The sequence below is a fragment of the Brassica napus genome, chromosome C3, assembly GCF_020379485.1.
Source record: "Brassica napus cultivar Da-Ae chromosome C3, Da-Ae, whole genome shotgun sequence".
In the NCBI taxonomy this organism is placed as follows: Eukaryota; Viridiplantae; Streptophyta; class Magnoliopsida; order Brassicales; family Brassicaceae; genus Brassica; species Brassica napus.
Genome location: NC_063446.1, coordinates 66,058,927 through 66,131,015, shown reverse-complemented (window position 1 = coordinate 66,131,015; position 72,089 = coordinate 66,058,927). Strand labels below are relative to the sequence as shown.

Sequence of the window (72,089 nt, the reverse complement as noted above, 5' to 3'; positions counted from 1 at the left end):
TTGCTGACATTTATAGCATAAGGTGAGTTAGTTTTTCGTCACTTTTAACTCATTTTTTCAGGTATGAAGAACAAAAAAACAAATTCAGAAAGATCAAAGTTTAACTTTTTCATATGAACAAGATAATAACACTATCATACAAATTCTAACTAATCCCTTTGCTAAGCCCGACAAAACATCAAGAAAATACAAACTATTAAGACCTAAATCATAAACATGATCGAAAGTTCCATATTCTTATTTAGATTCACGCTCTCGAATTAAATTCAAAATTTTTAAGGCTCCTAATATTATTATTTGAACCAAATTAAAAACCAAAACAACTAAACATAAATCAAACCTAATTTCATAAATAACCAAGTGGTTTCTATTTTTTTTTTGAACCAAAAACTAAAAACTACAATCGAATCGAAACCAAACTGAAAACTATAATACAATCTGTGGAAGCGAACCGAAAGAGACGCTCATGTGAACAACCATATATCTTACTAAAGTTATCAACAAAAAATAATTCTGCGCTTTTACGCGCGGGTTCTATCCTAGTTGTAATTTGTAACTAAGAAATTTGACGTGATCTGTGGTGTGATTTTGATATCTTTCTAACCTAACGTGTTGTGGACCCGTCATAATCGAATATACATTATTGATCCCAAATTCCCAATAAGCCTTTTATTCACCAACGATAAGGGAACAATGATCTTGGAATATAACCAAATAATCCAGGAGAAATATCTAGATAACCTGTTCGAAAAAGCTTCACATGATAATATGATATATCACTACAAGAAAACACCGGTATTCTGACGACGAATATCGTCGGTATGTCCTCGGAATAACGGTATTCCGAGGACATACCGACGAGAATGGTCGTCGGAAATTTCTCGTCAGAAAGCAAAGTTTCCTCGGAATTTTCTCGGAAAATTCCGAGGGAATACCGAGAATTAAAGATTAAGAGGACATTCTGAAGAACCATTTCCTAGGACTGGTCGTCGGTATCTCCTAGGATATTTCCGATGGAACCGTCCTCGGAAACATTCCGAGAGAAAAGAGGTATCGGAATATTCCGACGAACCTTGGCCGTCGGAATATTCCGAGAAACCTTTGCCGTCGGAATATTCCGAGGAAGTGTATCCGTCGGGATATTCCGAGGAGATATGCCCGCGGAATATTCCGAGGAACTTGTCGTCGGAATATCCCGAGGGATACACTTCCTCGGAATATTCCCAAAAATAATTTTTTTTTTTAAATTAAAAATTTATTTATTTTAATTGAAATTCGAAAATATAAAATTAAAATTGAAATAGAAAACATATTTGATAATATTCAAAGTTGTACATACCAAAATAAAACATTCAGAGTTTTTGAAAAAAAAAAGAAAAAAACTACGGGAAGTGCTCGTTCGGGACATCCTCTTCATCATCTCCATCATTTGCTCGTTCTGCTTCCTCGTTGCCTCCCATCCCGCCTCTTGATCCGCCATCTTTTTCTCCAACACAGCTATGCGGTCATCTTTGTCCTTCAACTGGTCCATAAGCACTTCTGGATCAACATAGGGATGTGGTGCAGAAGGAGGAACCGACCGGGCTCGACGACCCAAACCGACCAAACGGCCCTTCTTCTTTGAAACTGACTGAAATAGAAAATGAACAAATTTAAATAATAGAAAAATGATAAAATGAAAATAAAGAAATAAATGAATTGAACTTTTTTATAAAGAACATATCGATTCAAATATTTCGTTGATTCGAATCCGGGACAAGTTGGTCGAAGCCATCGAAGTGGCATCCAGGTCGGTTTGAAGCTGAGATAGACGGGTCTCTTCATCTTCCTTCTGAGTTTCGATCAGGCTGAGCACATCCCTCACAACACCATCATCAATCTCCCCGGTGAGCTTGTTGGTATGCGCCTTCCTCATTAAAACGAAATCATCAACCGGCTCGCCATCATTTTCATCCGCCTTGAAAAAAACAAAAGTTAAACAAACATTAGAAATTAGAAGAAATGCATAAAAATTAAAATAAAAATACTTAAATAATTAAAAAAAAAGATTGAACTTACCAAGTGATCCCCAGGGTATCAATAGTCTGGGCACCCAAAATGTGCTTGTACATGCCCTTCCCGCCACGATCGCTCTTGCGGTTTGCGGAGTTGGTCACGGAGGTAGCTTTCGTCTCGTCCTTATCCCAATGCACACACAACTCCTCCCAGACCATGCTGTTGATCGACTTCGGGACCTTTTAATAAAAAAAATATAAAATAGTTTAATAAATCCAAAAATAGTTTAATAAATTCAAAAAATTGTTTAATAAATTAAAAAAAACCTGATTGATGAGCCACTTCTGCTTCCACTTGTAGATCTGCTTCCCATAGTTGTACATAACTTTATGGACGAAGGCGTCACAGATAAAGTTCGTGTGATCGGGATTCCAAGTGAACTCTTGCTGGAAAAAAAAACACAATTTTTAGAAATTTTATATTAAAGATTAAAAATATAAGTTAAAAAATTAGAATACTTACCGCAAACTGACGAAACCACATCTCCTGGTCCTCGGCAGGGAAGTGAGTGAAAGTCGGATATCCCTTGCTGAGGTTCGAGTACATCATGTTGTTGATCCATGCGCTGATCCCGTTCTCTGATCGGTTGAACCTAATATAAGAAACAAATTATTAATAATGAATCAAATTTTAATGAAAGAAAAAAAAAGACTTTTAATTACCATGTTTGACGTCGTCCCTTTGGACACGGAGTGAGATAGGGAAGATGCTCACGACCGGGCTGTTGAACCAAGTGGGCAACAGTCATCACTCCCGGAACGACTGGAGGAGCGGGAGGGGGTGCAGCAACGAGAGGGGGTGCAGCAGCGGGAGCAAAAACCGGAGCGGGAAATGAAGAATCCCGACAGTGGCTGCTCGACCCCCGAGAGTGGCTGGATGAACTCTGAGAGTGGCTCCCCGTACCACTACGACCTCGTGGTGAGGCACGACAAGATCGAGACCGGGTCTGATCACCAGTAGACATGTAAATTTAAAAAAACATATTTACGTACCACTACGACCTCGTGGTGAGGCACGACGAGATCGAGACCGGGTCTGATCACCAGTAGACCTGTAAATTTAAAAAAACATATTTAAAAATAGTTTTAATAAATATTAATTGAAAAAATATTTAAAATTAGTTATAATAAATATATTAATTAAAAACATATTTAAAAATAGTTTTAATAAATGTTAATTGAAAAATAGTTTTTACAAATACAAAAAATAATAAAATAGTGTTTATAAATCAAAAAATGTTCTATAAATGTAAAATTAGTTTTAATAAATATAAATATTTTTATAAATATGCAATCATCTTTTATAAATCCAAAAATCGAATTTATATACAAAAAAACGTTTTGTAAAATGCAAAAAAATCGAATTTATATACAAAAACGTTTTGTAAAATACAAAAATCGAATTTATATACAAAAATCGATTTTATAAATACAAAAATAATAAAAAATTTATAAAAAAATCTAAATCAATTCAACACATCAAATTATCTAACCAAATCACAATTCTAAACCTATTACACAACCAAATCACAATCCTAACCAATCACCCTAACAAAAATCTATAAAAAAACTTCTAAAATCATCAAATCTACACAAAAACCTAACAAATAAAACCTAAGAGAGTGGGATAGAATCCTTATATGATTTGTGTAGATGTAGAGAGGATTCGCCGGAGAGATCGTCGCGAGAGAAGGGGGAGATCGCCGGAGAGGAGGGAGAGGAGCCGGAGAGGAAGAAGAGAGAAATGGGGAAGACGAAGTGTTTCGTCTTTGTAAAACATAGGGTCCGACGGAAACTATCCGTCGAAATTTCTTCGGAATTTTCAATTTTAATTTTTGCGAAATATTTGGCGGCTGGTTTGTCCGGTTAAATGAAAATATTCCGAGGAAATTCCGACGGACACTTAAATATCCGTCGGAATTTCCTCGGATATTTCATTAATTCGAGGAAAAAGAATATCCTATGCATGTATTTCTATTGGTTTATATTGTTCCTCGGAATATCATCGGAATATTCCGAGGAACACATGTTTGGGGTTTCAAAACATCAAATTGTTTTGCCCTATATCATTTCTTATACAAATGCAATGCATACCTTTGAGGAATCTTTGTATAGATGATCATTAACTATGAAATAACAAAAATTCAAAACGAAGTGTAAGTATTCCCTTTATCGTTCATTAAAGTGTATAAGTGTTTCTCTTATGTTGTGGGGATTTCGTTCATACAATCGGAAAAGTGTTTATTATAGGGTAAGGAACAAATTTTTGACTTCATAATCAGTCTAAGACACTTAATAAGGGTTATATAAGTGTTATTCAAACCGCAAAACGTTGTTTTCGATTTTAAAACACTATTTCCTCGGAATTTCCTCGGAATATTCCGAGGAAATTCCGAGGAACACTTGTATTTTCTCGGAATTTCCTCAGAATATTTCGAGGAAATAGAAACCCTAAAAGAAAAGCCTTAAATCGTCGGAAAAGTCTCAGACTATTCCGAGGAAATTCCGAGGAAATTCCTAAATCCTATTATCCCTCAGAATTTCCTCGGTATTCTTATATTAAAAAAAAGAAAAAAAAGGCGATGCTACTCTGTTTCCGAGTCATCATCACCAGATGAATCTGAATCTGGATCTTGGTGAAACTCTCCAATCTCTTGTTCATCCTCTACGTGAACGACGGCTTCCTCTCCAAAGTCGGTTAAATCGACTACAAGGCCAACTGCAGTTAAATCTTCTACTGCACTTAAGTTACCGGATGTGCTTGGTTGTAGTGGGTCTTCCAGCTCAGAACTTCCCTGAACTCGGCCTCTCGGGTTGAGTGATGTAACAGTGACCCATGGATCATCTCTGTTCCTAACCAGGGGGTACTTGATATAACAAACCTGTAACATTTAAAAAAATTATTTAATTTGTAAATAAGTGTTATTAATACACATGATGATGAATCATTATGAATAATTGATATATGTATATTTAATTACCTGATCGGCCTGAGAAGCAAGAATGAAAGGATCATAATATTGCGACTTTCGCCTCCAATGTACTGATGTACCACCAAATGCATCTGTTCTCACACCTCGATCTGGAGTGTTGTCGTACCAATCACAATAGAAAACAATACAGCGCAATCCAACCATGCCCGGATACTTGATTTCCATAATCTCCCGTATGTTTCCATAGTATACATCATCTCCAGATGCAGAACAAACGCCAGCATCATAAGTCGTACTCGAACGTCTCCTCTTTTGAGTTGTGAATGTATATCCTCGAGTACAAAATCTCGGATATGACTTCACAACATACTCTGCTCCACGCACCATATCACGTATCCAATCGTCAAATGTTTCACCTATGGTCATACCAGCAGACATCTATTAATAGCACATATATATGTTATATCAATATATGTGAATTAGTATAAATATGTGATAAATAATATTTTAATTTGTTTAAAGCACTCACATAAGTAAGCATCCATCCAGAAAATTCTCTCTGCTTCAGTTCTTCAAGTTCCTCATCTGTGGCGTATCTATATTCGAACCGCTTTTCTACCATGAAAATCCCGTACATATGTTGACAATAATATAATTAATTAAGATTTAAATTTCAACTTGTTAAAATAAAAGTTTGTAAGCTAATTTATTTACCTCTCATATTGAAGAACATCTTCGCAGTTGGTGAGCAAATATGTTTACAAATGAATGCGCTCATGCTCAGTAAGTCGACAGTCCTTTGGTTTTCCGCTAAGTCGTCCAACATCTGTGAAGATGTCTGGAACCGTAACATGATATGTTGCCCGTTCGCCTCTATCATCATGCCGAGCAGGTCTTCTGTTTTTGGTCTGCACTTCTGCTGGAAAGTAGAACTCGGCAAAGTTTGAAGTTTCTGAATTTATCATCTGTGCGATTATAGAACCTTCCACCCTACTATAATTTTTCACCATCTTCTTCAAATGGTACATATACCGCTCATACAAATACATCCATCTATACTGCACAGGACCACCAAGTTCCAATTCTCTTGTCAGGTGAATAACAAGATGCTCCATAACATCAAAAAATGATGGAGGAAATATCTTCTCAAGGTTGCACTGAATTACGACAATGTTAGTCTTCAAATTTTCAAAACCTTCAAGAGTCACTGATCTCGTGCATAAATCGCGGAAGAAAGCACTAATCCCTGCAATTGCTTCATGAGCATTCCGTGGTAATAGTTCTTTGAAGGCAAACAGAAGGAGGCGCTGCATCATTACATGGCAATCGTGACTTTTCAAGCCTATAAACTTTCCTTCCTTTCTGTCGACACAGTTACGCAAATTAGATGCGTAACCGTCTGGAAATTCTACATCGTTTGAAATCCAATCAAAGAACGCATCTTTTCCCTCTGCATCAAGTCGGTATATGGGAAAAGGAGCCCTACCATTCTCATCAACATGAAGTTCTGAACGAGCACATATATCGACTAAATCCAGTCTTGACTTCAAATTATCCTTTGTTTTACCTTGAACGTTAAGGATCGTGTTCATGAGATTGTCAAAAAAGTTCTTCTCAATATGCATGACATCTAAATTATGCCTCAGCAGATGATCCTTCCAGTATGGCAGATCCCAGAATATACTCTTTTTGTGCCAGTTATGTAGCTCTCCAACCGCACTGGCTCGAATGTTTTCATGTCCACCTATATCTGGCGTCCTTTCTGCATCAAAATACCTAAACTGCTTCAACAAATCTTTCCCACTAACTTCCTCAGGTGGACCATCAAACACCTGCTTGTTCTTCGTAAACGAAGTCTTACTCCTGCGGTATGGATGATCAGGTGGTAGAAATTGTCTGTGATAGTCAAACAAACACGCTTTCCTTCCGTTCTTTAGTTGGAAAGCATCTGTGTCATCTTGACAATATGGACATGATAGCCTTCCATGCGTTGTCCATCCAGATAACATACCATATGCTGGAAAATCACTTATTGTCCACATAAGTACTGCCCGCATTTGAAAGTTTTCTTTACATGAAACATCGTATGTTTCAGCACCTTGAGCTCATAGTTGTTGCAACTCATATATTAGTGGCTGAAGAAACACATCAAGTGATCTCTTAGGATGCTCTGGTCCGGGAACGAGAATGGAGAGAAACAAAAACTCTCGTCGCAAGCACAAGTTTGGCGGTAACTTGTATGGTGTAAGAATGACTGGCCATAGAGACTGTCTTCCACTCTTGCCAAACGGACTGAAACCATCAGTACATAATCCAAGGTAGACATTTCTTTTCTCATACGCAGAGTCGGGATATTTTGATTGGAAATGCTTCCACGCTTTTGCATCCGAAGGATGTCTATTCTCACCATTTGTTGAATGCTCCGCATGCCATCTCATTGGTTGCGCTGTGCGTTCAGACTGATACAACCTTTCCGTCAAAGGCAAATACTACATCCTTTTAAATGGCACTGGAACTCTTCCACTCGTATATTTATAACGAGCCTTTCCAAAAAATTTGCATGTAACCCGCTCTTCATCCGCCCTCTAATAAATCATGCAGTTATCGCTACATACATCTATTACCTGATACGATAAACCAAGACCATCTACCAGTTTTTGTACCTCGTAGTATGAACCAGGGGCTACATTATCCTCAGGTAGAATACCTTTTACAAAATCAGCAATCGCATCCACACAGTCTTCAGCCAAATTATAATCTGTTTTAATGCCCATCAGTCTTGTTGCAGATGACAAAGCTGAATGACCATCTCTGCAACCTTCGTACAAGGGTTTCTTTCCAGCATCCAACATATCATAAAATCTCATAGCTTCTGCATTGGGTAAATCTTCCCCTCTAAAATGATCATTTACCATCTTTTCAGTACCTACACCATAATCTAAATCCATTCTAATTGGTTCTTCTAACCTAACCGCAGGCTGAGGTTCGCTAGTACTACCATATTCATAATCAGTTTCTCCATGATGATACCAAATTTTGTAACTTCGTGTAAACCCATTCAAATATAGATGAGTTCAAACATCTCACTCTTTAATAATCTTTCTATTTTTACAATTAGAGCAAGGACATCTTAACATACCCGTTTCTGTTTCCGGTTGTCGTTGAACTAACCTCATGAATTCGGTTATACCTCGTTGGTATTCTTCCGTAAGCAATCTCGCGTTCGGATCCAAATGAGGTCGATCGATCAAGGGATGGCAATTGGTACTTTAGCCCGCGGGCCTAACCCGTAAAGTCCCACTGCGGGGCGGGCTTGGGCTTACATATCTTAGGCCCGAGATATTGCGGGTCTTGCGGGTTGGTTAATTTTGGGTATGGGCCAATGTGGGGCGGGTCGACGCGGGTTTGCGGGGCATTTGGGACCCGCATGTCTTCTTCACCAGAGACGTTTGGCATTCTGCTCACCGACGAAAAAGGTGAGAAATCGCAACTGTGGAGGAAATTCTGGACCTTCTCTTCCACCCGTTGATTAAGGTCACCACCGGGCCTTATCTTCTTCATCGGTACCTTCTCTTCATCTTTGGTCTACAACCGTACTTCTTTTCGTAGAGAGCACCACCAGATCTTCTCTTCTTCCTCGATCTACTACCATAGCTTCTCTTCTTCCTCGTTCTTCTTACTCCATCTACCACTGTAGCTTCACCTCTTCCTCGATCAATCACCATCTACCATCTACACAGGTATATGATTTCTTCCTCTAGGTAGACACGAGTTAAAGTTAAATCTTTGCATGTTATTTATATCACTCGCCATTCTATACTGTAATTAGATTAAAAATTTACAATCTTCTACTAAGTTACATACTTACAGTATTGAGTTCAAGAGTTCGTTTGCTTTGTTTTACTTGACTAGTTGACTTGAAACATGATGGTTGTAGACTTTAGTGACAAGAAGTTATCAGTTTTTTTTTTTTAATGTATGAGCTATTTTGTTTGAAACTTTGATTGTTTTAAAGTTTTACTATTAATTGTCACTGGTATCAGACAGATTCAATATTACAATTTCATTCTTTAGTAGAGAAACCAAAGAAACCGTGTAGGCTAATATCATGTCTCATCTATCTTGTTTATCATCAACAGTGTCTTCTTCATTGTCAGTGATCTTCCTCGGACTGCCTTGATTCTCTTCCCAATCGAAAGGAATCAAAGAACGTTCGGAGAAGTTTCTTTTTGCCTCCTCCTCGTACTCTCTGTACCACTCTGTGATTCTTTGTGGGCTTGTTGGTGCGCTTAAGAAGCAGCCAGTGAATTTTCTTTGCGAAGATGGAGCAGTTAAGCTCATCACTTCCATTCTTTTTTTTCTATCTTTCTGAGAACTGTTTGATATGCGATGAGTTTTGAGATGTCTCAAGGTCAATGAGAAGAAGAGAACTAATGAGGACTGCATTTTCACTATCCGCGGGCCGGACAACAAAGTCCTATGTAGCAAGCGGGGCGGGTTTGGGTAGAGGTTTAGGAACCGCAGGTTACGGCGGGCTGACCCGCAAAGATCCGCCAGAGATAGAGACCGCAGCGGGGCGGGTCGTCCCAATTGCCATTCCTAGATCGATCCAAGAACGATAATAATTTGAAGAAGACATGCTTTTTTCAATCAAATTCGTGTGTATTTATAGATGAAATGCTGCCGACAGTACCGAAGAAATTCCGACGGCAACGGCTCTTTCCTCGGAATTTCTTCGGAATTTTTAAAATCCCCAACGGCTCTCTAACGACTATAATATATCCTCGGATATTCGTCGGTGTTTTCCGAGGAATATGCCTTCCTCGGTATTTCATCGGTATATTCCGAGGAAATTCCGAAGAAACCCAAATTTTGTTTTTCTCGGAATTTCTTCGGAAATTCGTCGGAATATTCCGAGGATCTCATTTTCCGTCAGAATGTATGTAATAATTAATTTGGTGTCTTCAAAAACTTAAGATGCATGTTTGATGACAATTTCGAATCTGTTAGTACATAAATACTCTAGAGCCGACCTAGTAAGATGAAAATAACATGGCAATCGACACTGTAACTATTGAGCAATTGCCTCCAGACAAAAAGACGAACAGAGAACTAGTAAGACGGCAAGTAAAACGTCAGATATGTTCGGGGACAAAAGACAATATGATTAACTGATAATAAAAAGTTTATATACGAATTTTAAAGCTGTTAACTTGTTGTTAATCCACCAATCACGGATCTTAATGTTTTGCTGCTAGATCTATTATCAGGCATGTTCCTTATCCTTTGACATGTTTTTCTAAGCTATCCTTTGACATGTTCTGACTTGAATTATATAATCACTAGAATCCAACACCAAACTAGTTATATTTATTGCAGAATGTATATATAGAAAGGTAATATTAGTCAATAGTATTGCTCTGTAATACTTAGATCACGTCGTATATATATTGTAACTTCTGCACTCAATAATATCAAGAAAGCTTTCTATTCTATATGGTATCAGAGCCTCCGGTTCTAAGAACCTAATCAATCTCAGCCTCTTTTCTCTTCTTCTCTTCTTCTCTCCTCCCTCTTCGATTTTTCTATCTCTCCAATGGCACCTCCGGCTAATCACGACACTGTGATCACCATTGACAATGTCAATCTTCTTAACGTCAACATGTCTAACGTTACGAAACTCACGGCATCCAACTTTCTCATGTGGAGCCGTCAAATCCAAGCCTTGCTCAATGGCTATGGACTCGCGGGATATATCACCGGCGCAACTGTCATCCCACCTGCGACGATCACCACTGCAGAAAATATCACCGTTAACCCAGCCTACACGGCTCATCAACGACAGGATCAACTCATCTACAGCGCCTTACTGGGTGCTATCTCCGCTACTATCCAACCCATCCTCGCTACCACTTCAACGTCTGCAGAGATCTGGGAGAAGCTCTCGGTCACCTATGCGAAACCAACTCGCGGCCATATTCAACAGCTCCGACAGCAGGTCAAGCAATGGAAGAAAGGAACAAAGTCCATTGACGAGTACCTGCAAGGATTCATAACCAGATTCGATCAGCTTGCCCTCCTTGGGAAACCGCTGGACTTGGAGGATCAGCTTGAGTTCATCGTGGAAGGTCTTCCTGACGAGTAAAAAAAGTCGTCGATCAGATACAGGGTCGTGATGTCCCGCCGTCGATCACTGAGGTCCATGAGAAGCTGTTGAATCAAGAAGTCAGACTGCAGGATATCACACCTAACTCTGTCCTACCGATCTCGGCTAATGTAGCTCAATCTCGCCCTCCTAGCAACAACAACAGGAACAATAACTCCGGCAACTATTGTGGTCGCTACAACAACAGAAACAATAACGATGCTTATCAAGCACAGCAGCAGTATGCACCACGATAAGACCAAAGTTCCCATGGCTACCAAGGGAAGTGTCAAATATGCAGCGTCTACGGTCACAGTGCAAGGCGATGCCCTCAACTTCAGCAGTCAGGCGAGTACAGTCACACAGCACCACATCAGCACTCGCCCTCACCAGTTCCATGGCACCCTCGCGCAAACATGGCAGCCGCAGCGTACAATCCAAACAACTAGATTCTTGACTCTGGCGCTACCCATCATCTCACCACGGACTTGAACAACCTGGCGCTTCATCAGCCCTACAATGGTGGAGAAGAAGTCATCATTGCAGACTGCTCAGGCCTACCGATTTCGCACACTGGTTCCTCGATTCTCCCTACCCCTTCTCGCTCTTTAACCTTAAACAATATTTTATATGTTCCTAACCTTCATAAAAACCTTATCTCTGTTTACCGCCTGTGTAATTCTAATAAGGTGTCTGTTGAATTCTTTCATGCCCACTTTCAGGTGAAGGATCTCAGCACGGGGGCCCTGTTACTCTAAGGCAGAACTAAAGATGAGCTATACGAGTGGCCAGTGACATCATCCAAGCCCATCTCACTCCTTGTTTCACCCACGTCTAAAACCTCTCTCAACTCTTGGCATATGCGACTTGGACACCCAGCTTTACCTACTTTAAACACTCTTGTTTCTCAATTTTCATTGCCTATTTATTTGTCTTCTCAAAAAAAAACCCCTTGTTCCCATTGCTTAATCAATAAAAGCCATAAATTGCCTTTCTTTTCAAATACAATTGCCTCAACCAAACCTCTTGAATATGTTTATACCGATGTCTGGATGTCCCTAATAACCTCAGTAGACAATTTCAAGTACTATGTCATCTTTTTGGATCACTATACTCGGTTCACCTGGCTATTCCCTCTTAAGCTCAAGTCGCAGGTTCATGCTGTCTTTATCGCCTTAAAATCACTTGTGGAGAATCGATTCAGTGAGAAGATCAAAACGCTATACTCTGATAACGGCGGCGAGTTCATTGCCTTGCGTCAATATCTTCAAACTCATGGCATCTCACACCTGACATTACCACCTCACACTCCCGAACACAATGGGATTGCCGAAAGAAAACATCGCCATATTGTGGAGACTGGGCTCACTCTTCTCAGTCAGGCGTCCATGCCTCCTTCATACTGGTCATATGCATTCTCAGCTGCGGTTTACCTTATAAATCGCATGCCCACCCCTATTCTCAACCACATTTCGCCTTACGTCAAGCTCTTCCAGGAAACACCAAATTACCACAAGCTTCAAGTTTTTGGATGTGCTTGCTATCCATGGCTTCGTCTGTATGCAAACAACAAACTCGAGATGTGATCAACTGAGTGCACGTTTCTTGGTTACTCTCTCACACAGAGTGCATATCTATGCCTTGATCGCAGCACTGGCAGAATATACACATCTCGCCATGTTTAGTTCGGTGAAGAAAAGTTTCCATTCTCAGCAGCCCCATCCGCTCGCGTTCAACCAGAAACACCACCATCTTCATCCTCTCCATCTTTTATCCCTATCAACCTGATGGCTCACTCAGTTCCACTCGTACCAGCTTCATCGGTGCCTCCCCCGGGCAGAGATTCTCACCGCCGGCTAACACCCGACGTCCCATCCTCTTCGTCTTCACCGACGAATGATACTGTGATATCTAACGATAACATACAAGTGGAACCCGGTATTGAATCAACAACACCTCATTACAACGCTCAGGTATCTCCTCAACTCTCTTCTCAAACAGGTCAACCTGATCCCACTCCCACACAGCCTACCTCAACCGTAAACACTGACCCAACGCCTACCACAAACACACAACCACAACAACCAACCGATCCCTCACCAGCAAATATTCATCCCATGCGAACCCGTGGTAAGAACCAGATCAGAAAACCAAACCTTAAACACTCCTTTCTCACCATAAAAACTCAAAAAGTCTCACCAATACCAACTACCATAACCCAAGCCATGCGAGATGAAAATTGGCGAAATGCCATGGGAGAGGAGATCGATGCCCAGATTCGAAATCGCACTTATGAGTTGGTGCCACCGCGACCTTACCAAAATATTATCTCTACTAAATGGGTTTACTCTTATAAATATTTTCCAGATGGCACTCTGTGAAGACATAAGGCTCGTTGGGTCGCGCGAGGATGCAAGCAACAGCAAGGTCTCGATTACTCTGAAACATTCAGTCCGGTGGTTAAGTCCCTGACCATCCGCCTTGTTCTCCAGCTAGCTGTCTCACGAGCGTGGCAAATCAAACAGTTCGATGTTAATAATGCCTTTCTTCAAGGCACTCTCTCAGACGAGGTCTATGTTAGCCAACCTCCTGGATTCGTCGATAAAGATCGTCCTCATCATGTCTGCCGACTACGCAAAGCCCTCTATGGCTTGAAACAGGCGCCCCGAGAATGGTATCAAGAACTGAAAACATTTCTCTGCTCCCTCGGGTTTCGTAACTCTCTCACCGATACATCGGTGTTTGTGTACAACAATGCCGGTCGAGTTGTGTACTGCCTGGTTTATGTTGATGATATAATTGTTACTGGGAGTAGCGATGCTCTTGTTGCAGACTTCATAGCTGCCTTGACCCATCGATTCTCTCTCAAGGAGCCCACCGATTTGGAGTACTTTCTCGGAATTGAAGTGACAAGAACCCCACATGGCATGCATCTTATGCAGCGAAAATACATCACAGATCTTCTTACTCGAGTAAACATGGCTGATGCTAAGCCGGTCACATTGCCAATGGCCACTACTCCAAAGTTGTCTTTACAATCTGGTACACTGGTGACGAACCCGACCGAGTACAGAACAGTGATTGGTAGCCTCCAATATCTAGCCTTTACCAGACCCGATATTGCATACGCGGTGAACAGATTGTCACAATTCATGCATCGCCCGACTGATCTGCACTGGCAAGCTGCCAAACGCGTCCTTCGATATCTCGCCGGAACAGTTTCACATGGCATTTACATTCGTAAGGACTCACCTCTCTCACTTCATGCATTCTCTGATGCAGATTGGACAGGAGACGTTGATGATTTTGTATCTACTAATGCCTATATTCTTTACCTCGGCACAACTCCGATTGCTTGGTCGTCAAAGAAGCAACAAGGAGTCACACGGTCATCTACGGAAGCGGAATATCGAGCTGTTGCTAACACAGCCTCGGAGATTCGCTGGGTATGCTCTCTCCTAACTGAGCTTGGCGTCACACTACCACACACACCAGTGGTCTATTGTGACAATGTTGGAGCCACATACCTATGTGCAAACCCGGTCTTCCACTCTCGTATGAAACATCTTGCTTTGGATTATCATTTCATCCGCGACAATGTGAGTTCTGGTGCTTTGCGGGTCTCACATGTATCTACATGATCAGCTAGCTGACGCTTTGACAAAACCATTGCCTCGCACAAGGTTCCTGGAGCTCTCTAACAAGATTGGAGTTCGTGAATTCCCTCTATCTTGAGGGGGTGTGTAGAATGTATATATAGAAAGGTTATATTAGTCAATAGTAATGCTCTGTAATACCTAAATCACGTCGTATATATATTGTAACCTCTGCACTCAATAATATCAAGCAAGCTTTCTATTCTATATTTATACATCATTCTTCAATTAATATTGGTATATGATCAGATTCCTAATAATAATATGGTATCATCGAACTATCAATTAACTTGATTTCAGGAATGAATAAATTATCATATTTCTTAACCAATCAAACGACAATGAGAAGTTAAAAATGTCACTGGGGAGAAGACTTTGCATTAATATTTATTATATAGTATTTTGTAACTTGATTTTGAAATCTTACTGTTGTGTTTTTGGTTAGTAGTATATGGTTGTTATAAGTTTATGTAATGAATGATTAAAATTAGGAGATTTTACCCCCTTTTATCATATGATTGTGATAACTGTGATTCTGGTAATGATTTGATTATTAGGAGGATCCTTCACTACTCAATGCCAAAGCACTTCATAAACTTGCTCAGATAAGTAGGATCCTTCACTACTAAATGTAAAAGTACTTCATTAAACTGGAAACGAAAAACGAATAATTGTTATAAATCATGGAGTGGATTGTTATTAATCAGGCCCGGACCGAGACCGGCTCAATACCTAGAAGATGGAGAAATGGCCGGAGCCTAGAGAGAGGAGAGAGAGAGCCGACTTCAGGAGAGAGAAAGACGGCCACAAAGCTTGGAGAAAAGGAAACCATTTTCTTTTCCTAGTAGATGTAATCTTTCCATTATTATGTATTAGTAGTTTTCCTAATCCTAGTTTGTTTAGGTTTTGGATACTTTTCATTTACCTTCTTCTTGTAATCTTTATATAAAAAACTCCCTTGATCATTAATAAGAACACAAAAATATTCAGTCTCTAAACTCTCTAATTACAACACGTTATCAGCACGATAGACTCCAAAACCCTGAGACAAAACCTAACCTAAAATCCGTCACACATAAACCCTAAATCAGGTGCAACTTAAAATCGATCTATCTTTCAAACCCTGAGGAACCAGACGACGAGCTGCATATCAAATTGAAGCTCTTTACGAGACGAATCTATGAGCGGAAACTGTTTGTCGATCCGATCTCAGACGCGTCTACACTCGCAGAAGCAATACGCGGCGCCGTCTTGATCTTTTGGAATCCTAATCCCAAAGAACCCTAAATTGTTCTTGCTTGTGTTTCGGCTTGCAAACTCCGATCAAGCTCAAATCCGATCAAGCTCAGCTTCAGACATTCCCTGTCCGTGATCAACGTCCTCAGCCTCAGCCCAGCTTGCGTCCAGCTCAGGCCAAATCCCCGACCAGACGCAACCGTCCGCGAGAAGAAACAAGCTCGCGATAGCTCTCGGCAACGCCACCAGATAGGAACCGTCCCACATCCGTTCGTCTCAGCTCGTCTCTGATCTTTGGTGGTCCGGTTCAGACCTGCAAAACAAAGGTAATCCTAATTCTGAGAACATGAATCGAACCTGGTTGTTTTGTAAAGATTGAAACCCTAAAAGATAATCTCTAAAAACTAAAAGCCATAGGTTAAATAGATCAATCCCCTATGAGTAAATCGAAGCTCTATAAGTTCGATCTAAACCTAAAAACGAGATTGATCCATTGATCAATTAAAATCAGAACCTTAAAGGTTTTTGAATCTCAAATCAAATCCCCTTGATCAAAGATCAAAGTTTTCGAAATCCCCTAAAACCCTAATTTTGGAAAATCGGTTTTTAATTTTGATTTGAAACTTGAGTATTTGATTGATCGCCTAGAGCTATGATTATGATTGTTTTAAAACTTGAATCTGAATCTTGTTTAAACTAAAATGCTAATCTCGAATTTTAAAATTCTTAATGGCCTTGAAACCCTTAATCTTGATTGATATTTCTAAAGGCCTTGAAACCTTAAATCTCTCATTACTTAAAGCTTGAAAGATTGATTTAAAGAATCTACATATTGAATGAGAGTTAGGTTGCTAGATTATTTAATTCTAAAACCTAATAGATATGCAACTAAGAAATAGGATTGAATGCATCTAGATCCCTTTTTTGTATATGGCCGTATGGCCTAATACATTGTTCATACTTGCGGCCTTGTGCCCTTGATTGATTGAAAGCCGTGTGGCTTAGTGCATATCAAAGTGACCGTGTGGCCTTGTATCCGGATAGGTTATATAAACCGGATTGCATCATGATCTGATCCTTAAGATCATTGTATCTTATAATGGCCGTGAGGTATAAGAATCACAATGAAAAGCCGTATAGCCTAAGCATCATAGACAGACTTATGAAATCATGTGCACTGATTATTTAAATTGATTGCAAGAATTCTAACTCATGAATTGATAATATGATTTCAGATGCCGAGATTTGAATCCATGGATTATGTCATTCTAAATCTCTCTAGAGATAATTATCTAGAATGGGAAATGAACACTTCAATTGCCCTGAAGTCTAAAGGACTCGGGAAATGTATCATTGAAAGAAATGATGAAATTGAAAGTGAAAAGTTAAGAGCCATTACAATAATGTGCCATCATCTCACTGAGGAACTGAGAAATCAGTATCCACAAATTGAGAATCCTCGTGACCTTTGGACAGAATTAAAGTCCAGATACACTATGGTATTATTACCAAAGGTCAAACATGAATGGATGAGTCTCAGATTCCAAGACTTTGAGACAGTGGCCGAGTTTCACTTTGCCTTGTCCAGGGTCGTGTACCAACTGAGATTATGTGGAGAAGAGGTAACAGATAATGATTGTCTATTCAAGACATACTCCGTATTCCATCCAGAAGATTTGTTGTCAAAACATATCTACATAGAAAGAGGTTCTACCACTTACAATGACCTGATCTCTTGCCTAACGATGATTGAGAATGACAAGGTACTAAAGAAAAGCAGTGAGATGAAATATCCTGAGGAAATGGATCAAGATGAATCCAAGGCATTCGTGTCCAATGCAATAGATGGACAGGCCGGCTTATCTATTTAACTAAGAGGGATCTCGACATTTTATTTTAAGTCCTTGTTTTGTGATTTGCTTTTAACCTACTTGATGGTTCACGATTTTATATATACAATGGAATTGGTTTTGAATTCATTGTCTTGCCTGATCTTACTTGAACATATAAATGATTTTAAAGAGTTGCCTAAAGGGCAAAAAACCAAGTAAGAAATCATGAATGTGTATAGTAAGCATAGTAAAGAAACTATGGCTAAGGTATTTCCTATAAGGCATTATACACACCCAAAAGAACATATGACCCATAGAAGTTATAATGAATGGTTTCCAAGTAGAAACAATGGGTAAGGAAGGAAGCAAGTTCCTTTAGATTTTAAGAAGAAAAACGCCTAAGACCTTGAAAGAAAGTGGTCGAGACTATACCTATGATCCCTACTGATCAAAACTATGCTACAGATCAGTATGATAAAGAGGCAAGAGATGTGGTAACTATATTGAGATAACACCACGAAATTTTACACTATATGGCATGATAGGATTAGCCATCCTAAAGTCTAAACTTGATGCAAAGATTGAAAAAGCACAGAGTTATCCCGTAAAAGATCTCACGTTGTGAAATATGTACACAAAGGGAAACTCATTAGGCTTAATTATCCCAAGCACCACGACCTTATAGTATGGTCATGAGGGGGAGAGAGGATAAACCCATGATCAATACTACAAGTTCGTGTACCACTGTGGTCTAAGACCATGTTATATGGCTCGGTCATTACTCGGCCATAAAGGACCATTCCTCGGCCATAGAGGCCATGATACAAACGGCCAAACCGAAGAGGCCATTACTCGGCCGAAGAGACCATGTTATGGTCGGTTGCAAAGACCATCACCTATAAACGGCTTAGCCACGACTTGGCCATGACTTGGCTGTATAGTGCAGGCTTGGCCGCATACAAGCCATTACCTATAAAAGGTTCGACCATGTAAGCCATTATCTATAAGACTAAGATTTTAAAGTCTATAAGCTTGGAGACATTACGAATTGACATGTATAAGAATGATAATATGCATCAGGCCATATAAGTAAGCATATATATTCCCATCTCAGATTGAATACGGGTCATAAAACCAGACATACACCATCTTAAGAGATTTTGAATAAACCACCACATACATACATGTGCCGTCTAAGATGGAACCTCATAAGAGGATTGGGAATATATAAGAATAAGATCTTCTCCACGAAATAAAAAGGACCGAGAGCCAAAACATGAGTGATCAAATAGTGGCCAGGTACGGATTGCATGAAACAAATGAATCCGAATATTAAAGGAGAAAGATTATAAGCTGGATAAAGAATGTTAAAAGTACGAATGGTTTTAACCATCATTGTCTTGGCAAAGATCCTCGGACTAGAGATTATAATTGAAGACGTCCAAAGAAAGATTATATAAAGCTAGCTAATTGAGAAGCTAATCGAAATGCCAGACACTGACCCGAGAAGTGACTAACCAGCTTAGCACCAAATGAATGTCCTAGAAGAGACATAATCAAGTTGCTATAGAGTCTATATAAGATAGACCAAGTGTTCCATAAGATAAAGGAATATCGGATAGAAAAGAATGGTGCATAGAATACAGATCCGAGATTATAAGAGAAACCATACCAGACATTGAGAAAAGACTGCGCAGCTACACATCTAGGGTACCAAACCATGTAGTCTTGGGACGCTAAGCTACTAGGTAATAAAGGTCCTGGATAATAAGATCTCAAATCTATAGATCATGTCTTGAACATAGTGGAACCACATGAAAGTGTCGACACACACACACACATTTGTATAAAGATACATAAGAGAATAGCACTTGAACACAAAGAGATAAGCGAGGATCATGAACCCACAAATGAGTACTCATACAATCATAAAAGATCATAGAGATTAGAAAAGATAAAACGTGGAGGTTCAAAGTATCTAAAGGAGAGATGGGTGTATTGGCCATATATATATACAGAAACGCCATCTGATAAAACCAGTGAAATAGATGGATCTTGTGAGATAAAGAAACCGTGAGAAAAAGGCACATGATCACGAAGTCTAGAGTGTTCATGTTTTCCTACTAACAGCATTCGATTATAGCTTGTTACAAAAGGTACTCACAAAGATCAAAGGAACATATTATAAGGAGATGAACTCCTATGTGGTGGTTGCTGCTGCAAATTTTCGAAATTGAAAATGGACTGGTCATAAGAATGAAATTAGATACAAATGATGTAGTAAGCAGCATATGGATCACTGGATAAGATAAAAGAACAGATTCGTTCCTAAGCTGATTCATGGACTGAAACATAAAGCATCTGCATATAGTATGTAAAAGAAATTGATCACGCATGATCATTGATCTTGGAGTTGTATAAAAGACAATCCAATACAGTCCATATATTTCAAATTCCTTATGATTATACTAAACCTAAAAGAGGTTAGTAGGCATAAAATAAATCTATGTGGGTGTCCGACCAAAAGCGTCCGGCCCCGGTCCTTCAAACTAAAGATGTCCGACTCTGTCCGTCTAAGGGCGTCCGTCTCTTCAGCAAAGAACGTCTAGCCCTTCTACTAGACGCGTCCGGCTTTTAAGCCTAAAAGGCGTCTAGCCCTTCTTCTTGATCACGGGCTAGTAGAGACAAAAGATCAACCGGATACAAATGTATTGTAGTCCATAAGCTTGTGAGAGCCGAGATCTATGACCTAATAATATATATTTCAGTGTGTGATATAATCCACAGCAACAGAGGTCATGAGACACCATCAAGAGATGGATAAAGGACTACAATGTCCGAGATAGATATGGTACTGCCTAAGGCAAATAAATCAATGTCCACATCCATGAGAGTGTTCGGCCGCAGAGCCATACTAAGAGATTATAAAACTCACAGCAATGATCATTGATCTTGAACACTCATGAGACAAGTAGTGGACACGTATGGACGAGGTCTATGACCCAAACATAGATCGACCAGATTGATACATGGTCGATGGTAATTATAATGGCCACAGTAAAGAGCAGTTGATAGTAGACAATCACGCCTAGACTATGGACACATGCAAACACGATTTGCAAAGACCCAATAGTGATCCCCGAGAACAATATGGTTCACATTGTTTAGCACACATGCTTTACCGGGACACTCAATGTCAAGAGACATGAGAAACTACCTAAGAGGTCAAAGTGGTCTAGATACGGCTTAGTAATGAACTTGGCCGATTACTCCCTTCCTACATATACTGGAAAGATCACGCATCAGATGCGTAGAATGTAGAACCTACAGTGAGGTTCACATCAGGGGGAGTAGTGTGTGTTGTACTTTTTTTCCTTCATCATGGTTTTGTCCCACTGGGTTTTCTTGATAAGGTTTTAATGAGGCAACATGAAGTGTACTACAAATCTTGTATGGTTATGGCATCCAAGGGGGAGTGTTATAAATCATGGAGTGGATTGCCATTAACCAGACCCGGACCGAGACCGGCCCAATACCTAGAAGATGGAGAAATGGCCGAAGCCTAGAGAGAGGAGAGAGAGAGCCGACTTCAGGAGAGAGAAAGGCGGTCACAAAGCTTGGAGAAAAGGAAACCCTTTCTTTTTCCTAGTAGATGTAATCTTTCCATTATTATGTATTAGTAGTTTTCCTAATCCTAGTATGTTTAGGTTTTGGATACTTTCAATTTATCTTCTTCTTGTAATCTTTATATAAAAGAACTCCCTTGATCATTAATAAGAACACAGAAATATTCAGTCTCTAAACTCTCTAATTACAACAATGATATATTTATACAAACTAACAGCAGAAAATGGAACGCAACTTGATTATTCACTTTTTGTTTGCCTGAGCTTAGAATTAAAGAACAAAAAACTGTTGAAGATACTTCAGACTGTAAATTCATGAGAAGAAAAGAAAAACGCAAGAAACATAGATACACATGCAGAAAGAATGCACGGCCCATATCTTCATTATATACTTGCAATTTTGTTTTTCTTATCTTTACCAATCTTATAATCTTGTTGATCATATGTATACCTATTTACCCAAGTTGCTTTGGTTAGTGGTATAGGAGCTCCGGTTGAAGTGTCCGCCTCTGGGTTCGAGCCTTGGCCATTTCGGAAATATACATGTGGGCTACAGCATCCGAGACCGAAGACCGTTACACGGTGAGCCACATGGTGATGTCCTGGCAGCGTCCATACTCACTTCGGTTTCTAGTCTGGACCACTTCGGTGGGGCCAGAATACTCGGTTAGCAAAAATAAAAATAGCAAAAAAAAATATGTATACCTATTTGGGCCCTATGTTTGAAAAATGCCAATAAGAGAAACTTTCTACAATTATGTGGAAGAATTTGTAGTGTCGTTTTAAACTTTCTACATTTTAAAATTACATTACGTAACTAGAATGAAAAAAAAAATTCGTTTGTTCATAAAGTATTTACTAAAATTCAGTTTATTAACACGTTTAACAACAGCCCCATTATAGATCTGGACAATACTAATTACTTACAAGTTGTCGGAAAAAACAAGTTAGAAAATCGGAAGAAAACAAAAGACTTAAGGTTTTTTTTTTCTTTTAAAAAAAAGACTAAAGGTGTGAAAAGGAGAGAAAATAAAATTAGTGAGTGGGAAGACTAATGGGTAATGGCGCACAAACAACACTCAACCACAAAAAATTATGAGATTTCCAATTGATTCGACCGAGTAATATAGTACACTACACATTCTATTACTATCAACTTACCACTTTCTTTTGGCCCGTTTCAATCACCCATTCCTTGGTCCTTAGTTGTCTTCAACGTAATTACCAAAATTTATTGTAAAATGTAATCTAACATTTTTCAAAAAAAAATACTACTTTTTTGAAAAAAAAAAATACTACATATTCACATGCTAAGTTTTGCATATTAATATATTAACGTCCATAAATACAAACTAAAACTTTCAAACAATATAAAACATATATATCCGATTCAAAACCCAGAATGTTACTGGCAAAAAAATACTTAAGAAAATGCTATTTCTAGCAACAAAAAAAAGAACTTAAGAATATGCTATTTCTGTTGAAAAAAAAAGAAAAGAAAAGAATATGCTATTTCTAACAACAAAAGAAGAACTTAAGAATTTGTCCCAAAAAAAAAACAACAAAAGAAGAACTTAAGAAAATGTTATTTCTATTTTCTAGCAACAAAAAAAATGCTATTTCTAGCAACAAAAGAATAACTTGTATACAGGGCCGGCTCAAAACTTTTACGGGCCCTGGGGCAAAAAAAAAAAAAAGTGACCCTTAACCGATGAAATTGAAATTTTGATATTGTAGCTACAAGGTAAATAAAATCGTTTTCGTTTGAAAAGGTAAGCACAACCATAAAAATAAAATAGTCTTGGTCTTTTTATAGCTTTTTTTTTGAATGAAATCATTTGCATCTACAAAAACCTTCAAATATAACATCTTTAGTCGGTTATACTTCAAAGTCAAGTTAATTTCTAAAAGTTAAGTAAAAAGAAAAGTACGTCTGGATTTAAGAATCATAAAAATGAATTGATGAAGATGAAAGTGAAATGGATACGTGAAACAAGAAAACAAAAAAAAATCCTTAGACGTTTTAGAAACGAAAAAAATATTTTGCTCTACCAAAAAAATCAGTGATCTCTAAACAAAAAACAAGATACTAAAAAATATATTAAAGATCACTTACATAATCTAATCAAAAATGCAAGAATCCTCAGAAGAATCAACGATTTTGAGATTTTTAAAAGACTTATTCTTGGGTTCACCCTCTAGGGTGAACCTCTAGGTTCACCAACCAATAGGATTGTGTCATTTCATATTCGGTATCTTTTAAAAAAGGGAACAAAATATTGTCAAATTATATTATCTTTTAAAAATTAAAAGGTAAAAAGAAATAAATAAAAATAGTAGTAATTACAAAAAAAAAATTTAACGTCATCAGCAAAACATTAAATCCTAAATCCTAATCCCTAAACCTTAAATCCTAAACCCTAAACCCTTGGGTAAACCATAAACCCTAGGATAAATCTTAAACTCTAAATCAAAATCACTAAACACTAAAACACTCAAGGGTTTAGGGTTTAGGATTTAGGTTTTAGAGTTTAGGGTTTAGTGTTTTTATTTAGAGTTTAGGATTTATCCAAGGGTTTAGGGTTTACCCAACGGTTTAGAGTTTACCCAAGGGTTTAGGGTTTACCCAAGGGTTTAGGTTTACCCATGGGTTTAGGGTTTACGATTTAGGGTTTAGGGATTAGGATTTAGGGTTTAGTGTTTTGCTGACGACGTTAAAAAAAAAATTTAATTCTTTTTTCTGTAACTGCTATTTTTTTTTAATTTTTTATTTTAAAAACATAATATAACTTGATAATATTTTGTTTCCTTTTTTAAAAGATATCGAATTTGAAATAAAGAAATCCTATTGGAAAGTTCACCCTAGGGGGTAAACCCAAGAATAACTCTTTTTAAAATAGTATTGTCACTGAAGACTTCTTGATGAAATATATTCATGCTTAAATACCTCACATTAGGTAACTATTTTTAATGTTGATTATAATATTTTAATATTAATTATAATTTTGTAAAAATTAAAAAAAAAACTAAAATAAATAAGATCTTGTTTCCATAAAGTTATATTTATAAATTTTTTATTTATTAATTTTGTTTTTCTGAAAAAATATATGTATAGTTTACAAAAAATAGAGTTGCACTACTACATAAAAAAAATTTTTAGACACCTTCCAACAATGGACCCTGGACGGGTGCACTGCTGGCCCCTGGTCATCAGCCGGCCCTGCTTGTATAGTTTCGTCGAACTGAAACTAAAGCAAGCAAATTACATTTGTTAAAAATCTTTGTCAAAAACTGAATTTAGAATCTGATATATCTTCATTATATGTGTTTATATATCTTAAAATAGAATAATAATATTAATATAAAAATATACAATTTTCATAAAAAAGTGCAAGTGGTGTCGTAATTGCTTACCAAAAGTGGTCATATGAAATCTAGACATCAACCAGAACATGGAATAAAAAAGATTCGCCTACTTTTGCAGCTGCAACATTGTTGATGCTGATGATGAAAGAATATGGACTTTTTTCATCGAACTGTTGATAATACTGACGTTATCTAAAATATTGTGCTAGAGCATCTAAAAAAAAAATTTTCTATTATAGAGTTTTGCAAAATCTATATTTGAAGTTTTAAAGTGTTTTTTTTTAAAACAAAACTTCAAATTTAAGTTCAAAATTATTTGTAATTTACACTATGCTCCTTATATTTATCATAACTAATATAAATCCATAAAACTTTTGTGGATAACTAGCACATATATAAAATACTATAGTAATATTAATTAATAAAATCTTACACTAAAATATAAAATTATAAATAGAAATATATAATTAAATATTAAACTAAAAGAAAAATACCACATTATTACATAAGATTATTTTATTAATGCTCTATTTTCGGTTATACAAAATTTGTTTGAACAATATTTTAAAAGTTCCAGAGAAACTTTACTAGACTATTAGTGTTGATGTAATATTTAAATTTATGTAATAATTATGTCTTCGTGTATATATTTTATTAAACAAAATTTATTAAATTTCTTTTGTAATATTCTTGTTGTCTAATTCTACTTTTAAAATATTATAAATCTTATTTTGATTTAAAAAAAACTTTAATGTGTAAAATTTAAATTTATAAAATAAATTTGAAATATTTAAAATATACAAAAGTTTTGAAGATTAAAACTATGAATGAGAAAATACTTATGAATCATAAATGTGATGTATAATTAATTATAAGGACCAAGATGTAAATAAAAAGATGAAACTTCAAATTTAAAGTTTTGAGTAGTGAAACTTCAAATACGACGTTTCAGAGCGTTAGTGTAATAATTGCCAAATCTGCGGACGTAAACGACGAAAAGACTGGTGGAGGACTAAATTGGTAAGAGGGACGATCGAATTGAAGGAGTGGCCTATCAAAATTCAAAAGGTGGTGACCTATTTTTTATCTTATTCTAGAACATGACATTGGCCAGAGCTACGCCTGGGAATATGAGTTTTTACCCGCGGGACCCGGCCTGTTTGACCCGCCGCGGGGCGGGTGCGGGTCGAACAATTTAGAAAAATCGATTCGCGGGTGCGGGTGCGGGTTATGAGCATTTTATGCGGGGCGGGTGCGGGTTGGTAGATTTTGAAACGCGGGTACCCGCCAACCCGCAATTTTTTTTTTTACACTTAAAAAAAAAAAAATATTTTTTTTTGTAAAAATGTATATTTTGTAAAGAAAATATGAGAATTTTAAAAAATAATAATCAAAATATTTTAAAATATTTAAAATTTTAATTATAAATATATTATTTATATTATATTTTACAAAAATTAAATTAAATAAATATTTTTTAAAATAAAAATATAACCCGCGGGTCCCGCGGGTTATCCGCAAAATTAAGCGGGGCGGGTGCGGGTACAAATTTTTTTGTTTGCGGGTTGTGCGGGTCGAATTTTTTGACAAAAAAAACTTTGTAACCCGCGGGTTGGCGGGTCAGCGGGGCGGGTTTGACCCGCAACCCAGCCCTAGCCAGAGCTAATTAAAAGCTCCAAACAAATATTAAAATAGACAAAATATAATCTGAAATGGAAAAAAAGAAAGAAACATCGCTTTCATTATTATTAGTTTTGTTATATACTCTCTCCGTTTCAAAATAAATGATGTTTTATGGAGTTTTTAATGTTTCAAAATTGATGATGTTTTTATATTTCAATGTACTTTTAAAATTATCAAAAACTGTGTAACCAATCATATTTTGTAGTCAGTTTTGTGATTGGTTGAATAATTTTAAATTTATATCGTAATGATATTTTTTAGATAAAAAATAAATTTCTTAATAGCTATGTCTTTTCCTAAAATTTTATTTATTTTGAAACAGAAGGAGGAGTATTATATCGTTGCAGAATATATTAATATGTCGAGAAAAAATGTCCCCAAAACAAAATCTGTAACTATGGATCTGCCAGTCTAAAGTCCACTTGGAGTGTGTGCAGTAAAGTGTGTTTAGATACGAGAGTTGGGCAAAATCTGAAAGTTCTTGCTCGAACTAGTTCATGATATTAGTTTAGATTTTCTTTTTGAGTATATATATTTGTATATTAAAACATAAATCACAACCTTGATTCATGTGTGATTCTTTGTAAAAACGGACCTAATGAACTTATTCTTAGAAAATCATGTTACATTTAATCTCTAATATTATCATTCAAATTTTGGGCCTACCATAAATTTTTATTGGGGTATAAATAATTGGATTTAAACAATAGATGATTCATTAGATTTATAAATAGTATAAATTAAATAGATATAATTTAATATTGTAATACTATACTTCCATAGTCGTTTGAAGAAAAAAAATATTATACTTCTATATGTTAATTATTTAAATATTTGTCGATGTTAACTTTTAAAATTATAAATATTTTTTTAAAATAACAAAAATCTTATTATCTAACAATGATTAATCTTTACTATCTTAAACCAATGAAAACAAATTAACTATATCGTTTATTTTAAAAATTAAACAAAAACTAAATGTTTAATTAGTTACTCGATAATATAAATCTATGAAGCGAAAAGTTTAATTTTTTTAAAAAATTATAAATTTGTGAAATGTTACAATATTTTTGAATATGACAATAAAACGATATTTTACTAGTCTATATATATATATATATATATATATATATTGTTACGATTTTAATAATGAAATAATAATCCAAAAATATATATATAGAAAAAGATATAAATACATGTGAAAGTTTGAAATAATCTATTCAATGAAAAAATATACCGTATACTTATTATGTTTTAAAAATTGATAGACACATATATATTATAATATATACCAATTTAGAATTGAAAACAAAATGTTTACATAAAAATAAAGTAAAACAAAAACCCGCGCGGATGCGCGGATTGAGATCTAGTGATTATTTAAAACATGTGCATTCCAATATTGTAGAACTTTTCTTAGCTGAAATAGTTTTTACCTATCAGGTTTTATGATAAGTATGTGAATATTTATCATTATGAAGGTAATGGCACAAAAAAAATACATTTAGTTTTTGCACAAACAAATTCTAAAGACCATCTTCAACGGTTGCTTTCATTTTTCATTCTAAATATAGTACTCTAAAAATAGACGAGGGTTTTGCTCCATGGTCACCTCTTTTTTTTTTAATTTAAACTTTATTCAACCCGAAACACAGGAATTCAGATCCAGTTACAAGCATGATTTGAACAAAATTTCTCAAATCAGTATATTACATTTCTAGCTTCGCCCACCCACTAAACCCGGCACGTTCTGCTAGCTATTAATATCCTTGGGAATCAGTTGCCGTTCTTACCATCGACGATGGCCTCAGGAAAGTGAGGTTCTCCTTGTTTCCTCAGATGCTGGGATTTTGTAACTAGCTTCCGATGAACTCCTTGAATATTATACCCATCACTGTCGTTGAAGCGCTTGACGGAAATAGAAGGGAAGGTTTCAAGTTACTCTTACCGAGAAGAGCTTCGAGGAACCGAGCTGTACACACCTGTATTTCGCCACAGACCATGCAAAAAGAAAATTGATTTCACCATCACCACCATACCAGGTTGCCTCTAATCATCTGCAAAGTAAGTCATAGCACACTACCGTAAAGGTTCAAGCGAACTCTACGGCACCAGAAAGTGAACATGGCCAAATTTTTGACACGTAGATGATCAATGACCCCCGAGAATCGCCTCCACATTTGTGACCACCGAGAACCGGAAGTCGATGACTACGTCGTAAGATCCCAGACCTTTGTCAAGAGGATCTACGTTAACCAAGTATGAACCGAGACTCAAATCCGAAAAGAAAGCCGCCGCCTTAACCATTCGGATGAACTGATAGGCAGCCATGTTGAAAGGGACCGAGGTAAGACAGCGTGGAAAGATGTCTTTGACAACCATAGACGACCATCGAAATTCACCGGAACAAGTGAATACAACAGCTAGCCATAACAAATACGAATCTGAACAGAGCCAAGTGTCATCTCCTCCTGCACATTGAAACTCACGACTCGCCTCTGTTGGCCAAGGAGACCAGCAGAGCTCACCTAACCACCGGAAAGAAGGCCTGGACCGCTGCGACACCGAAGGAGCCCGAAGAACCTTAACCATGTAGAAGATTGATCATGAAGAGTACCGGTAGAGACCACCACCCAATCGGAATCAAACTGAACCTCCCCAACCACGACATAGAATAAAACGGAGAAAATCTGGAGAAAATCTGGAGAAAAGATCCTCTCCCAACTCAAAAAGCCGACTACTCCGCTAATCAACACTTCGACAACCTCACCGTGGAACCAGTAGCAGCATGAACATCACCGGGAAGAAGCTCTTGCACAGGGAGCACCACTGGTTAGAAACCCTACACCAGGACCTGCGATATGTTGGAAACGAAACCCAATATCGAAAAAAACAGACGGCCCACCAAGCTACTATGCTAAACAATAGACGACGCACCAAGCCACCACTCCAAACAATAGAAGGCGCATCAAGCCACCACGCTTAGCTGCTACAAAAATGAAATTTTGAAGAAGTCCCTAACAAAAACATCGATTCACCTTTTACATTATAGATTGAATGATCCTGATGCTTTGCAAGTCCGGCGAATACTCCGCGGTGAATCTGACCCAGATTGAGTCATAGTCAAAACAAGATATGTCGCAAAATTGGTGGTTTCTGAGAGATCACAACCTCTTAAAACTGTAAAGAAGCTGAGCATCCACCCATCAACCAGTTAGACTCGTCGGATCCGACCGTCTATGTTACACAAAATCTAATAAAAAAAATGTTACATGCGTTTGTGTTGAAAAGCAAATGGAATTATGGAACGTAATAAGTTTAGTTGGAAGACAAAACCTTATAATCTTAGAAATATGTCATTAATTTTCAAACGTACAGTTGAATTTTCTCCCAAAAAGGGTATACAATTGAAGGAGTCCTTTAAATAAATTACTACATGGACTAATTTGCATGTAAGTCTTAGAGCTTCTCCGCTAAAATAGTTCGCCCTAGCTAAACACTCCCAAGCGCAGTAATCGAGACAGCCGCATCTCGTCCAATCTCCGACGTCGACGGTGTGAGAGGCCGTCGGCGTCGCCTCCTCCACCCCCTCTTCTCAACGTCGTCAAGCTCCTCTGTTTTTGGTTCCGTCTACAGTTTCTCTTCGGGTCTTGTTGGTGTTAACTCGTCGACGAGAGAGAGATCCGTCGAAGAAGCCTCTGTTGCAGAGCTCGTTCTTCCGCTGGTCAGTTGCCGACTTCGCCACTGTCTACCCTCCTTCATACTTTCACTCTGCAACTCGTTGAAACCGGATCTGTCCATGGATAGTCCCGTTTCTTCTCGACCGTTTATGTCACGGACGCCTTGCTTCAACCTCCAAAGATTGTCTCCCGACGCGTTCAGCCTCTCGAGGTGTCTGTCCCCGTCGATAGAGTTCTCAATCCGTTCACCGTCCGCTGTCTCTCGCCGCCAAGCTTCCCCTGTCTGACTTGGAAGCTCCGGATCTGAACCTCGTCCCGTCGAGGATCTGTTCCGCTCCTCCTCCGACTCTTACACATCCGCTTTACCACAACCTCTCACGCCTCATCTCCTAGTAGTCGCCGTGGTTGAAGTTATGAAGCTTACCATAATCTGGAGACGCCGTTCACATAGCGGTTTTAACACCACGGTATTGACTCTCCCTTTGCGCCTACCTCCCCTACCTCGTCTCTCACCCTCCGCCTCTCCTCCATTCCCTCTCGTGTTAGTCACTACTCGCCGCATTTCTGTGCGTAAACCCGACATATCTCTTGATTTGAACTTTCATTGTGTTGTAATGGACTTGCGGTTTAGCTCAGGTCTCAACGAGAGCTTTCTATTCCGATACGGTAATATTGGAGTTTTTTTGCTCAGTTGGATCTCAGTCTGCGTCCCCTTATGGATAATGGTCAAGAGCATCATTTCATCTCGGCATCGCCTCTACTATACACCCAACATCAAGGCAGCCCCATCTCACCAAGGTTTCTATGGAGCTAAGCTACTTCGGTTAAATCTCTGTCTCCTAGTGACCGCCGGATCTATTGTGCAAGAGTGTTGTTTCGCCAGATTTGTTTACGTCTTTCTTACCGTTGCGTCTCTATCACACTATGCCGTCTCAAGCATCGACGGTTCTTCACAAAGTCGGATTTGTGGCCTTCCCGATCTCCTCGTCGCTGGAACTATTGTGCAAGAGTGTGGACTCGCCAGATTTACTAACTACATCACTGCTGCGCCTCCATCACATTACGCCGTCTCAAGCATCGACGGTTCTTCATAGAGTCAGCTATGCGACCTTCAAACCGGAGTTGTTGCACGTAGACCCATCGCCATATCAAGTCAGATAGGACTTCAAACTTTCAATGGTTCCTACGGTTCTAGAGCTTCTCACCTAAAGTTCTTGCCAATCAACATTCCAACTTCTTCCTATAGGTGTATCAACGTCGTTTTCGACTATCAATTGTTCTTTCGAACAATAGCCATGGGATCAAAAGTGAAGCTTCCTTTTGGGTTTCTTCATTTCGCTGAGCATGACTCGCCCTTCGATGGTTCTATCTTTAGTTGTTTTGTATTGTTTTCTAGCTTCTTTCTACCGTCGAGTATGTTTCCGGGATCTTTTGATTCAGTTGTAAACTCTCATGCTCTTTGAGCTTTTAATATAAGTGGTGTTACAAAAAAAAAAGTCTTAGAGCTTCTCCATCGCCAATATGTAGACGAGTTTCTAGAATTAAATAATAATAAAAATTATGAATTGTGAGAGAAAATATATCTTTATTAAAGCAACTTTCAGAATTTTAAGATATCCATGTCCCAAGTGGACTTTTTGAATGGTATGGTTTTAAATTTTTATTTAAAAAAATATCATAGATGAAGCTATATTAAAAATAATAATATAAATGATAAGATACTTAAAAAATAGTATTTGTTAATGCATGCTCTAAGAGCATCATCAAGAACTATCTTACACATGTGAGGTATCTAATGAGCCGAGGCCAACTGAATAATCCCAGAGAACTTGTCTACCGGCACCGGACAAACGGGGTTGTTCACAATGAAATTAGATACACATAACGCCTGTTCACATAAACAGATAAATCTGAATTTGGTAGGTTTAATACTCGAGGAGCTTAACACATTTTCAAGCCGGCCATACCACTCAACACACTTGTGTGATTATTATGTTGAAAATTTTGTAATACCTTAGACTTTGATGAAAATTTATTATGTTATTCGAAGAAAATGAAACAATGGTAGTAGAAAAAACAAAATTTATTGATATGACAATATTATTTTCTTACGTTATTAATAACCTATGATGGTTTGTATTTTATTTATTTTAGATCTGAAATTTAATTTTAGGATAAGTTTTAAAATATTTTTGAACACATGAAATTGGCATATCAATATTACACAAAATAACACAGCAAATAATATTTTTAAAAGTTTCATGTATATACTCATATTCGATCGTTAAATAATACTATGCTCATTTTAAACTAAATGAAAAGTATAATTTTCTTTAAAATAAAAAAAATATTATTATTTTAAAAATATGGAAACTATTAGTTACCATAAATATAAGAAAGATTTGTTTTTTAGTTTAAATAAACAATATTTATATTAAAATTAAATTTCATTGGCATAGCTTTGAATTTTTCTCCAAAACCTCATAATTTTATGAGGGATTCTTCTTTAATCATATAGATTTGAACACTCGAAATCGGCATATCAATATTATGTACAAAATAGCAGTGTAATTAATATTTAAAAAAATTCATATATATACTCAAATTTGATCGTTAAATAATATTATGCATGAAAATGATATTCAAATTAAATGGAAAGTATAATTTTCATTAAAATCACAATTACTATCATTTACCAAAATATAGAAAATATTAGTTACCATATATATAGGGAATATATGGTTGTTTTTTAAAATAAATAATATTTATACTAAAATTAATTGTGAGCAACATAATTTTGTAATTTTCTCTAAAAATAAGGATTAAATACTATGAGAGATTTTGATTTAATTGTATATATAAGAATATGGTTTTGGACTAACAATCAAGACAGTCGGATGTTTGAACGACACGTATAGACGCCTTGATCATTCTGTTCATGAGACATAGAAGATATCTCATAATTATTAAAAAAATAAATATTGGTTTTGTTTTATATATAGGAGGCCTTTTCAATATTAATATAATCTGAACCAATAATTGATATTATGTTTTTCACTAATAGTATGTATAAAAATAAATTATGAGATTTCAAAATTCAATGTTATTCAGTTAAATATTCAAATTACTTAATTATAATTTTTATATGTTGAAACTTTTAGTTTAATCTAATATATTTCCATTTGTAAGAATATAAAAAGCAAACTTCAGATAAACCCAATAAAAATCTTAAGGATTATACCCTTAATCAATACTTAGCTTTTAGATTAATTGTTTTCCACAATTTTCAAAATTATGGACATATATCATTGATTTTAATGAAATAAGATCCTCTTATAAGTTTATTATGAATAGCTAATGCTTTTATAATTATATAACATTTTATTTTCAGAGACAAATTTTAGAAAACATTATGTACCATATAATTTCATTTATTATTAATTTAAAACTAATACATTGATAAACACAAAACTAAATCTGTTTTTTTTTAATGGGTGAATTTGTGAAATGACCAAGTTTGGGAAAGAAATTAAGTGCATAGCACTGATTTTGACATAATGTATTATCTATCAATTGTGCTTCATTTCCACTGGTTTTACCCTTGATTCGTACAAGTTACCGGTAGGTTAAAGATGTGAAGATGACGTTGACAAAATCCAAGTGTGGCCAATAATTAATGCAAACTGTCATCAACAAAAGAAAAATAACACAACCACATCACATACATATAACCACAAACATTTCATTAATTCTACTTCATATCACCAAAATAATATAGAATACTAATTATACATCAACTCTTAAATCTAGATACTAAAACTTATCTCATTCTGAAACTAATCTCTAAATACTAAACCTTAAACCCTAATCACTAAACCCTAAATCAAAATATAAACCATAAACTCAATAATAAACCTAAATCTAACTCCAACTTTTAAATACTAAACCCTAAATGGATCACTAAACCCAAACTAAATGTAAACTATATTATATATTTATAATTTTAAAATACAATTAAAATCTGAAAAATATATATAATATATTGTGATATTAAACTATAGTATATAAAGGTGGAAAATATCATACTAAACTCTAAACTCTCGCCACTAAATCCTAAACCCAAATCTAAGCTATAATATATATTTAAAAAAATTAAAATTTAGAATATATAATATTTTATAATATTTTCAAGTACTATGCATACATAGTATGGATCATTGTATAAAATAGTATACAAATGTTTGTTCTATTTATATTAGTTGAGCATCATATGTAAAATAGTACGAGAAAAAATAAAAATACTTATTGATGAAAAAGACGTTCTTGAACTAAACATGACCCAAACATTCTCAAACATTTGAATGAAACTAATTTTATATTACGAACAATCATACAAAACGGCATAAAAGATAAATATTAAATTTGAAGACATGACATATAAACCCTAAACTCTAGTTTGAAAAAGAAATTACTAAACCATAAACCCTAAACCCTAATCACTAAACCTAAACCCAAATATAAACCCTAAACCCAAATATAAACCCTAAACCCTAATCACTAAACCCTAAACCCAAATATAAACCCTAAACCCAAATATAAACCCTAAACCCTAATCACTAAATCTTAAACCCAGATATAAACCCAAACACTAATCACTAAACCCTAAACCCTAATCACTAAACCCTAAACCCAAATATAAACCCTAAACCCTAATCACTAAACCCTAAACCCAAATATAAATCCTAAACCGTAATCACTAAACTGTAAACCCAGAGATAAACCCTAAACACTAAACTCTACTCAACCACTTAAATACTAAAATCCTAAACAAACCCCAAGTTACTAAATCTAAACCCAAATAACTAAAGTATAAGCCCAAACAAAATTTATATAATATGTTGTCAATTTTCTCAATGTACATGACATAGTAAGAAACCTCTATAAATAGTATAGAAATATTGGTCCACTCCATTTACATTTGTCAAATGACCAAGTTTGAGAACGAAATTTAAATTACTAAACCCTAAACACTAATCACTAAATCCTAAACCCAAATATAAACCCAAAACTCTAAACTATAAACCCTAATCTCAAAATCTAATGCAAATCTCAACTTAACCACCATTCCTCTAAATAATAGAATTTAGATTTTTAAACTAGAATTGGTAATAATGAAGATTCCAAATAATCAAATTTCTTCAATATTAAAAAATATGAATTTCATATTACAATTAATCACAGAAAATGACAATGAAAATAACTATCGAATTTAAAAACATGGCATGTTATTACATTTCGTCTCAAATAGTATGGTATCTTTACACAAATAGCTACCCTAAAAAATATATACTATACTATTCATTTCACCGAATATAGTATAGACGAAGAGTTCATCTTTTTCAATCATTCTTTCATTTCTTAGACATGCTGATACACATTCATTTGGCTCACTCTCATTATTTTTTACCACCATATAGAGATCGTCTCCATCTCCTCCCTTTTTTCTGACACGGCGACACGTTGCAGATCCGCCATCGTTATTCCTCATCATTGGATATCTATCATGGATCTAACTCTGATGCGATAATCTCAATCTCATTTGCAAGATTTAAAAACGAAAACAATATGAAAACAAAAATCATGATTGTGAGAATCATTAAGTTATGAGAAGGAGAGAAAAAATGAAAGAGTTGGTGTGTGTTCTCACCGTCTACGCCTTCATAGTTGCCTCTTTTTTACCACAATTGATTGTTCTTCTCGTGAGAAGAAATCAATTCAAGAAAAAGTCCGGGAAGAAGAATTTCAACCTACTGTAAAGTTACCAAAATAAAGCACATGTGAGAGAATGTGTGATTTTCAAGGACCACACGTTACTTTTGAGTATTATTATTATATTAATTTTTCTTTATTTTTTCTCGCAGGTTTCAACCGGTTGCATATGAGGGCAATATGGCAATATTATGTATAAGAGGCAGAGTGTAGAGGTGATGTAGGTTTTTTGGTTAGCCATTGAATTATAATTTGTTTGATGGTTATACCACCCAATTCCCCTTTTTTAATCTCATTGGCTTTTTTTTTTGACAAAAAAATCTTTCATAGTATTTAATCCTTATTTTTATAGAAAATTACAAAATTATGTCGCTCACAATTATTCACCTTTTTCTCCTTCTCTCTCCCTTAAGAAAACAGAGGATTTACGTTCAGTGTTTTTCGTTGACAATGTCAGGAAACAAAGAAGAAGAGGATCCTCGTATCAACGGAATCAAAACAAAGATCCGTGTCGTTACATGCTCTGTTTCGTCTCGTTGAAAATGTTGTTTGTCTGAACTGCTTTCTTGGTTATTTTCTTGAGAAATTCAGGGGATGTTGTACTGTTACCTTAACAGCTTATTGTCACGAATCTATTTTTTTGTTAGAGGATGTTGTTATGAGTTGTAAGAAAGAATATAAAGGGTTATAAATAAGGAGGAAAATTGCAGGAATAATGTTTCAAGACATAACAACAGTACTGTTGGATCCGAAAGCTTTCAAAGATACAATCGATCTGTTTGTTGAGAGGTACAGGGACAACAACATCTCAGTGGTTGCAGGTATTGATATCTTGCATATTTACATTGTTTTATCCATTTATACATGTGCATTTTCATAATATAGATTAGGATTTAGCCATGTCTAAGTTGCATTTTGCATACATATGTCTCTATTAGGTATTGGAGTATCACATGGAGTTCCAGGAGACATTTGAGTGCATTTGGAACTCAAAGGAGGCGATTAGAGTGATCTTTGGACGAGCACTGCCTAGAGCGACTTCCCGGAGCGACTACATGAAGTCGTTGTGCACCACATCCCGGAGCGACTTTCCCAGAGCGACCGCACGAAGTCGCTCGCGTTTTCACGTCCGGAGACACACAGATTTGACCCTGGAGCGACCTTCCAGAGCGACGTGCCGAAGTCGCTCCCGATGTTCAGAGCGACCTGTTGGAGCGACACACCAAGGTCGCTCGCGTCCTCTCGTCCGGAGATACCAAAATCGAGCATCCTGGAGCGACCTTCCGGAGCGACACAGCTAGGTCGCTCGCGAGGAGACGACCCGGGAGCGACGTCTTCGGAGCGACACAGCCAGGTCGCTCGCGAGGAGACGATCCGGGAGCGACGTCTTCAGAGCGACACAGCCAGGTCGCTCGCGAAGAAACGACCCGGGAGCGACCTCTCGCAGCGACGTGCCGAGGTCGCTCCGCGTCTATTTGTTTGGCCGAATTTATGTTTTCTCAAGAGCCTTTTCGTCATTTCATTATGCACGTTTTTTACTTTTCAAAACCTATGTTTTAAGTACCTTTTGTAGCCACCAGAGGCAAATCTTTTTTTCTAGAGAAGAACTAGTGAAAACTTCTTTTGATTCAGATTTGATTGCTTTGATCTTGTGTTCTTGTTGATTTCTTGTCTATTTCTCTACATGATTAATCTGAAATCCAATATGGGTTTAAGAGAAATCATGGAGATTAGTGAGTAATCACTTTTGAATTCATGGGTTAGGGAGATTAAAGGTGATTAGGTTAGTTCTAGGATGTTTTAGTGTAGATCATTCTTGTTCCTTGCTAGTAGAGTATTCAAAATGTATCTTCTGAGTTGGCCACTCAAAAGTTGATCTTTAGGCATTTCCCACCCACAAGATGTTTGATGAAATGCCTGAGACAACTCTCCTAAACTTTTAACATACTTTACCAAAGACATTTGTTGTTAAAGGTGTTAAGATAGCCAATAGACTTGTTAGTAATGATTGCTTTCATATTATTCAACCAAAGACATTTGATGTTTGAGATATGTTAGTAAATGAACATTCATCTAGACATAGAGTGTGTTTAAGATTGTGTCTAAGCTTAAGGTTGATAGTTTGATTGATCGTTAGCCATCCTTAGTTCGAAACTTGATCACCCAAGGTCTAATCCCTATGCCCATGAGTTCTCTTTTCCCTTAGTCAAGAAAGTATCATTCTGTAATTGCTTTCTAGTATTAGTAGTAGTTAAAACCCCTTTAAATCATCGGTTGCACTTAGATTAAGTAAGTACTTGCATTCTCAATGCTTAAAATCCCTTAGAATTGGTTCGACAATCATTATACTACAACATTTGTCTTAGGAGCCTTGAAAACTCCTAACATCAAATTGGCGCCATTGCCAAATTCTGAGTAGATTTAAACATTGAGATTTAGTCACTTGCTTAAAACTAAGTCATTTTAATTTTGTTTTGTTACTGATTCTTCTTCTTCACCTACCTTTCACTTTCAGGTGTATGAACTTGAGGAGCAGGGGTCCATCAAACCTAGTTCCAATAGTAGCAGACATCAGAGCTTTCGAGAGGGAGTGTGCTAGAGCTAGAAGAGAAGAAGAACAACAAGCCCACTTGCAGAGGTTGGATATTGATATGGCAGATCAACCGCAAGGGGCAGAACACCAACCGCGGGCAGCTCGACCCATTGGTACTTATGACCGGCCCAACGTTCATGGCCATAGACTGGGAATCCGAGCATCGTCCGTGGCAGCCAACAACTTTGAGATCAAATCAGTACTCCTCAACGTGATCGAGAACAACAAGTATCATGGCTTGGCTCTAGAGGACCCATTTGATCACTTGGATAGGTTCGACAGCTACTGTGGGTTGTCAAAAACCAATGGTGTGTCTGAGGATTCCTTGAAGCTGAAGTTATTTCCTTTCTCTTTGGGGGATAAGGCACGTCAGTGGGAGAAGTCTCTACCCAGCGACTCTATCACTACTTGGGATGAGTGCAAGAGAGCATCCTTGGAGAAATTCTTCTCATCCTCAAGAACTGCTAAGCTGCGAAATGAGATCTCCAGTTTCCAAGAAGGATTCAGTGAAGCCTGGGAGAGATTCGAGGACTACCAAGCTCAATGCCCACACCATGGTTTCTCTAAGGAGAGCTTGCTGAGCACATTCTACCGTGGTGTTCTTCCTAAGTACAGGGCCAGACTGGATACAGCTAGCAATGGGTTCTTCTTGGGGAGAACTAAGGAAGATGCAGAGGAGCTGGTTGACAACATGGAAAAGAGTGATGCAGTCTACAGTGGAGACCACGACAGAGGCAGTCAAACAGATGATAAGCAGACGAGGAAGGAGTTAAAAGCTCTACAGGATAAGATAGACATCCTCCTTGCTGATAAAGCTACAAAAGAGCAGCTGCACTTTGTTGGTAACCAAAGCCAAGAGACACCACCTGTTGTCCATGAGGTTGAGGGTTTGGAAGGTCAGGAAGAGCTGTGTTTCATCAACAACAATGGTAGCTAGTACAAAAAAGAGCCAAACTTTCAGTACAACAACTACCAACAGAAATCCTATCCCAACAACCAACACAATGGTTATCCGCCTAGAAACAACCAGCAAAGCAGCTATCATCCTCAGCAAAACCCCTCGTCTGGTTCCTCTGCTCCTCAAGAGACCAGCACTGATACCTTACTGAAACAAATCTTAGAATCTCATAGTAGAAGTGAGAAGCATGTTGGTTATGAGTTAAAGAACCTTCATTCCAAGATTGATGGGAGCTACAATGAGCTCAACAACAAGTTCTCAAATCTTGCTTCTACAGTCAAGAATTTAGAGAATCAGTTTGCTTCCATGAACACTCACCAGAATCGCCAGCAGGGATCTCTACCTGGAAAATCTGACCAAAACCCCAAGGAGGCCAAAGCTATCACCCTTAGGAGTGGTAAGCAGTTACCTCCTACAACCCTCACCAGGGATGCTGAGAAACTAGGTGAGGAGGTGGCCATCAACTTAGATGATGAAGTGGTGATTGTTGATGAGAAAATCAATGATGAAATCTTGGAGAAGATTGTGGAAGCTAAAGGTAAAGGAAAGGTTGGGGAAGAAAAGAAAACAGTGAAAGATGGTGAAGTTGTTGCTCCAGCATGATGATTCTTACCCATGAGTGCAGTGCCATCATCCAGAGGCTTGATGTTCCAGAGAAGTTAGAGGATCCAGGATGCTTCACACTACCTTGTGCTCTTGGACCTATGGTATTTGAGAAATGTCTATGCGATTTGGGAGCTAGTGTCAGCGTGATGCCTTTGTCTGTTGCAAAGAAGCTTGGATTCACTCAGTACAAGAAGTGTAGACTCTCTCTGGTGTTAGCTGATCGTTCAGTGAAGTACCATGTGGGCATCTTAGAGGACTTCCCTGTGAAGATTGGAAGGTACGAGATACCTACAGATTTTGTGGTGCTTGAGATGGGTGAGGAGGCTCAAGACCCATTGATTCTTGGAAGGCCATTCTTAGCTACAGCAGGAGCAATTGTTAAGGTGAAAGAGGGCACGATTGATCTCCATTTGGGTAAAGGGCATGTTCTCCACTTTGACATCAAAGGAAAAATGAAGAAACCAACTGTGTTCGGGCAAGCCTTCTACATTGAAGAGATGGGCACTCCTGCTAATGAGCACCTTGAAGAGTTACCACCTGAGGACGACGAGGAGGGAGCATCTCCCTCTACTCATTCTCCATAGAAGGTAACCCACTACTTTCCCTTGTATATACCAGTTTTTCTTTGCATTTATCTCTCTTTTAGGTATCTCTTTCAACTTACTAACACAGAGACTGTGTGAACTAAGTTTGGGGGAGGTACCAAGTATTTGATCACGTTTACTTTGATGATTTTGAGTCTCATGCATTTTATTATACATACATATTTGATAAAAAAAACATATAGATTGCATCAATTGCATTTTTAGGAGAGTCTAGAGCATATAGGTTGCATTCACTTGCATTGGGAGCAATGATTTTAAATGCCTTGTAAAGAACACTACTTTGCACCTGAGTAGCTTATGCACCTCTCAAAAAGACTTGTATGCTTCGAGCCTTGAAAACTCTTTCTGAAACTTGTTGATTGCTGAAACTCAACCTTTGAAGCCAACTACAACCTTGTTTGAACTGAACGAACTTAATGCTTCTTGCTTATGGTCCCTTGTGTACTGAGTCGTGGATATACAAACTTGAGTTGTCACATCTTTTATGCCAATCTTTTTGACAAACTCGAGTGGTACACCATTCCCAAAACCCTTCCCTCCTTTTGAACTTTCATTATTTGATGAGTGAGGCATTTTTCGGAAAGCCTTACATGTGCATAATGTTGAGAGTATCGGGAACGGCAATGTTTGGTCTTCATTCTTGCTAGATTAGGCACTCTATTGTCTAGCTATAGGTGGGGGTGAGTGTTGTGACTATGGTTTTAAAGCATGAAAAGTTCGAAGGAAAAGAATAGACTCTTTTGTTTAAACGGATAATCTTATTGGAACTGATACACTAAATATGAATCTTTGCTACTGCCAAGTTAACAGTTGTGATTATAGTACTTTAGATTCAATCCAGAGGACCAGTCTACACTTTACTCTTATAAATTTCAATGACAAGCTAAAAAGAAAATGGTTTTCAATTCAATTGGTGACGCGGAAAACAAGTAAACTAGAGTTTGATTCAATTTAACAAGAAGCTAACCTAGGGTATTTCATTGGGTGTTGAGCGAGAGCCAAACAATTATTCAAGCGCGATGCAGTGCTTTCTAGAACTCGGATCACTCAGCTGGAACACCCCACTGTCGTGGTGGTGATCTCTTTGCTGGTCGATCCCATCATCTAACTGTCGTTGAGATGAGAAACGACTGCAAGCCTTAGAGATCAGGTCCGATCAGTTCACTTACTACTCTAATATCTATTTTCGCTGATTAGGGATACTAAGCTCATTCAATACATGTCAAGCTATCTCCTAAGCGGTTAGCTAGGCGATAAACTTAGGATCTAACATCAAGTGATCAGATTAATGGAAGCCTTAAGAATAGTATGGATGAAGAATAATCAATAATAGCTTATCTATGTTTAGCTCATATTTCAACACCCTAAAAACCCTAGGCGAGCTAGATCACTACTCAATCATTATGCAAGCAATCAAAGACATAGATCCTGAATGAAACTGCATAATAAAAGAGATAGAAAGAGGGTTCATGATAATTTTCTCTATGGTGAGAGAGATGGAGCCTTCTCCCTTTACAATCCAAAAGCACAAAAGTCTCCAATGGTTTTCTTATGTCTAGAATAGCGTAGAATGGTAAAGAGAAACAGAAAATATGATATATCAAAGCCACAGGCGGCTGGGAGAGAAAATAGGGATAATTAGGGCAAATCCCGCAATGATTGTAGTTTCCTTAAAAATCTCTGCCGCTGGAACACTCACTCGGAACAGTCATCAAGACTGTTTTGCGTGAAAACCACCAAATTGCATTGTTTTCTGCCTGTTTTGTTCCAGCTGGTCCATCTCCCATCCAATGCAACTCCAGACCTGTAATGACTCCAAAAGGACTAGAAAGACTCGATAAAGACTTGAAAACCAATTTAAAAGCATATATACAAGATGTATAAAACACCATATATCAATTCCCCCAGACTTAGATCCTTGTTTGTCCTCAAACAATATCAAGTATCAAGAACAGAGAGAAAGGTTTGAAAGTGTGGGAACTCTCCTATTCTCAGCAACCATACTTTAACCACGAATCTTTGAACCATACAAGCAGTAAAACTAGGACAACACACCCTTACTGGAACCCCACTGACTGCTGTTCAAAAATCGGCTCCATACTCTTCATCTCAAACCTGAAAAAGCAACACTATCGAGACAGAACTCCCTACATTCATTTAAGAGTAGCGTGAGCTTTTCATCACAGGCATCATTCAGGGTAGACGGTCTAGGTGTGGAACAGGCTATTTAATGGTGGAGTTAAGAGTGTTTAGGGGCTACCATTTCATTGAAGAGGATGCAGGATATCACAAAAAACGGCAAGAGAGGATAGATCCATTGATGTCCACAGCCTCTACTCGTTTTTGCTATATCTGGTGCGACTGTTCTGATGACGGAACATGCAACTGATTGTTCTGCTTTCCACTTTCCTCTACACACTCTTCAATACTTGGTACCAACTTCTTGCTCGACCTTTCCAGTGGCTCCATGTTTCTTTTCTTTCTTCCCCTTCTCCATCACATTAATCTCGTTTTTTTTTTTTTTTTTTTGATTGTTGATATGGTGATGTGACGAAGGAGGTAATACATGATCGTTCTGAGTGCCACTGGTGGTTCTAATTTCACGACCATTCTGGTTCTCCACCCCTGCTCTTGCACAGTTCGTTGGTTATAGAGCGGTTGCTCCCTTAATCTGCTTGTTCTCCTTTCGGACATAATTTCTGCAGCAGAAACGAGTAAGAGGCTGCGTTGATCCTTTCCTCTCCGACCTTTTTTCACATATCTGCACATATGACACTGAAAAACAAATGCATGAAGGTGGAATAAAGGCTAAGGTGCAGGGTGGGAACTAGCTAAAGATGAGCTAGCCACTCAGGATCAGCAAGATGGATAAAAAGGATAAGAAGTCCTGAGTGTGTTCTCGTTTCCCTGATCTAATGCCCATAACAAGAAGAATTTCAGTCAAGATTAGGTTTAAGTAAGGTGGAGTTAAGTCTACCCAGTGTAACCTGATCGGCTGAGAACTTCTGGAGAATCAAGTGAGATATGTCAGGGTGTTCCAGGTCCACATGTGTGTCTTTCGCCACTGCTAAGGTCACTGAATAAGATAACTAAAGCACGAGGTGGTCAGTGATCAACACGGAATAAGGTCCTAATTTCCACAAATTTTGACTGACTCAATAAAAACTCACTCAAATTGACCCAAAAGAAAAACAAAAGAAAGAAACGAGTTAGTAAACGACGAAAACCCTCCCCCAGACTTACTTCACAACGTCTCCGGTGTGAAAATAAATCAGAGAGAAGGTGAAAACAAGAATAAAATTCTGAGATACTTACTTGAGTGGAGCAGGCGCTCCATGAAAATTCTGGGTGTTCTGTCGTCAGATGGTCGCCTGGAACAACCGCTCTTTTCAGGGGGTAGGTTGTTCCGTTTCTGCAACCCAGAATTTTTGAAGTATCTCGAATTTTTATGCTTTTTGACCTGAAAATCAATAAACTAAAACGAAAATAAGCAACCAAAAACAAAAGCAAGTTATATTTACACTTACCAGTGGGTTGCCTCCCACCAAGCGCTTGGTTTAAGTCACTAGCTTGACTTGGTGACATGGATCAGTCGGGTTGATCATGAGGACTTGTTCCAAAACAAGCTCCACAATCAGACATGTTCAACTTCAGAACTCTGCTCAGCAACCCTTTCACAGCTGTTTTTCCTTTCTCCTTCAGCTCATGTGTGAGAATAGCTCTGACTTTAGAGAAAGGTTTAGAGGTACCGTTGCACTTTACCTCATACTCAATGGAGTTCCCATCACACTTGAGAGGTATCAAAGTCATTGTAGGATCTCCCTTGACCCTTTTCTTCTGGACTTTCTGTTTCATCCTTGAATTTCCTCTGAATTTAGTAGGATCAGTGCTAGGATCTTCATCAAAGAACAGTCTGCTCTCACCATTATCACCATGCTCCTTCTCTGGAACAACCTTCAGCTTTTCTACATCAAACACTGAGATGCAAGAGGCGTGTGATGAGGAAGATCTGGTGGGTACAGCTTTGTAGAAAATTTTCTTGTTGATGTTGGAGAAGCAGACTCTCTTCTTAGGCATATCGATGGTTGCTCAAACAGTAGCCATGAATGTCCTTCCAAATATCAAAGGCATCTCATGATCCTTGTTCATCTCAACAACTTGAAACTCAGCAGGAACAATGCATTCCCCTACTTGAACATGAAGGCTGCGGATGGTTCCATATGGGACTGCTCTGGAAGAGTTTGCAAAGGTCAGGGTCAGTTGAGAACACTCAACATCAGCAATACCCAAATCGTCTACAATAGCCTTTGAGATGAGATTCACACAAGAACCAGAGTCACAAAGAGCGTCCTTGAAGGTTGTTCCTGCGATGGAACATGGGAAAACAAACTTTCCAGGATCATCAACCTTAGGCAATACCTTCAGTGCTGGCATAGACAGTGCTCTGGTATAGAGGACCTTGATCTCTTCTGGAGTCTCTCTACAGTTTTTAAAGAACTGGAGCAATGGACGAATCTGCAGAGCATCTTCGAATGCAAGTTCTTTAGGAAGCCTTCTCACCATCTTGTTAAAACCTATCAGATGCTCTTCACCAATGGGATCCATCAGATGTCTAGGTGGAATTGGATGGGGAACCTTAGGAACATAGACTCGGACTGGTGGAGTTTCAGCAGGTTCGCTAGGAGCAATCATTTCAGATCTAGCAGACTGCTCTGTGTTCTCTTCTGCGACTAGAATAGTCTCAGCAAACGGCTGCTCTACTGCATTACAGTGCTCAGTCCTTGGATTTTTATCAGTTCTTCTAGGGAGCGTCTCTTGTTGCCTCTTGACACTCTCAGCTGTTTGAGCAAGCTGAACATCGATCTTTCTCATATGGATCGCAAGATTGTCATACTTGTTATTCAGCTCAGTGAACATGTTGCCCATCCTGGTGTCAATTTATGTGGTTACCTAATTCAACACCTTGGCCTGAACCTGCTGACCCTGCAACAGCTATTGCATCATCATACCCAGACTTTGCAGCTCATCTGGTTGACTGTTCTCGTTAGCTGGAACAGCTTGCTGATTGCTCTGTGGTTGTCGCTTGTTCTGGTTCTGAATATGTCCGGCCATAGCTTGCTCCATGCTGAAGACGTGCCCTTGGTTGTTTTTCAGTAGCTGATCAACCTTGGCAGTCAACTCATCTATTTTCTGGGTGTGAGAACTGTTCCCTTTCAAGGAGCAATCACTCTCCTCTTTCTTATTAGCTGAGCTAGCAGCCATGTTCTCAATCAGCTTAAATGCTCCATCAGTGGTTTGAGTCATGAAGTCTCCATTGCTCGCAGAGTTCAGAGCACCTTGGTATTTCCAGTCCACTCCATCATAGAAAATGTCCAGGAGGTAATCATCATCAAATCCATGGTGAGGACATTCTCTGCGATAGTCATTGAAGTGCTCCCATGTGTCGCAGAAAGGCTCATCAGTGAGCTGTCTGAAGGAGGTGATCTTGTTCCTCAATGCAGTTGTTCTCGCCTTAGAGTAGAAATGGCTGAGGAACGCTGATCGGACCTGTTCCCATGAAGTGAGAGAGCCGGTAGGGAGAGAGTTCAACCACCGTGCAGCTTTTCCATCAAGAGAGAATGGGAATAACATGCACGTGATGTAGTCTGGTGGAACACCATTCACGCGAGTGAAACTACAGACTTTTTCGAAGCTCTCAATATGCTCCATTGGAATTTCTGTAGAGAGACCAGAGAACACCTTTCTCTGTAGTAGACCAATCAAAGCAGGCTTGATCTCGAAGTCCTGCCTGGTGCAGAGTGGAGGAACAATGGCAGAGCGCGTAGTAGGGATGTTAGGCGGAAGGTTTCTCTGCCCGATTGGAACAGTCTGCGCCTGTTGTTCCTGCTGCGCGAGAGCAGCCTGTTTAGCAGCATCCTGCTGAGCTTGGATGGTCTGCTGCATTTGTTGCATCTGCTGCTGCATGAGTGCCATAGCCGCAGCGAGATCATCCTGATTGGTGTGATCACCCATAGTGGTGTCTGTTTGCCTTGGTTGTTGACGGTTCTGACGTTCTAATCTCGCTAGTTCTTCGTTGGTGAGCTGATGCAATGGTCCTTGTGCGTTGCTCCGAGTATGTCTACTGGTCATGCACCTGGATCATTAGCTGTGACAAAGAAACAGAGGCGAGTTAGATATCTTAGACTTAAAATGAAACTGAAAGTAGAGGTAAAAAAAAATCTGGTCCCCGTCGCAACGGCGCCAAAACTTGATACACTAAATATGAATCTTTGCTACTGCCAAGTTAACAGTTGTGATTATAGTACTTTAGATTCAATCCAGAGGACCAGTCTACACTTTACTCTTATAAATTTCAATGACAAGCTAAAAAGAAAATGGTTTTCAATTCAATTGGTGACGCGGAAAACAAGTAAACTAGAGTTTGATTCAATTTAACAAGAAGCTAGCCTAGGGTATTTCATTGGGTGTTGAGCGAGAACCAAACAATTATTCAAGCGCGATGCAGTGCTTTCTAGAACTCGGATCACTCAGCTGGAACACCCCACTGTCGTGGTGGTGATCTCTTTGCTGGTCGATCCCATCATCTAACTGTCGTTGAGATGAGAAACGACTGCAAGCCTTAGAGATCAGGTCCGATCAGTTCACTTACTACCCAAATATCTACTTTCGCTGATTAGGGATACTAAGCTCATTCAATACATGTCAAGCTATCTCCTAAGCGGTTAGTTAGGCGATAAACTTAGGATCTAACATCAAGTGATCAGATTAATGGAAGCCTTAAGAATAGTATGGATGAAGAATAATCAAGAATAGCTTATCTATGTTTAGCTCATATTTCAACACCCTAAAAACCCTAGGCGAGCTAGATCACTACTCAATCATTATGCAAGCAATCAAAGACATAGATCCTGAATGAAACTGCATAATAAAAGAGATAGAAAGAGGGTTCAGGATAATCTTCTCTATGGTGAGAGAGATGGAGCCTTCTCCCTTTACAATCCAAAAGCACAAAAGTCTCCAATGGTTTTCTTCTGTCTAAAATAGCGTAGAATGGTAAAGAGAAACAGAAAATATGATGTATCAAAGCCACAGGCGGCTGGGAGAGAAAATAGGGATAATTAGGGCAAATCCCGTAATGATTGTAGTTTCCTTAAAAATCTCTGCCGCTGGAACACTCACTCGGAACAGTCATCAAGACTGTTCTGCGTGAAAACCACCAAATTGCATTGTTTTCTACCTCTTTTGTTCCAGCTTGTCCATCTCCCATCCAATGCAACTCCAGACCTGTAATGACTCCAAAAGGACTAGAAATACTCGATAAAGACTTGAAAACCAATTTAAAAGCATATATACAAGATGTATAAAACACCATATATCAGGAACTAATAGATAAACGTCTAGCTCGAGTTTATGAAAAAGTTTTGGCCCCCGAAAAAAAAATGAGAAAGAAAGAAAAGGGGGCTAGCAAAGTTGTTTAGAGCTAAGATTTGTTTAGAAGTTGAGAAAATCCTTTATAGATTTCAAAGAAAAAGAGTTTTATGTGCAAAGTATTCTTGGGATCTTTTGGTGAGAGATGGGAGTTAGGTTTGACATTGGAAAGTGATTGTGTATGTTTGGGAAAAGGGTAGAACAATGGAGATTGAGCATTGTATGCATGAGTTGGTCCTTTTCTTAGATACATTATGTGCAATGTCAAGGCTACTTGTTTTGAGAGTAAACTACTTTAAAAGATCATGTATCTTGAACCCCTTGACTCACTTGATTAAAAAGCTTCCCCTTACCCAAATGATTTGGACCAATTGACCATTTGCAAGAATTCACTTGATGTTATGCTTAATGAACTTGAGAGTTAGCTGATTTGCATATGTGAATGCATGATGATGAGTGTAGGGATGAAAAAAGTTGATACAGACCTAGAGAAGCTAGAGTATAATAAGAGAAGGTGTACTAATGCTGAATTTAGATGTTGATTTGAGTGCTTTGTGTGTTTCTTTTGGCTATGAGCTCCCACCTTCAAACCTCTCTCCCTATGAGTTCTAGAAAGTTCACTTGAGGATAAGTAAAAGAATAAGTTTGGGGGAGTTGATATCTTGCATATTTACATTGTTTTATCCATTTATGCATGTGCATTTTCATAATATAGATTAGGATTTAGCCATGTCTAGGTTGCATTTTGCATACATATGTCTCTATTAGGTATTGGAGTACCACATGGAGTTCCTTGAGACATTTGGGTGCATTTGGAGCTCAAAGGAGGTGATTAGAGTGATCTTTGGACGAGCACTGCCTGGAGCGACTTCCCCGAGCGACTACATGAAGTCGCTGTGCACCACATCCCAGAGCGACTTTCCCAGAGCGACCACACGAAGTCGCTCGCGTTTTCACGTCCGGAGACACACAGATTTGACCCTGGAGCGACCTCCCAAAGCGACGTGCCGAAGTCGCTCCCGATGTTCAGAGCGACCTGTTGGAGCGACACACCAAGGTCGCTCGCGTCCTCTCGTCCAGAGACACCAAAATCGAGCATCCTGGAGCGACCTTTCGGAGCGACACAGCTAGGTCACTCGCGAGGAGACGACCCGGGAACGACGTCTTCGGAGTGACACAGCCAGGTCGCTCACAAGGAGATGACCTGGGAGCGACGTCTTCGGAGTGACACAGCCAGGTCACTCGCGAAGAAACGACCCGGGAGCGACCTCTCGCAGCGACGTGCCGAGGTCGCTCCGCGTCTATTTGTTTGGCCGAATTTATGTTTTCTCAAGGGCCTTTTCGTCATTTCATTATGCACGTTTTTTACTTTTCAAAACCTATGTTTTGAGTACCTTTTGTAGCCACCAGAGGCAAATCTTTTTTTCTAGAGAAGAACTAGTGAAAACTTCTTTTGATTCAGATTTGATTGCTTTGATCTTGTGTTCTTGTTGATTTCTTGTCTATTTCTCTACATGATTAATCTGAAATCTAATATGGGTTTAAGAGGAATCATGGAGATTAGTGAGTAATCACTTTTGAATTGATGGGTTAGAGAGATTAAGGGTGATTAGGTTAGTTCTAGGATGTTTTAGTGTAGATCATTCTTGTTCCTTGCTAGTAGAGTATTCATAATGCATCTTCTGAGTTGGCCACTCAAAAGTTGATCTTTAGGCATTTTCCACCCACAAGGTGTTTGATGAAATGCCTGAGACAACTCTCCTAAGCTTTTAACATACTTTACCAAAGACATTTGTTGTTAAAGGGGTTAAGATAACCAATAGACTTGTTAGTAATAATTGCTTTTATATTATTCAACCAAAGACATTTGATGTTTGAGATATGTTAGTAAATGAACATTCATCTAGACATAGAGTGTGTTTAAGATTGTGTCTAAGCTTAAGGTTGATAGTTTGATTGATCGTTAGCCATCCTTAGTTCGAAACTTGATCACCCAAGGTCTAATCCCTATGCCCATGAGTTTTCTTTTCCCTTCGTCAAGAAAGTATCATTCTGTAATTGTTTTCTAGTATTAGTAGTAGTTAAAACCCCTTTAAATCATCGGTTGCACTTAAATTACGTAAGTACTTGCATTCTCAATGCTTGAAATCCCTTAGAATTGGTTCAATAATCACTATACTACAACATTTGTTTTATGAGCCTTGAAAACTCCTAGCATCAGCTATTCTCTCTCTAATTTGTAATTCATCATTTTTTATTAACTTTATAAACATTAGATACAGTATAGTGTAATTTCGATGGGTTTACTGTTTAGAACTTCGAACTAATTGAGTAAACTCGAGTCTTTTATTGTTTTGAAGGTTTTTGAACATAGACTACTGAAAATTCAAATTCAGTTTTTTTACACAAGCTAATTTAGTGTAGTTTTGAACCGTAAAATAGATAAATTTGAAAATATAGTATACGGTCTAATTTTTTGTATTCCAAAGTCTTTCTTTACATTGAACTTTGATGGAGAGTGCTTGGATTATACATCTCAATTAGGTGGCTCAACTTTTTATCAATTGGTTGTTAATTTTTTTAATTAATGACTATTGTTCTTGTTTTTACATGTGGTTGTGTCTGAAGTTATATATGACTTATTCAAAATATATTGTTTTATAAAAAATCGACGACTATTTCCCCACAAATATTATCATATAGCACTATTTTTTTTCCAAAATATGACTTTTTTGCTATTTATCCCCGAAAATAATGTTCGGATCTTATTTCCCATGAATATAAAGTTTCATCCATATTTTCCCACTAATATAAAGATCAAAATCGAAAACCCCATGAAATTGATTTATATTGGTTTACTATTTTTAAGCAAACCAACAGTTTTAGGGTTCCTGATTGAAATTGATTCGGGGCTTTTGTTCTTTCGGGTCTTTTAAGTTTTGGAATGTCGGGTTGGGTTTTTGTTCTGCGCCAGATTTATGTTTGGTCTGGAATTATTTTGTCTGGGTTTAGCTTTTCGGTTTGTTTTATGAGATTCAAGATTAAAAATTTGGTTTTCAGTGAGAAAACCAAGATTGGTGAGGAAATATGTTTCAAATTTTATTTTCAGGAATAAATAGCACTGGTCATACTTCGGAAAATATTTGATGCTATGCGATAGTACTTGTGAGGAAATAGTTTAACATACATTTTATTTTTTTACAAAAAAAGAACCAATTAGATATCAATATTAGAAAGTCAGATACATAAAAAAAAGAAAGTCAAATGCATATGAAAGAGACATTGTACCGTTCGAATTAGTTTGACCTTTGCATCTGTACTCACGCTCATAGGTACATACAGGCACAGTTAAATAGCATACCACATTCTGATCCGCGTAGTTGCGGAGAATCTTCTAAATTTAAATTTGTATTTTCAAATTAAAATTTTATGCTTTAGTGATATTTTATAAACTTCGGTTTGTGATCAGATTGTATATTTTAATTTTTGGTTTGGTTCTGGTTCGGTTATGGATTTTGGTTTTTGGTTCAATAAAATATAGTAATAGTTAGGTTATTTATAAATTTCAGTTTGGTTAGGGTTCTGTTATTTTAGTTTTTGGTTAGATTCAAATAACAATGTTAGAAACCCGATAAAATTTCGAGTTCAATTTGTGTGCATGGGTATGAATATGGATATGAAATTTTCGATTTTGATTCTAATTTAGGTAGCTATATTTTTGATTGTATTTCCTTATTTTTATTTTTTGTATGAAATATTTCTATATTTTAAATATGTTTAAAAAATTGGTATATCTCAAGATTATATGTAAATTGTATATTTTAAGAGTTATGATCTCAATATACCATATCATTTGAAATAGTAAATATTTTTACTTTAAAGAGGGACTAAGTATCTATTTTTTTTAGTAATAGATCGATATATAGTAGAAATTCTATAAACTAATGCTATCGTTTCCGAATCGGACTTGTTCAAAATAGAAAAAAAAGATAAAATAATAAAATAATTATTATTTCTATTTAATATCAGATGCACAAATATTTTGGAGTCATAATGATCAACTTTTTAAATTAACTGAATAAATTGTGAACAAATTTTTAAACTATTTCCGGAAAGATGGAATGTAATCAATATATTCTAATATAAAAAGAGCAAAAACAGGAAATGAATAAAATAATAATATTCTGAAATCGTTAAATAAAAATACGTTGAACAATACAAATCTTATTTATTATCTTTTCAATTTAAATAATTTTTTAGGTTGGGTATTTAAAACAGATGTTTTAATTTACACAGAAAAGCTTTACAAATATATGTTTAAATATTTTTATAATATAACAAACAATATATTTTGGTTTCAGAATTTAAACAAACAAAATCTTATTGATCCTCTTTTTATAGGTAGAAATCTCCAACTTCCCTGATGAGACTCCTGGTAAAGAAAGTCCACGAACCACGAACAATATTTTTGATTAAAAATATTTATATCATAAAAGGCATCAGAGATGAATTATCAAAATTTTACTTTAAAAAATGACCAAAAACCACGAACTTGAAATCACAAGTAAGGAATGGAATATACAATAACATGTCAGATTTCCCACTAAAAATGAGAAACACTATCGCTTGCAGTATAATGATGAATGTAATATCGTCGACGAGATAAATTGACTTTTCAAAGACATGAGACATATCAATATTTGTCGGTTTAGCGTATTGTGGATCTTTGATGAAAGCATGAAGCATCATATTCTTTGCTTTCCTCATCAAAAATCTTATTTTCTCTGTTTGCACAAAATCAGAGATTGGATGAAGCCAATGTTGTGTAAAATATGGGAATTTCAGAAGAAATTAAGAGAGCAAAACCTTAATTAATATAGCATGTGACTCTATCAACTCGTCGCATGGAGATGGCTGTTTCGAGAAACTTTGGTGCAGCGTTTGATGGCGATTAAAGGTTGAATGTGTTTAAACCTTATCTGGAAATAATTAGTATAATATATCGAGATATAATTAGGTTAATATTGAAATACATCAGTATAGATTATATAATAAGTGTGTCTTTATATTTAGTCACATGTTCAATAGATCCAAATTTAAAACATACCATAGTAAGATCAAATAAGACTCTAAATTAATAGACTACGTATCTTTTTAAAAAGTAAACTTAAATAATCAAATATTTGGTTAATATCGTTTATTCTCTCAAACTTTTGGTTGAGACAAGATTCTCCATTATCTCTGAAATATAATTTTTGTGTGTGATTGAGTGAGATTGATTGTCTGGATCATGCTTCTTCCTAAATCATATAAGAGCTTTAATAAAAAAAATCGCATATTCTTTTCCACAGTCTTCTACTTTTGAAACGCTTATTGTTGATCTTGCTTATATGTAAAAAGTGTGTGTGGTGGGTACTGTTTGGATAGATGTGTGGTCGAGTGATGGATGTAACCTTTTAAAAGAGTTGGCCCTAAACGAACTTCATTTGGATTTGCCTTCTTTTTCTATCATCATTGTTTTGGCCAATTCTTTTCTTCTCTCTTTTTGCTTTTATGTCTCTCTTCTTTTGTATAACAAGTAGGCATGTGCATTAGAGTCTTCAGATCAGATTCATGTTGGTTTCTCAGGTATGGGTTATCCTGCTTTAGATATTGAAATCTAACTGGGTATATAATTTTTTTTATTCAAGTTCAGATTTGTTTCTTTTGGATTCATTTGGTTCGAATCTATAACTAAAATACCTATAAAATATTTGTAGTTTTTGGATATGTCGCTGATTCGGTTAGTTCGGGTATTTAAGACCAGAAAATACTCAAAATATCTGAACTGAATTAAAATTTAGTTGAAATCTGTCATATTTCTCAAATAATTTACAAAATAACAAAAAATAAGTTATTAATAATGGAAATTAAAAATTTAAAACTTATAATGTGACATTTAAACTTTTATATTACTTAATATGTTATAAAAGAATAATAAAAATTACAAACAAAAAACGTTACAAATAAATCATAAATTAAAAAATATATATAATAGAACACATAAAGTCATAGTCTTAGATATTCATGTTTTTAGGTTGGGTAAGAATCAGTTCTTATCGGATCATATCTTTTCGGTCTAGGTATATTCAGATCGGTTCTTTTCGGTTATGGTTCTTTCGGGTGTAGAAATTTTGAACTTAACAATGCACTTGTAAATTTTTTGTTCGGTTTTGGGTCGGATAATTTTGGATCGGTTCCGGTTCAAATTTTTGGGTCTGGTAAAAAACTCATTTTTATTGATACTGTTGAAATGATGGGAAGTGTGATGAAGTACATCATTTCCTTTTACTTGTTAAATCTCGATGCTTTTTCAATTGCCTTTTTAAACAAATAGATTTTGTCTATACAGATTTTAAAGGAAAAGTTATCAAAGCAATACAAACTCATTTGATATAATACAAAATGTATAGTTATCAGTCAAGAACAATGAAACTGGGTGAAATTCAAATGATTCAGCATTTGTATTATGATGTTCTATTTATATAGTTACCATAAAGACCGTGTTGGAGGAGGTGTGCATAGCACATGGTTGATGGTACATGACACAATTAAAAAATAGTTATATATTTTAGTATTCAATCTTTTTTTGTTAATTATTTCAAATGTATGAAATAAGAAAAACATCGTATTGGGTTTTGTTGTTGGGATATACATAGCTTGACTACTTGTAACATTCGACCGTATCTTTGGCGTTAGTGCTCTGTAATCTGTATATTGGCTTCGTTGTTGGGACAAAGAGATTGCTTATCTTTCTCTTCTAAATCATTGTTCTTGATAAGACTCTTGTAAGTTGTAACAACTCGATAACAAAAAAAAATATATAATTGTGTTTTCATAAAAGAATGCTACGACTTATTGTGATTTATGCTACTTACCAAGAGACCTTCCTTTGCTAAAATGACATAACCGCAAAAACAGCGTTTGCATTTACAACGACGTTTGTTGTCATTCCAGGAATAGAGGCTCGTGGTTTCCTATTCGGTCCACCAATCGCATTAGCCATTGGAGCAAAGTTCGTTCCTCTCCCGAAACCCAAGAAACTGCCAGGTTCTTTAACTTTTTATATTTCTCATACAACTTACATCATAAATAGCACCAATTTTACATGTCTAACTGAGTAGTTTATGGTGATATGACGTGTTATATAATTAGGTGAAACAATCTTTGAAGAATACGAATTGGAGTACGGAAATGACCGGCTAGAGATGCACGTAGGAGCTGTTGAAGCCGGAGACCGAGCTTTGGTGGTTGATGACCTTATCGCAACCGGTGGTACTCTCTGCGCCGCCATTAACTTGCTAGGTAAATTCCTTCAGTTTTATGAAAAAGCCATTGGAGTTATTAACTTTAAACCTAACCAAATTGATATAAATTCATTACTATTTGTGAATGTGTTTGACCGTGTCAGAGAGGGTTGGGGCGGAAGTTGTGGAATGTGCATGTGTGATCGAGTTACCCGAATTACAGGTTTGCTGTCCTAAAATTTAATACATTATATTCAGACTAATAGATTGAGATCTTTTGTATTGGTGTGACATTCAATTTCTTAAGGTGAGAAATTATTTTTTGCAGGGAAGGCAGAGACTCAAGGGGAAACCATTATGTATGCTTGTGGAGTATCGATGATGATTTTAGCTGAGATGTTTGGTTTAATGATTTGGTTAACTAATTATTGGTTATGCACCGAAAACTCGGATTATGCAGACTTATTAGTGGATTATACAATATTTTAATTTAAACTCTGGCGGATTAGCTGGAACAAATAATATTCTTGGTTCACCCTACCTAGAAGTTCACCAACCAATAAGATTGTGTTATTTCATATTTGATATCTTTTAAAAAGGAAACAAAATATTGTCAAATTATATTATCTTTTTAAAATTAAAAGGTAAAAATAAATAAATAAAAATAGTAGTAATTACAAAAAAAAATATTTTTAACGGCGTCAGCAAACATTAAACCCTAAATCATAATCTCTAAACCCTAAATCCTAAACCTAAACCCTTGGGTAAATCCTAAACTCCAAGATAAATCTTAAACTCTAGGATAAATCTTAAACTCTAAATCAAAATCACTAAACACTAAAACACTTAAGGGTTTAGGGTTTAGAGTTTTAGAATTTAGTATTTTTATTTAGAGTTTAGGATTTATCCAAGGGTTTAGGGTTTACCCCAGGGTTTAGAGTTTACCCAAGGGTTTAGAGTTTACCCAAGGGTTTAGGTTTATCCAAGGGTTTAGGGTTTAGGGATTAGGATTTAGGGTTTAGTGTTTTTAAAAAGATTTTTTTTAATTTTTTTTTCTGTAACTGCTATTTTTTTTAAAAAAATTTAAAAAACATAATATAACTTAATAATATTTTGTTTCCTTTTTTAAAAGATATCGAATTTGAAATAATGAAATCCTATTGGTTAGTGAATGTTCACCCCAGAGAGTGAACCAAGAATAACTCAAAAGTTATTTACTGCTAAGAAGATTATGCTAAATTTTCGGTGGTACACAAAATAGAGGTTTAAATCGGGTGATAATACAGTAACATCATCATTACACTACCGAGTATGTAAGTTAGTTACGGGTCTACAAATCACATTGAAGTAGTTATCGTATAAACATTGTAGATACTGTATAAACACACATTATACACATCATTACCCTGGCTTATGGGTTCGAGAATATATGGGAAGGTGGACAAAGGTGACTATTGCATATATATACACATAAAACTTCAAATATATTGTGAAAAACTGTTGTCTTATTACACCAAAAAAAAACAAAAAACAAAGGATCTGGTTCTAGCTTTTTATTTATATATTTTCTCTGCCATGTGAAATCAAAGGTTTTTCATTTCTGAAAGCAGAAAAAATTTTATCATCTGATTGGCAGATGAAATAGTTTCTTTGATATTTTCAGGAAAAAAACGTCTTAAGATTTTAACGAGACTTTCACTTTTCCCCTTTTCTTTTTGTCGTTCTTTTCTTTCACTTACTTTCTTTTGTGAGGTTATTCCCCGCATGGAAAATAAAATGTCTAATGCAGGTCTTTTAGAGCTGAAGTTCTTAACATAATATAAGATACGGTTTTTTAGATTTTAACTAAAAAATAATAAACGTTTCTTATATTTCTTATTTAAGAGATTTTTCTTAGTTTTTTTAGTTAAAAACTAAGAGAATGTATCTTATATTACGCTAATAACCCCACCTAAGAGATCTGCATTAATCATGCTATAAGAGCATATGATTAACCCCAGTCTCTTAGCCGGGTTTCTTAAATAATGATTTGATTTTTTTTTTACATTTTTCGGTTAAGAAACGGCTCTTATATCTCTCAATTAAAAGACGGTTCTTATAAAAAACTAAGAAAAGTTAAAAACCGTCTCTTAACCGAATGTAAGAACCCGAACTAAGAAACTGAGATTAATCGCGGTCTAAGTGCTAGTTTGCGGTGACTTTTATGAAAGTATACCATTACAGTAAAACTGACTCTTAGTCATAGCCTCATAGGTTTATCATTCAACCCATAAACTAGAATAATATTACTCAGCCAATTTTAAGTAAATCATTGAATATTGTTAGTGTGAGATTACCCCTCTCTGAGTTAATTGATTCTATAAACATAAATACCCATATCCCCATGCAATGATACAACACATACTATTTCGAAATCCCTCCGTGATTGAAAATATGCATTGTTCACGCCTCTTCTCTATTTTATCTCTAATTGTAACCATCGCCGGAGCTTTCGCCGCCGCTCTAGAGTGTTCATGTAATGATCTGGTCTGTTTATTTAATATAAATCAAACTAGTTCTAACCAGATCAATATATAAGTGTGTTCATATCATTTATTGTTTCAGTAATATTTTGGTTGAACTGAGATTAATTTTATTGTCTATAGGAGATCAAACTTCCGAATTTCTCCGATCATTCTTCTTACCACCGGAAGCCGTCAAAATTTCACCAAGCTTTAATCAGTATCACCATAAACAACTAACACATCATAACTAATCCATAATCAGACGATGGGTTAAATTGGAGAAAATAAAAAAATGACCTTTATGTAGTATGTTATATTCTATAGTTTTTTTTTTCGGCTTTCTAGCAAATAGAGTAGAATGCAACTTCATGGTAATTTAAACACTTGTATATCATTTATATCATTATATGAATCGAATAGTCTTGAATCTTTTAAGATAAAACTCTAAATCCAGTGAAACACAATTTAAAAAAATTAACAATACATCTTCAATGAATAATATATACATCTTTCTATAACAATTCTTGTAAATACTATATATATTATTTTATATATCGTCAAAGCACAATATGATACAATACTTATTATTCTTCTACTTCTTCTCATGTTTCATGCTTTCTCACTGACACTGTCTCCTCTTTCAGTAACAATGAAAATTAATTTCTTCTTTTAACATAATTTGTATTATGTTTTTTTTTGTCAGCTAATTTGTATATTATGTTTATTATTATGCTATCGTTCATATGGACATAGTTTTTTTTGTGAGCATCCACGAAGTAAATAAAAATCAACAATACTTTTTTTTAACAGCCACATAATATAGCATGTCTGGATTTTCTATATCATTTTACCATATAGTATGTAAACAATACGAACTTATCATATATTGGTATGCCGCGTTCAACACATGTTAATGAATGCACCTAGTTTTAGCAAAACAAAAATACACATGTTAATGTGCTGCTAAGGAGAAAACATCACGTTTTGTGATAAAATGTCATATTCAACCATCATTTTACTACATGTTTATTTACAGAATATTTGTTTTCATTATAGTTATCTGGCAAATTCACTCATTACTCTCTTGCACCTAACTTTTTTATATAATTAACTGTATACATGCACTATATAATTAAAAAATATAATTATAAGAGACAAATAAATGATTTTTAAAGTGAAGAAGACAAGAGATATGATTAGCATCCCCATTGATATTGTAAATATAGAGTATAGACCATCATATATAGTCTTCCACCCAAATCTGTTTGCCATGATTATGTTTTTGTGTTATCACATTTGCTGAAGTCAAACTAATACACATATATAAAACACATATTATCTATCCCCACAAAAACAAAAAGAGTCAGCAATTAGCCGACGCATTATAAAGACCTAAATCTTGCACTATAGTAACAAAATTAAAACTTAACCCGACCGTGAGGGCTTCTTTCCTTTTTGTTATATAACAATTTATTTATACATATTTACCTTAAATTCGTTTGGATTTATAGTTCTTTTTTAGGATTTTAATTTTTCAAATACACACAGAATGACTACCTTCCCGTTAAATAAATAAAAGATGTACTTTCCCACAATAATTAAGTTCTTAAAAATGCATATTCATATTTTGATTTTAAGATTTGACGCCTGCTTAAAATCAAGAACCACCACTATATTGTCGTTTCTGCAAATGTTGTTACAAACCATTAGGAGTGAGCAAAATATTCGGATTTGATATGTTGTCCATTTTGATTTAAGCGAAAATTCAAATATCCATGACTTTCAGAAGAAAAAGAAATACTAATAAGCGATATCCAAAAAAGACGAACCAATTTACCGTGGTAATGGGATGATTGGTAGTTGCTGTAGGTGTTGTTCACAATCCTATTTATTCTATTTATTTCTAGAACACTAAATTTAGAGTAATCAAGTTTTAAATTTTTTTTTGAAACCACAGCTCTTGAAAAACTTACAGCTGTATAAGTGCTCTGCAGAGCCAAATATCCAAAGCAATTTTTAGTGCTTTCCATAAAATTCTACAGCACTAAAATCTAAAGCCACAGCAAAAAGTCTACATATTTTTTTCTACAGCAAAAAGTCTACATATTTTTTTCTACAGCAAAAATTTTAAAGCTACTGCCATTACCAACCAGATCCAATATTTCTAAAAATGAATGTGCATGCCCTCCGATGTGATAAACAGATATTTATACATATATTTAAATGTATATTTTGAATGAATCTAATCAAATATTCAGATAAAACATATAATTTTCTAGATATCTAAATACCGAATATCCGAATGGCTACATATTAAGTCGGACCAGAAAATTGATAATTAAGTCAAATGGTTCGTATCACAAATACCTCTAAAATTCATATATTCTATTTGTTTCCACTCCTACAAACCATATTTTATATATTAAAACAGAAGTCACAATCTTGATTTATGTGTGATTTTTTAAAAAAATTAATCTATTTATAAAAAATCATGTTCCATTTAACTAAAAAGAGAAGTGAAAGTGAGAAAAGATAATATAGTAAATATTATAGAAATATCATATCCATTTGATTGTAATGGATATAGACTTAATTTTGCTGTTTGCTATAGTCATTCCCCAAATTTCCCTTTCATAAACAATGTCTTCTTTTTTTTTGGTCAATTTCATAAACAATGTCTCGAACTAATAAAAGCTATGGACTGTAAACAACATGCATGAATCGAATAGGATCGAGTATTTGAAATCAGGTCAAGTTTATAAAAAAAAAATATAAACCAATAAATTACAATACATCGTTATCGATACGTAGAAAAGGAAAAAAATTAAATCGAAAAATTATTATTATTATTTTTACAACCTGAAAATGATTAGGAAACAAGGCAACACCGCTCGTGTATCAAAGACATACAACTCACCGTCACGACCAGCTACTGAGTCCGACCCGAACCCGATTCTATTCGCAACCTGACCCGCTATCACTCGACAAATCAGCATCGCCCTCCTTCCTCCGCCACCTCCGCCGCTCGCATGCGCTTCACCGCTACTTGAAAACGTACACACAGCCTGACTTTTCCCGCCGGAGAAAGCCCACGCGCCACCGTTAACCCCGTCCGGGAGTGGATAAAACCTCATCATCTCGTTGCCGTCGGCCAAGCACCGTACGTCTTCTTCACAAGTGTCTTCTCGATCCCCGTTTATACCCGCACGTGACTTCACAACCTCTCTGTACTCCTCGAACCGGGTCACAGTTCTTGACCCGTTCTCCACTTTGTAAATCATCTCAACCCGACCCGGAAATTCATCAGACCTCCAGCTAGACTGGAATATAATCTCCACTACGTTTCTTGACGGGTGTTCGTCGGGCAGCTCGGTCAGCGCGTCGGATGTTCGGGCAGATTTGCTCCGTCGGGTCCGGGTAGATGGGTTCAGCTCCGGTTCAGCTCGACATGATTTCAAACGCCTTAACTTCGGATCGGGTTTCAGGTTTTTCGTACCTATTCTTGTATCGATCACGTCTTTGCTACAATGTGAGCTCTTTCTACAGCTGTAACTGTTAAAGTCGTAGACATCATCGAAAGCCTTTGACTTGCAATGTAATGACGTGAACTTGATCCACCCGTTTGGCATGTTCAGGTATCGGATCCGGATCCTTACTCTCTCCAGGTAAGTTTCGTTTCTCTCTCTCTTTCCATAAGTTCTTTGTATCTGCGAAGAACAAGAGATGCCGCGAGCGTTGTTTTATTCAGATCGCTTGCATGTACAGTTTTACTCCTTACCTTTGCTCATGGGCCTGGCCCAGTTAACGTGAGTTTAATTTCTTGCGCATATTATCATAATGAATTAATGATAATCATATGTTTTCTGATTTTGAGATTTGATTTAGTGAATGGTTTTGTTGTTGTTGTGTGTGTGTGACTGTGTGTTTATATGTGGGACTGAATTAGATGATAAGCATTTACTTTTATTGTTCATTAAAAGTTACTACTCCTTGAAAAAGGAATTTAATTTATGAATGAAGGAGGCAGAGTCATAAAAGAAGTTAGGTGAAAGAAGCAGAGAGTTGTTTTCATTCAATGAGGAAAGCAAATTGACGATGTGTTTCCTGTTATCATGTCAAGAACTGAATTATTTAAGTTTACTGTCGGGTGTTATATTTATTGAGATATGGCAATAAGTTAGGAAGACAATAGTAAATAGAAGTTCAAGTAGTTCTACCGTAGTGAAACAATGGCAAGTGAGTCAGTAGGACTGACTCTAGGGTTTTAATAATATATAGAGATTAAAAAAATCTTAATTTTTACTAACAATTTTCTCCTTCAAAATTCTTCAAATAATAATAGAATTATAAAAATAGAAAGTGGATTATCATATATTCGATATGTTTTATATTAAATGTCGATTAAAAAGTTACTGATTTTTTGAATGGCCAAAACTATAATATTGTTTTGTTTGAGCTTATAGTGAAACAATGTTAGAAACTAAAACGACGCTAATTTTGAAACAGAAGAAATAAATAATACTATTTATTCTATTAGTTTGTTTTAACCAATAGTTTTCTTTTTTTTTAATCAAAAACCAATTGTTTTCTATTAATGACATTTGAATGATAACAACATGAAAATGTACACAATAAAGAACAAGTGAAAAACTTATGGGATGTACACAATAAAGAACAAGTGAAAAACTTATGGGATCAAACGATGGCAACTAAATCGGTAGAACTAGGATACTGAAAGAAACCTTATCTTGGACCATATAACAAGTCCAACCCTAAGAAGAAGAGACGACCTCTCATTGCTTAACAGAGAATGATGGCAAAAGCAAGAAGGGGAATTGAGGAAAGCCCAACACAATGGCGAAAACTAAGCTGCCGGGCGAAGCTAACACTTGTAGGAGTAAAACAGAGAACCACGGCCACACACATCTTATAAACTAGAGGTGGGCACTTCGGTTATTTTCTCGGTTTAGTTTGGGTTCGGTTCGGTTTGATTAGTTCGGTTCTAGTATTTTTCCAATTGAAATAAACCATAGTTAGTATGGTTTGGTTCGGTTTGGTTTGTGTTCGGTTCGGTTGGATTTATCTTGTGGATCAGTTTATTTAGGTTCTTCTTAGTTAGGTTCTTCTTAATTTAATTTTCTTAAGAAAAATTATATTTTAAAACATAAATTATGTAAACATAAACTATGTGAACTAAATTCAATATAAAACTGAAACAAAACCTTTAAAAAGTCACAAAATATATAAGAATTAAAACAAATGAAAGTTAACTAAAATAAAAAAAAAGCCAACATCATTAGTAATGTCTCTTATATCATTATTAAAAGACTTTCAATGAATCATCTAACGCTGTGGAGAAGAACTTTTTTTAATAAAATTTGCTTTAGGTTTTAGGTTTAGATTTAACATCCATGTTTACATATATAAGAATATAAAAATACAAACTTTTCTATTTTTTTAATCAAATATTTTAATGATTACATATTCGGTTAGAAGAATATACGTTAATAAATGAAAAATGGAAAATAAGTGGTATGGTATTAGAATTTTTGTATATTGGTATTACTAATTTTTTTTAATTTAAATAATTACAAAAACACATCAGTTTCTTGGTTCGGTTCGGTTTAAAACCGAACCATTCGGGTTGGAGAAATCTTCAACCGAATAGTTTGAAATAGACTTTGGTTCGGTTTGATTCGGTTTTGGTTCGGTTCGGTATTTTTGTCCACCCCTATAATATAAACGCTAACTAGGAAGCAATGATGAAACATAAAATCAAGATCGAGGCTATCACGTCAAACCAGAGAAAAGCCAAACCAAAACCACTTCCAAGAATTCTCAAAATCCACACGAACAAGCAACACAAGAAGCAATCGTCAAAACCAACAATATCTCACAAACATATTTTATAGCGATTTTATACCCTTGTAATAGAATTTCGTTGGGCAGTAAAATCTTAATCTCGGACCTCAAACCATCTCGTCCTAAACTCCTAATAGGCAGCTTTATTTACTTCAGAAATATGTTATTGTTATGAAATAACTTATAATTTATAGTATCGAGAAATTTAAATAAGAATAGAATTTAATACCCGTAGGAAGCAAATAACACTAGTATAAGGGAGAGAGTTTATTATAAAGAAGAAGAAGAAGATGTAATGGTTCTTTGATTATAAACTCTTGTTCTTGTTTATGGTGTACAAAAGAGTGAGATGAGTGATGGTATTTATAGTGAACAACAATACATAAAATAACAAAGATGATGCTTAATTTGGTAAATGAGTGGGTGATCATAGTGTTTGATGAGTAGATGATCATAGTGCTTGAGTTGGTAAAGGGGTGGATGATCATTTCAATGCTTATCTTATAACACTCCTCCTTGATCATTCATCTTGTATTACGTAATGCCTCGTTAAAAACCTAGTCATGGAAAACCCAATGGGAAAAACCGTAGTAAAAGTAAAAAGAGTACAACTACGTAAGCTCCTCCTCGAATGAGTAGTCATAGAACCTTTAGAACAATGATAGATTTTCATCTCTCAAATTGTAACATTCTCTTTGGGTGTCTATCTTTTGTATGTTCTTTGTTGCCTCGTTAAAACCTTGTCATGGAAAAACCCAATGGGATAAAAAAAAACCATGATATGGAAAAAGAGTACAACCATACTTACTATCATATTTCTTTCCCTGGAAACAATATCTTCTGGATATGCATTTTCAATCAACTCTCTTTTAGAGAATTGAGCTTAAGAGAATAAACTCTATTCATTTCTATTATGATATCTAGGGCCTTTAGACTTCTTGTCCATAATTCTCTTTTGACTTAGACAATAGTTTATTGGTCTATTTGGATTTCAAACCAAATTTCTTACATACAATCGTCTAGAGATTCGCCTCGTACATACGAATTATTCATTTGTAACTATAGAAGTTACTATTATGATTTTCTTTCTTTTCATATGAAATTACATCTTTCAGTAATGAAAAAGATTAATAATTTTCTCAAATAACACTCTTACGTATGGTATTTCAGGACCAAACATATACGAGCGTCTTAAATAAAATACTTTAAGGATCTTTATGATAACATCTCAGTTTTAGATCTCGAGTTTAGAATACATAAAAACAATATGGTATTGTCAAAAGTTTTGTTTTTTCAAAACATAATTTTTCTATAACTCTTCAGGAGTTTTGATTATATTCAAATCATGATTCTATTGATTTATAATCTCTTCATGAATACAAATGGATACATTAGTTAACCTTATAATATTTCATATATCCCATAAAATAGTTTGTTTCAATTCGATCGAATATGCAGAGTTCCCGGGAACATGATTTTGATATCATCAATCCTTCATGGATTATACTTTCAGGGATTAACGTTTTTCAAGTGGATTGTTTTATTCAAGTTCTTCCTTTATTACCAGACTATAAGGAACTTGAAACTAGTTGCATCTACCATATGAAATTATGTCTCTTCACAATCAATTTCATATTGATCCTTCTTTGTGTGCAACGGTTCATTTACATCTCACTTGTTTTACACCTTTTAGTGTATGGACTACTGGTCCAAATACTTCTCTATTTCACAAGAAGTTTATATCTTTGTCTATTGCATCTTTCTGATTTGGCCAATCATTTCTTTGTGTACACTTTTCAATAGACTTTCTTTCATGATCCTCTTTCTCATTTATTATATCAATTGCTACTTTGCATGTATAATATCATCGACGTCAATTTTCTTATTGGTTCCATTTTGTTTCATACATGACATAACTTATTGAGATCTCTTCATTTGTCTCAGGTACCTGAATTTTCGTCAGTCATGTTTAATTTCTCTTCTGGAGATCATACAAAACTATATTGCCTCGTTTTGACCATTATCAATATATGCTCCTTTTCATTTACGAGGATTTATCTTGGGAACCAATCTGTCTACCATGCTGCAGGCGTGACTAGCAGTTTGATATTGTTCTTGTAGAACATTTATTCTTATTGGAGCATTTACAGCTGGTATATGTGACTTGATCACTATATTTATATGGGTCGTGTCTGGCAACTGCTTTAGTAAGTTTTGAAATGAATTATCTTTTGGACTTCTATTTCACATTGTGTTTAGCCCGAGGATCAATGATAATTCATTTCAACTTATTTTCTTTTCCAGCTGTTTATTTTCTCCCCCTTATGTTGGAAGTACTAACTCACTTTTAGAATTCATGTATAGCCTTACTTATATTTTTCGGGGATGGCTCTGGATTCTTAAGTGTCAATAGAGATTTATATCCAACATATATTTCCAACCTCATTTGAAAACACATCTTCATTTGAAGCTCTGTGGCGGAGCAACATCCAACATTCTTAGATGAAAATGATTGGTTTCTGATCCTATACCAATGATGGGGAGAACTAGTGAATATTTATTGGCTTGATGCGAACCAGTGTTGCTCAAAATGTTTAGCACTTATCTCAGTGAATGTGCTATAGTCGTTAAAGACTTTAAGAAGTGAATTCACCAATATTATAAAAATGCATAGTGGGTGATCAGTCCACTAACATCTTCGTTATTTATGTCAATATCTTATTTTGGCTGGTGAAAACCATATTACCCTTTTATCTTATGGGTAAGCAATATATGTCAAATCATTCGGAAGAATCTTCTGGTTCTTATATGACTATGCATATGACCTTTAAGTATATATTCGCATTATTAATGAACCAAAATGGTCTAACTGATTCATGCCAAATGTAAACTTCTAGTTTACTATACATTTATCTTCATTATACTAATCTTTGTGTAGTACAATATATAAGAGGCTGTAGATATTTTCTCTAAAATACTTATACTGCTTTGAGAATTATTTCTGATTGAAATGTATATATTATTTCGTTTGCTTATTGTTTCAACATAAGTGTCTCAAAATGTTACGGATTTACTTTGAGAAAAATTCATCAATCTTAGTTTTAGTGTAAACATAATCTTCTGGATGTTTGACTTATCATAAAAAGTGAGATTCTTTAACTCTTCCCCTCGAGATTATAATACTACAGGTTTATCAATCTCGAATGTATCTCATTTTCTTAATCAACAACATATTCTACATGGGTTATGTATTTTTCGTATATCCTTTCAACTTTTGATACTTATAAAAATACAATACCTTAAGAACTTTAAATTGCATTCTTAAGAACTTTAAATTAAATTTTTATGCGCAGTAATACTATGTATACTTCTGGAGCATCATATATATCCTCTTTTTAAGCATTCTATAAGTTTTTACTACCTTGTATTGTACACACAATAAATTTTCTTTCATCTTCAAATGAATTCATAATTTCTTTTCTTTATTACCATGTTTATTTTTTCAACTTTAAGTGAGAGTATGAGTTCTATAAAAAAACTCTTTGGACCTTGACCTCATTTATGCTCACGTCTAAAACCACTATTTATGAGTTTTTTAAATGTCATATTCTCTTCAGGAGAATAAATCATAATCAACTAGACGTGATTTATCAATAGATATTTTTCAATATATATGCATCATAAAACAATTTCTTGAAGAAATTTTACTTTTAAACTTAACATCCAACATAGTTGGCTTTATTTACAGACTTCAGGTCTTGTAATCTTTAAATGCAAAATACAAAATGAGCTTTAGGTAGTCACTTCAGGTGATAATACCTTTTTATATATATTATTCTCCAAAACTTATGGATCTTTTAGAGTCAAGCTTTAAACTTAAAATCCTCAATATAAATGGTAATAAAATCAAAATATTTCAAATATATATAAATATGTATTAACAAAGGTGTCTTATTATATCAGAAAATAAATAAAACTTTTATAGTAATTATTATATAGACTATATTATTACTCTCATGCTTTTTAACAAAGTTTAACCTATCAATCAATTTAATGAACAAATTTATATCACTGACAACTTCATGCAAATTGATTTATCTAATCAAGTTTGTTAAACTTGTATATAAAGCATAAAAATACTTATCTTATAAACAGAAGTATGTCGGCGATGAAAGTTTCAACTGTTCACGTTTCTGAATTGGCTGATAACTTGTACATATCTTTCCGAGAGAATACACAATCCTGAAAACTTTAAATTTTGCTCATATAAACATGGCCATTACATTAGTAAATATCAACATATAATCCAAATTCTTTTATGATATTAGATCAAAGACTAATCGACTACAAAACTAACCGATTACAAATAATTTCTTTTATGATGTTAGACCATGAATCATAAAGTATGTTTCCTTAATACCATTAAACCATGAAGCATATTAAAGTATAATAAGCAGAATTTAATTCATCAAATAACTATTATTCTTACATATAGACAAGCGTTGATATATATATATATATATATATATATCATCGTCTAAAATGACTATATATATATATATTTTTTTTTAGAATTTCGCAATTTTAAAATGAACCATTTATTATGAACTTAATAATTTAAAAACCGTTTACATTAATCATACAAGCAATAACAAGTAAATATAATGTAAACAAACATAAAGCGATGTTAATGCCAAAATATTCATCAGTGGTTCCTCCAACAAAAATAAAATACATAGCCGAAAAAATATAAATTGCACATAAAATTAAAGCTAAGCTACTCATCTTCATTGCGATTGAAAAACCGAAATATGGCGATTTGAAAATTTTGAGAGGAGATGAAATGTTTTGGATGAGTGAATGAAGTGAAGAATGAGTTGTATTTATAGATGAAAATACTGTTCATAGCCGTTTGAAAAAGAGAAAAGTTTTGAAAATTTTTCTTTGTGACCGTTGGGGTTAAATCGAGTGCACTAAAAATCAGTCTGAAAATATCGTATTAGACGATCAATCAAATCTATTAAATTTCATAAAATTTTTATAAAAATAAAAATTATGGTGAATAAATATTTTTTTGTTATGATAATAAATTATGCGACGGCTCACCCGGTCAATGCAGAATAATAAATAAATTATACGGTGGCTCGGCCGACCAATTAGCAATAAACAAAATATAAGGTGGCTCAGCCGACCAGTTAACAACAAATAGAAAATAAAGGCGGCTCGGCCGTCCAGTTAACAACAAACAGAAAATAAAGGTGGCTCGACCGTCCAGTTAACAATAAATAGAATATAAGGCGGCTCGGCCGACCAATAAATTAATTAAAATATTAATAAATAATATAGGCGGTATTCCATCATTATAACATAATATAAATAATGGTACAGGCGGTATACCGACCATTATAGCAGAGTATATATGATACAATAAATTTTACCGAATTGCAGAACGATCTTGCTGATAACATGTTATGAAATAACTTATAATTTATAGTATCGAGAAATTTAAATAAGAATAGAATTTAATACCCATAGGAAGCAAATAACACTAGTATAAGGGAGAGAGTTTATTATAAAGAAGAAGAAGAAGATGTAATGGTTCTTTGATTATAAACTCTTGTTCTTGTTTATGGTGTACAAAAGAGTGAGATGAATGATGGTATTTATAGTGAACAACAATACATAAAATAACAAAGATGGTGCTTAATTTGGTAAATGAGTCGGTGATCATAGTGTTTGATGAGCAGATGATCATAGTGCTTGAGTTGGTAAAGGGGTGGATGATCATTTCAATGCTTATCTTATAACAGTTATATCTTTTATGAGTGTTTATAACATTCTATGGATGTGTTTTTCATTCTTTCATAGGTTTGTTCTGTTGCTCCAATTTATTAAAGCCTTATGGCTTTATCAATAAAAGGCAAATGGTGAATGAAATGGGCCTATGGGTTACACTAAAAAACCCTTGGCTTTAATTAATGGAAATTACAAAAGTCCCACATAGGGGAAATGTGGTTTCAGAGAGGAGTTTATATATGTTCAGACATATAACATGGTTTAAACGGCTAAGAGAGAGAGAGCTGGCTTCCCACGCGCGCGCCGTCGCCGTCCGGCCGGCTCGGTTTGGTCTTGGGTCTTGGGTCTTGGTGGAGGGTCTCCGGCCTAATAAAAATATTCTTTTTGGACCACGTTAAGCTCAACGTTGTGCCATTCAATACAAGGAAAAACAACATGATTTTTTTTTATCTAAAACGACAAGTAGTTTGTCTAGAAAATAAAAACGTCATGCATTTTATCCTCTCGAAATTTTTAAACGAGAAAAGAGAGAGTCTTGCGGAAAGAGTTTCACAACTCAACTTCCCTCGATCTCCGCGAGATTTTCGCCCACATGCAGCAACTGTTGCGGGAAGTGTGTCTTCTCCGTCTCTTTAAATATCGACTCTCCTCCTTCTTCATTTCACTACGTTTTACATAGAAAACCAACAGAGAAAATCCCTTAGCGTAAGTAAATCATGCAAGAGTGTTTCGTAGAGTTTATAGTTCGATAGGGTGATCACGAGTGAGGCGTGATTCATCTGCCATGGTTGTATCTCGGGACTCTATATTCGTACAGTCTCGTCTCACTAACGGAGCGAATATTTTGAGTTAAGGAAAGAGATCATATCTGGACTCCATGTCTCTTTGCGAATACGATTGCTTATCGTTCTTGTATTCATCTTTTACATTCGTTTATTTCCTTAACATCGCTTTTATTTTATCGTTAATGTCAGTCCGGTTTTCCGGCGTCTACAATCTTAACTCAAAATCGGTTTACGTTTAAAGCTCTAATCGGGTTGAAAAACGATTAATAAAAACGGGTTTTGGAACCGTGTTTGCGATTTGCTTTCTAGCACTTCCACGAAACGTTTGTTCTTATCTTATAACTGGGTTTGCGATTTGCTTTCTAGCACTTCCGCGAAACATTTCTTTGTTCTTTTGAAAACGAGTTTACGATTTGCTTTATAGCCCTTCCGCGAAACATTTTTTATTTGTTTCATACAGCTTTGCGGATTGCTTTCTAGCATTATCGCGAAACATTTTTGATAAATTAATGTTATTTACATGAATCGTTTCTATAACCGCTTTCTTAAGCGAGTTTGTAAAACATTCTAAGTCTATACAAAGCGATTTCTGCGAATGCTTTTAAGCGAGTTTGCAAAACATTTTTCTCGAGACTTATATCGAAATGATTTGGTTCAAACACCAAAAAAGAAAATCAATTTTAGACTATTATTTTTTGCTTAAAAATAATATGTTATTTGTTGATTGGAGTACTAATCCGTCTTCATGTTTTCTCTACAGAAAAATGACGAACAATAACAACACCCCCATTGATGTCACAAAAACTCCACTCAACGTTGCAGCCACTGATGCAACTGTGACAACCGTTGGAAACATCACAGCATCAACCGTTGCAGCAACAACAAGCACTATCCTCCCTGCGGGAAATGCTGCTGATGAAACAACTCGCCGGAGTCTATTCGGTGCTGGTCTCTTTCAGACGGGTCCAGTTTCAGCAACTGCAAGTGGTCCGGTGGCAGTTCAAACTCCTCCGGCTGTCCCTAGTGTGTTCACTCAAGGACTGATGCCAGACAAGTTTGATGGCAAAGGCTTCAAAACGTGGTAGAAGAAGATGATGTTCTTTCTGACAACGATGAAGCTGAACAAGTTCATCTAGGAGGACAAGCCCCTTATTCCTTACGGGATTGATGATGTTTACAGTCTCGCAACTGTTGACATATGGGTGCATTCCGACTTCATCTGCAAAGGTTACATTTTGGGTCGTCTCATTGACCCATTGTACTGTGTCTACTGTGAGATCCCCACGGCGAAAGAGCTATGGAGATCACTGGACAAGAAGTACAGAGGTGAGGACGCTGGCTGCCAGAAGTATGTGGTCTTAAAATTCCACGACTTCAAAATGGTGGATTCAAAACCCATCATGGATCAGGTGGAAGCGCTTCAGCTCATTTGCCATGAAATCGCTGCTGAAGGAATGTCCATCTGCGAGACATTCACAACTCTCAGCTTCATTGAAAAGTTTCCTCCAAGCTATGCGGATTTCAAGAACTACTTGAAGCACAAGAAGAAGAAGATGGGGCTCGAGGAGCTCATCATGAGGCTTCAGATGGAATCTAGAAACCGAACTGCTGACAAGGTCACTGCTAAGGGGCACAATGTCAACATGACTGAGCACAAAGGCAAAGGAAAGGCACACGCTAATTCTC

The 72,089-nt window shown here is 36.1% G+C and overlaps 2 protein-coding genes, 1 non-coding gene and 1 pseudogene across 4 annotated transcripts; 2 read left to right on the top strand and 2 right to left on the bottom strand.

Annotated features, from left to right (window-relative positions):
• Positions 1-36,008: 36,008 nt before the first annotated feature.
• On the top strand, positions 36,009-56,052 carry LOC106345390 (adenine phosphoribosyltransferase 3-like). 2 transcript variants are annotated; one of them, XM_048752921.1, is made up of 6 exons: positions 36,009-36,510; positions 36,680-36,801; positions 55,167-55,259; positions 55,365-55,514; positions 55,621-55,679; positions 55,785-56,052. In XM_048752921.1, exons 1-6 carry the CDS (start codon positions 36,347-36,349, stop codon positions 55,836-55,838), a joined length of 642 nt encoding a protein of 213 aa, XP_048608878.1. In that variant the 5' UTR covers positions 36,009-36,346; the 3' UTR covers positions 55,839-56,052. The 2 variants fall into 2 exon arrangements, with proteins under 2 accessions (XP_048608878.1, XP_048608877.1); XM_048752920.1 differs by having other exon boundaries at positions 36,009-36,801.
• Positions 39,040-39,134, bottom strand: LOC125584781 (annotated as a pseudogene).
• On the top strand, positions 46,135-46,241 carry LOC125584820. The gene has a single exon (XR_007321727.1). It is a non-coding gene; the product is annotated as a small nucleolar RNA R71 (small nucleolar RNA).
• A 4,625-nt stretch (positions 56,053-60,677) lies between the features above and the next one.
• BNAC03G65020D lies at positions 60,678-62,133 on the bottom strand. Its single transcript, XM_013784588.3, has one exon. The coding sequence runs from the start codon at positions 61,587-61,589 to the stop codon at positions 60,813-60,815; it is 777 nt and encodes a 258-aa protein (XP_013640042.1). The 5' UTR covers positions 61,590-62,133; the 3' UTR covers positions 60,678-60,812.
• Positions 62,134-72,089: the final 9,956 nt, after the last annotated feature.

Bases quoted from the DNA above. Each gene is read 5' to 3' on its own strand.
- BNAC03G65020D (XM_013784588.3), bottom strand. From the start codon at position 61,589: ATGCCAAACGGGTGGATCAAGTTCACGTCATTACATTGCAAGTCAAAG.
- LOC106345390 (XM_048752921.1), top strand. From the start codon at position 36,347: ATGTCGCTCACAATTATTCACCTTTTTCTCCTTCTCTCTCCCTTAAGA. The intron at 36,802-55,166 runs GTATTGATATCT...TTGTCATTCCAG, and splicing joins CAACATCTCAGTGGTTGCAG to GAATAGAGGCTCGTGGTTTC. The intron at 55,515-55,620 runs GTAAATTCCTTC...TGACCGTGTCAG, and splicing joins CGCCGCCATTAACTTGCTAG to AGAGGGTTGGGGCGGAAGTT.